Consider the following 72089-nt stretch of genomic DNA (forward strand, 5'->3'; position numbering starts at 1 on the left):
AAGAGGTCACATGTCAAAGTTCGTTTGGGTCAGGGTCATGAAATTTTCAGGGTAGGCGTAAAATGGATTGGGATGAGGGTGCTGACAGTTTCATTGCTATTGGCCGCTCTAACCCGAGTTAGGCGTGAAAACCAAGTGGTCTATCCAACCCTATAGGTACCACTTGGTTACCAATCACTGCGAGAGCTTACATTGTTACGGTTAGATTCTTCTCAGGCACAGCATTCCCAGACATTCAATAGCATTGAATTGATACTGACCGATCAGCTTCATTTGTTTGGTTTGGTTGTAACACTATTTGAAAGGGTTGGGACTAAAAAACGACTACAATTTCCATCAATATCCTCGTTCTGATACCAGAATCAATGGAGAACTACTGATTTAGGAAAGCAGCGTGTGGCTGGTCGATAAGAGCACATACGAAGTTACTGTTGACAGTTTCCTCTCGTTTATGGTTAGCAGCCTATGCCTACCTTTCTAAGAGTCTGCTCGAGACGGCCCTCAGCACCAGTGCTGGCATCTGGTGAGCGCCAGCACAGCTACAGTCCGGCAAGCCCTCGGGCGAGAGGACGCGGCGCACGTTCGCTGCAGGGACGATGCCGAAGAACTACAGCTAGGTACATTCCAAATGTGTCATACACATTACACACAATGTTGAATGTGGACCTGGGACCGGACACGAAAAGGGGGGCTGGGCACTTTCCTTCGTCAAACATAAATAAGACTGCGGAAGGGTAAGTGGCAAACAAACAGACGGATAGATTGGCTGACAGGCCACATTCCAGCTCTATCCCGTGACCGCCTATAGGGGTCTTAGCCGAATTGGCCATGTTTGAGGGGGGGGGGGGGTCGAATTTGGCCGCATCTGATTATCTAGAAAAATAAGAAAGGTAAAAAAGGCACGGGAATTACAATGTGTTTACTTAGTGCTGAAAACGTTTTACAGTCAGGTCAACGCCTAGGTCACTGTAGGTCACCAAAAGCCAGTTTTCCTGTAAAACTTCCTTTTTATAAAACGGTGAATAAGCCGTAAGTAGCCTCACAGGGAAGCGCATCTGACAGCTCTTTCCAAGTTCTTTTGCTAGCATGTCCTCAGATTTGACCTCAGGCTAAACGGTTTGGAATTGGCCTACAGAGAGCAAAAACCGCTAACATGAGCGAATCAATGCATAACATTTTGTTAACCCGGCGGCCGCTGGGCCTCCGCGCCACCCGCCGGCCGCTGGGGGGGGGGGCATATAGTTGCCCCCCCCCTTTACTTCCGCGACGATATCGTCGCAACGCGAAGAGATAGAGAAGCGAAACTTTGCACACATCTTCGGAATACCTAGCCGAGGTTGTATCCAAATTTGGTGTCGATCCCATTTGAAATGACGTCACAGTGACGTCATAAGTCAAATTATAGATTTGCGACTCTCAGTTTCCTCACGATACATCAGATATATGGGACCGAATATAAAGGGCCGATTATTGGTCAGGAACTAGATGGAAGTTTGCTTAGATATTTTAGGATGACAGCAGGTGCTGTCTAGTTCATTTACAGTTGAGTTTCATGCTCAGCGTCATCAGAAACAGTCCATATCGAGAAACGACAAAACTTTATGACGTCACTGTGACGTCATCTTTGGTGCTACAACCACCAAACTTTCTCCAAACATTGCCTAGGTATTCATTTGAAGCTATGCCAAGTTTCACGTTCGTAGCTCATCAGGTTTCGGAGATATTCCACAAAACGTAAAGGGGGGGGGGGGCAACTTTATGCCCCCCAGCGGCTCGTGGGTTAAATGATCGTCGTGTTTCTCTCGTGGAGGTGCGTCGAATTGCCTAACATTTGATGCATATTTGAAAAGTTGACTTCGAGTTGGTCGTGATCTAACCGAAAAGGCCATGATGCCTAATGCCCAGGTCTACATATATATGTGACAATCTCGCTCTAAATGTGTGGATAACAGTCAAATGTTTTAAGAGCCGGAGGTTTATTTGCAGATACGTTTTGTCTCCACTATGACAGTTGATATGAGATGGGGGGGGGGAGGGGAGGACGAGGTTATTCTCAAGGTATCAGTATAGGTACGCGAGCCCTTAAGAAAGGTGAGATTTGGGGGAGCGGATGGAGGTTCTGTAGGGAACTCAATACCTACCCCACAGAGTGAACGGGTTGACAAAGGCTTGGTTTGGGTTAGGAGACAATACAACATAAATTAACTTTACCGTTCTCCGGGGTGCATGTGTTACAGACCGTATGAAAACCCAGTCCGTTTGCAAACGGCCTGGCCCAGTCAGGCCGTTTGAAAACGGCCTGAAAAAGCCGGCCGTTTGCAAACCGCCTGAAATATCAGACCGTATGAAAACGGCCTAGGCAGTTTGAAACGGCCTAGACAGTTTGAAAACGGTCTAGTCAGTTTTCAAACGGTCTGGCGAAGCACAACAACCTCTGAAGATTGAACTTAATGGATCCAGGTTGGTCGATGATCTGGTTGCATCCGTGTGAATGATTGCGCATTCCATGCCGAATGACTCGTCTACATACGTCGAACATTTTCTTACTGTGCTGATGCTCGGCCCGGCCGTTTTTCGACAGTATTACTAACCAGTATAACGCCTTTTGGGGCGACTAACGGAGCGAGCGAGAGGGTGGGCCTTGCACGTGCGAAATTGCGAAGGGGTACCTCCAACTGACTTGTGCACGGCACCCTACTAACCGGTCTCTAGCGATGTGCCAAATTTGGGCACAATCGGCCCAGCCGTTCTCGAGATCTGGAAGCGGCACCCTGCACGTGCGCACGTGCAAAATGGGTCCCAACTGACTTGTGCACGGCACCCTACTAACCGGTCCCTAACTGTGTACCAAATTTGAGCGCAATCGGTCGAGCCGTTCTCGAGATCTGGAAACGACCCCTGCACGTGCGCACGTGCAGCAGCGCTGGTCGATGGGTGCATAGCGATGTACAAATCAGGAGCTACCTGATGACATCCGATATCCCATTATCGCATTATCTGCAACGCCATAGGCTTTAAATACTGGTGAATATTTCCTAACCTTATGTCAGTTATATGCCATCTGCCCGTCATTTGCAGCTTATAAAAAAATAAACAAATACCAGCGAACATATCAGCATTGTACAAGCAATGCGCACTGAGCATTTATTGCTCCTCAGTCATCATGTTGCTCTTTGGGCACTGTCAGAAAGGACGTTACGCACAACTCTGCCGGCTTTCGGCACCGCTCGACCGTCCCCGCTCCCCGCCACAGCGCGAGTGACCGCGCGCCGGCCCGAAACCGCCGCAGGCCAAGACCACAGAGGCGGGGCTTAGCTGTGACGTCATAACGTATCACAGACTGACTGGTGATAGCCTCTACACGCCGGGTGAAAATCTTGCTCGAAATAACATTACGAGTCAATGAGAAGTGCCTGAAATTAGAGCACTTCATGGGCCGGATAAATCCGTTATCCACGGATAAATCCGCGGACCGGATAGGATTGGATTCTAAATTTGTTAAAAAGAACGGATATGGGCGGGCCGGATTTGGGAATTGAAGGTTGAACCCGGATCAAAACGGATCAAAATTTTAACATTCAACATTGAAGTTAAAAATTAACCTAATGTGTTAAGCGGCAGCAGAGGTTGATTAAAGTAATAGGCATCATTTTATGACGCTCACTTATCACAAGACTTGTCTTCAAGTGGATAATGTATGCAATGTATGCATGGTTTTTGGAACCATGATGGTCTATGAGATGTATGGCTGTCTGGTCCCTTAGATTGAATTTGTTAGTCCAGTTTTGGGTGAAACCAGTTATTGGTGAAACGGATTATTACGGATATTTTTTGGAAGTTTGGCTGCAATACGGGCCATGGGTGGGCCGGATTCTGATATTCAAAGAAAGGCGGATAATGGGCGGATCTGGATATGACTTGCCGGATATGGGCCGGGCCGGATCCTAAAAAGCCTATCCGTGAAGTGCTCTACCTGAAATATTGAAATGGCGACAAAATATCTAAATTGTAAAAGTTTCGGCAGGTCTTGAAACGGCCATGTCCTGAGCTTGGTTGAAATTATTCCATGCATTTAAAAATAATCGCGAAAAATTAGGGTCTCAAGGGGTCTGGCGTTAACAGTAATCTCTTCCTGACCAGGCCTTCATTCGTCATCGGGAAAATCAGGGCGAATTTTCCGGAACTAGCGAGAATCATCGGGGATCACGAACGGTATCGCGATAACGAGACATGCTGAAGATAGGCGCTCAACAATGATTTTCTGACGGAGGATATCCGAGTGACAATATTTTTCCGGATGCCGAATGCACCTCAGGATTTCATGGTGCCATGTACCTAATGTCATGAAACGGTCGTGCTTCAACAAACTCAACACTGTCCAGCTGTAACTTTATGCAGACCAGATTGTTTTCAAAATGCCTAGACCGTTTGCAAACGGCCTGGTGTCTGGAAAGTTGTCATACGGCCTAGACGGTTTGCAAACGGCCTGAAATTTCAGGCGGTTTGCAAACAGCCTGGAATTTCAGCCCGTATTCAAACGGCCTGACTTTTCAGTCCGTTTGCATACTGACTGGGCTGTCCAGGCCGTTTGCAAACGGCCTGAATCGGGCCAGGCCGTTTGCAAACGGACTGAGTTTTCATACGGCCTGTAACACATGCATTATCCAGCCAGTGCGCGACACCAGCTACCCGGGCCGCGATGGGCCGCGCCGGCCCGACCTTCGCTCGGTCAGGTCACGTGACCCCACCCCGCGGGCTCACGCCGCGCTGGTCCCGGTCGGCGCGGCGGCCCGGGGCGAGCACTCGCCGCCGGCCGCGCCGCGTTTACATGTGGTGCCACAGGGGGAGGGGCGAACGATCGCCACAAGATACTCAAGCGTCCAGCCTGTGTGTGATCTGATTTGGAAAACAGGTAGGTAGCGACTTAACCGAGCGCTGATCAAAAACAGGACGTAGACCTCCACTCATCTACATACAGCTGGCAAAGAGAAAAGCATGGAGCCTTTACAAAGATTGAAAGGAAATCTACATTACCGAGGGAAACTATGACAAAAGGCAACACAACATTGATGACTGATAAGTGTGTTTGCAAGGCCAATATCTGTACCAATGATAACCTTGGAATCATTGTTTCGTCTCATTGATAACTCATGTCTATATAACTTTTCACATTTGTCTACGCACTACTAGCTCCGAAAAAGCACAGTAGGAGAAACGGTGTCGTCACATGGCCGCTCAAGGAAATTTCATTGTATTTTATTAGCCATATCTACAAATTTTAAAAACTTTGTGTCATGGATATAGCTGGTCCACTCACAGACCTGTCCCGTCAGTGTCAGCAGTTGCAGCTATCCATGCTACCTGCCGCTGTCGCCACAACTTACCATCACAACACCTTCGTCACACGCACTGGCCTCCATCGACCACGCGGCGGTTCCATCACTCCGGTGTCAACGGGGCCATTAGCCTGGGACGGCCACGGCCCGACCGCCACAGGTATAGTGCGCCATCAACAACCTCGTGGGGCGCCGTGGGAGGGAGCGCAGGTGGGGAGGGGTCGTAATACTCTGGAAACATCACTGCTGTGTGCCTATACCCTGCCTTACGCATCGGTGCTGCGTGCCCTCCCTGCCTACCTACCGAGCAGTAATGGTGCATGAGGTTCACTCTAGGCCCTGGGTATGTAACTGGGAGTTCTACTGTTCAGTCGGCCGATAGTATAAGATGCGCTCCTGCTTCAGTCGACCGATAGTATAAGATGCGTTCCGTCATTCTCCGCGCGCCGGTACACTGTTCACATTTCAGATTCTCTGCTATACATAGGGTCACTGTTGCAATCGAGCGCCAAAACGAGGCGAATTAGCGATTAGGAGGAACACACGAATAGATCGTAGTGCACGATCCAGAGACATAGAACGTTTGCCGAAGATAATCGCATATTCCCTGTATAAGAAACGGGGACGGAATTTTCCCCTGACTTGCCCTCTTGTGTCGAAGAAGACACTATCACACGACTTTGCCTCGCTAAGGGCGTGGCTCTGCAGTGCTAGCCTCGATTGATCTTTATGCAGCGAAGGATAACGGGCGAGGTCAGAGTTTTCCCTAGTTTTACTTTAAGTGCATGGTCTACAGAACATCGTCAGGCAGCAGCCACGGGATGAAAATGAGCTCGCCGACACACAATCTTTTAAATATAGGTAATCATAACAATATTCTATTTCGTCTGTAGCTATTTTCAGTGTGCTTATCGAGCATTACTTCACGATATGGAATAAAATGAAGACCGGATGTTGCCTGAAAGATTTACGGTTAGGTATGTTAAATTTGGCGACACAGTGCTTCCCTATTTTACGAATTAATATATTGGCCTTTTTTACGACAGCCTAGCTGCGCGCAGATTGATTACCTGTAGGTTTTATTCAGTCAGGGCCCGTTCTTTTCGTAGTCATTGCTCACGTGCAGCAGCAGAGGAGACCGTAACTCCGTGTTACGTTCCGCTCAGCCTATCAGAGTCTGTCTATACGGAGGCACCTTAATGTATCGATGACGTCATTTGGCCTCGATCAATCGCGGTCGAGTGTCGGCGCGACTGGGGCGGATCCGGTCAGCTCTCGACACCGTCGGTTTGACCGGGCGGCCGCTGAAAAAACTGTCCGCTGCTGCGCCCCCCGGAACTCCTGCTGGGTGTTCCACCCCAGCGAGGGTCGCAGGGCGGCAATCTGAGATCAGAATCAACATCATTAGCGCTCCGAGACGCCGTGCCGTTCGGCAGGGAAACACAGAAAGTCTGTTGAAACTCGATCTAGGGACGGCCGACCCGGACCGAGTTCCGCCATGCATTGATTCTAACGGTGGAACAGAAAGCTATAAATTCAGCAGCCGTCAGGTCTCATTGTGCTGAGGACAATGCTATTTCAGGCTGAATTTTGACCGCAGTCTCCGGTGCAAGGCATGCATTCTGTGCTCCGAATGTGTCAACGTTTGTGTTGAGGATCGCCACAAATGTGAATCACATTACCTTGACTAAACGGTTTCATTATTGGTTCTGGCTTCTTGAGCATTCTGTAACTCATCGTTCAACATGTCAGCTTCATGGGCAGCGTTATTATGTTGTTCTCTCGATAAAAAAATAATTGCTCATAACTGATTGAGATGAAGATAATTGCGTCTCATCTTCTCAATATATTACTAGGTCTACTGGTCTAGTCTTGCCGTGTCAGCTCCTATGTTTTGTCGTCTCCGTGTGAGTTCCTATGTTGTGGTGTCACCATGTGAGCTCACATGCTGTGACGATGTCTCTGTGTGAGCCTCTATGTTATGTTGTCGCTGTCACTGTGTTACCTCGCACGTGCTGAGTGGTACACGCACGACGGGCGGCTCGCGTGCTGGCGGTAATGGCCCGAGGTGCTGTTTTGTTCTAATTGTCTGCTGCCAACACGCGGCGAAAGAGATGCAGATTGATGAACATCGGTGCCACCACGGCGCACATTACGGTATAGTCATTAAGGACATCCAGGTCAGGTGGAGGAGTTTTGTTACTGTGTGGGTTTAATGTTCGTGACGCACAGCCCACTGCCGAGACAGCCGACACGAGAACGTGAACAAAAATCTTGAAATATAATTTTTAACTAAGACAAATAATCACGAATGAATGAAACTGCTAAAAGTGCAAGCAATGTAACAAGAGACACATTTGACAGAATAAACCGGTGTGCCAGAACTTATTTTACCAGAATAGCATAAAAAGTACGTACTAACACTACTACCCACTTGAATCTAGTATTAAAGGCTGTAAGATTTAATGCAGGGATTCTATAGTGACAGTATATTTACATCATACCTACAACATTTGTTTTTACTCACAACATTACGAACACCATACATATCGTGATACATCTGAAATCACTGACGTCACAAATAATTCTCAGTCACATTACCTGTTCTAAGTAGTTTATTACAAAAGACCAATAACCCGCGCCCGGCTGGGGGTCCTGGATTTCCACGCCCTGCTGGGGGGGGGGGGGTGTTTGAACACCCCCCTTCTAACTCGGCTCCTGGGCCACGTAGCGATACGCGGAAGGCGGCGTTCGAAAGAGCGTCAAAAATAATGACGAAATCACTTCGGTCAATTTTTTGGTCAGGTCAAAGGTCAGGTCACCAGAGGTCATTGAAGGCAAAATTTCGCCGATTACCAGGTCGAATGTCGAAAATTTCCAAGAAGCCAACGCATAACTCGGGAACCAATAGAGCTACAGCGCCGCGGAAAAGCGCATTCGATAGCCCTATTAACGCCCTTTCTGAGTAATTTTCTCAGATTTGACCTAACGTCAACGGTTTTGCCTGCAGGGGGCAAAAACTGCAAAAATAGCCGATTTTTTTCGGAAACAGTTTTTCTGCAATAACTTTTGACCCAAGCATTGTACGAGCTTACTTTTACCGGCATCGTGTTCCTCTCGTCAAGACGCATCGAATGAACTATAACTTGACCTTGAAAGGTCAACTTGAAAATTTGACCTCAGGTCAAGGTCATGACCTGACCGGAAAGGGTCATGTTGCATATCAGTCGATCCGTATCGTCGAGCTGAACACATCTAAGGTGTTTTCATCGCTCTAGCATGCCTCTATCAAAAGTTATTTGCGAAAAACTGTTAGATACCATTCGTGACCTAAGATGACCTCAGGGCATAAACAGGGGTCACGGACACCATTATCATGTTCAGTGTGTCTAAACCACTTGTAATTCAGTGTTTGGGAGTGTTTATAATGTCTTTTGTCCAAAAGAGACGCATTTCAATTTTCTCCCATTGACTTATAATGGGGAGGTCGCAAAATTGACCTGACCTTAGGTCATCGATATCAAAATTCTGAGATATATATTTTGTACATGCTATTGCTCTTAGCAATCGCTGAAAGTTTCAAAGCGATCGGTCACTCGGTGTAGCTATGACAGACATTGAAACTTTTTATGAGGTGAGGTCACTTCAAGTGACCTGGTGACCTGACCTTGAATGACCTTGGTCTGAAATTTTCACAACATGTGTAGAATTGATGTATGATAAGGTGTACCAAAAACGGCGGCGCGGAGCGCCGCCGTTTTTGAGATATTTGCGAAAAACCACAAGGGGGGGTGTTGAAACACCCCCCCCAGCAGGGCGCGGGATAATCGGCAAACAATAAATACATTGAAAAATAAAAAGGTAAGGTACCATTCGTAATGAAGGGGCTAGACAAAAATAAAATGATTAACATGTGATTCTTTTTGCAGGTAGGGGCGATATCGCACCTATACATAAACGTCGATAAGCAAACAATTGGCACACACAATAAAATATAATAAACTGAAAAATGTATCACAACATTCATCTGTTCCTTGAGTATATTCAGTGTCGTTTGTTATTCAATGTTCATGAGCAACGAGGACACATGAAGGCATGATTTCTGACAACAATCACTGATCACACAGCGATCGATATTTCCCGATCAATGGCAGCACTCCACAGCCGCTCGGCCAATGGCCTTGACCGGTCAGAGGGCGCTCTCGTTGGGGCCGTAGCCAATCAGCGCACTCTGCTCGGGGCCGTAGCCAATCAGCACGCTCTGCTGGTAGTGCGGAGCACCAATCAGGTGTGAGTGGGTGGAGTCGGGCGGTCGGCCGGTCTCTAGGCGCTGTGACGGCGGCCCATATGCACGGCGACGGTCCAGTGTTGCGCACGCGCTCTGAGCCCAACCGGGAGGAGGAAGTCTTCGATGAGGAGGCGGCAGCGTCGCAGAGCAGAATGGCCCAGCCTGCAACGTGAGAGAATAATCGAGGTAATGCAACTGTGAATTTATCTGGCGAGTTTCGTGAGCATCTTATTATCGCATTCGGGAACCATTCTGCTTTCATTCTTCCCTGCAACAATTATTTGCAATTATTAGTGTATGACACTTGTTTATTTCAGTTTTGCCTTATTTCAACCTCAGGTTAAAGTATTGTTGCAAATTTATGCTTTGCCCGTTATTGCAATCTTTCACATTGCTTCGCTCAACCGGTGAGTATTTGCGTCGTCTTTCGCCTCTATGGCACGTTTACACTTGCCCCTCTTACCGTATGGCCGGCGGCGGGTCTGATCGGCTGGTGATGGTGATGGTGGTGATGGTGATGGAACAGTTGGTGATGGTGCGGCACAAACACCCTCAGCGGCAGGTGGTCGGTGTCTGGGGGCGTCCTGACGCGCTGGCCGGCCACCGCCGCGCTCCGAGCGCCCGCCGGTAGGGCTGGAATGTCCGGAGGAATGCGGTACACCTCCTGATCCGGACCTGGAACAGACGGCAGAGGTCACACATCACGGTGGCTGTGCAACGGTTAAGGACACTGGGCGAGGAAGTGGAGGAGAGAAATGTGCTTTAACGTTACTTGCGCTCATCGATAAAAACGTTGATATAGTTCGATTTTCTTAAGTTTGCCCCTCACTGTAAACGTCTTTTTGAACACAGCACGAGAATTGCTAGCTGAATTACTCAGAAAACTGGTTGGCGCACATTGATTTCACCAGATTTCACAGACGATCAATTTTATCAAATTTGTTTACTATTTCACAGACTCATAGCTCGTATTTACCCATACCTACAGCTCCACAGTGATAGACGACGTCTCAGGAATTATGTCTGAACTAATTAATAAATTGCACGGCGTTTAACATTAAGTTAAATCGTCGGTGTTCAGAACTTATTTTGAAAATATTATTCATATCTCCAATACAATGTGCGCCAACCAGTTTTCTCAGTAATTCAGCTAGCAATTCTCGTGCTGTGTTCAAAAAGACGTTTACAGTGAGGGGCAAACTTAAGAAAAACGAACTATAACAATTATTTTCGAGGTGTGTACCGACGAACGTGTTGATGTTGACAAATGTCAATGCACGCTGCACACAGGGTCACTATGCCGGAGGATGTGTCGCATTGGATCTACCGTTTATATACCGTATTAGCTTCTATTTTAGTCAGTGACCCTAAACAGCGGCATCTTTATGTAAATGAGACGAGCAGAAAGTTTTAACAAGGTCATCACGGCAAAGCATCCCATGCACCGGGGTCACCAGAACCGACAAGGTCAACTCAAACTTTGATCAGAGACCAGAAGTGGTGCGAGTTCTCTCCTGGGTCACCAGCTATCCTCTTACATGACTAGGAACAGCCACCGGAAGGCGGTGTGCTAACTCTTGTGTCGCAAGAGACGATCAATGACTGAAGGTCTCGGCCAAGCTCATAGGGACCCAGGCAAAGACAGAGTTCAGAGCAGTCACCTGAGGCGCCAGGCAGCGACAGCTTTCAGTAGCAGGCAGCACATATACCATAACCAAGTTGGGTAACACCAGAGATTAAAGTGTCGACACAGGCCTATCGGAACTAACTTCCTGGCAGAAACTTGCTTGGGCTATCAATCGGTAAGGGTGGCACGGCATGAGACGGAAGCATGTGAGTCCTTCAACCTTTACGAGCAAACGCTTCCGTATACAAGAGAGGAAGCTTACTCGCGAACGTTTTGTTTCTGTATGCATTATTCATTCTATGAAAAACTCAGCTTGGGCTAAGTAACTAAATACGTATCTTTTTACCGATGGTGCGTCATCACTCACCTTGACCTTTGGTTTATGTAGCTATACCTATACCTCCCGTTCCGGTAAGAATCGGTACTTACTTGACATCAAGCTGAAAGCCAGCCCTATAGATAGGGATCCCTGAGATGGGGGTGGCATTGGCCGTCAATAGATCTAGCTATTGACTGCAGCGTGGCGGCGCTTACCGGTAGCATCAGGCACGAGGTCGGGGCTGCGGCCGGAGTCCGGTGGGGTGGCGGAAGCAGCGCGCGGCGCCAGCAGAGACCTCTGGCGGCGACCTCTGCGCCGGGTCAAGGTCACGACGGCGGCGGCCGCCAGCAGGAGAGCAACAGAGCCGAGCCCCCCGAGAGCGATGGCCAGGAGAGGGGAGCGTGCTGTCGGGCCCGGCTGCATCTCAGCCAGCGTGAAGTCTGACGAGCAAGGACAGATGCAGATATAAACCTGCAGCTGAGCAGCGTAAGGTAAGGTCCCACAAATAAATGGCATAGGACAGCGCCAATAGCGAATGCTACTCTTAGTGGCAATTTAGCTTTTGACGACGGGATACGATAATCTATATTTTTGCAACGTAAGCTTAGAACACTCCGCGTGTTGTCATTATTATTCATATTGTTCTATCCTAAAACAAGATAGTCGTGCTGACTGCTTCGAGCGGGTAATTCTTGCATCACTCCTTACCTTGAACCTTTTCGACGTGCGTCTCGGGACCGGAAAGGGGGCTCATCGGGATGGTCACGGTGGCGCTCCTGCCCTTGTCGTTCTCAGACAGCGCCAGGATGCGGTACCGCTGTGTGGGGACGAGACCCTCCACGTGCCACTCAGGCTGCGACGAGGTCTTGTTGTACACCAGCTGCAAGAATGAATAATTATAATGTGATCATGACTCACCTCAGATGTAGCCGAGAATCTGCGGATTGCACAGCACGGTGTTTAGTTGGCTTAGCAGCAGTAAAAGCCTTAGTACAAGGCATATTGTTGGATCTTTCATATGCTTCACATGTTGCATTCAACCATATACCTTGCACTAAGTTTTTTACTGCTGCTGACGACAACCAATTCGTTGTGCTCATATAACGGTATCGTTGTATTCGTCATATTCTTCATATGTTGTATTCAACGATACGCCTTGTTCTAGGGTTTTTACTGCTGCTGAAGCCAACCAACGTCAGACTTTTTGACGTAATAAAACGAAACAATGGAAATACAACGTTGTTTAAGATATGACACACCACTGCGGTGTCATTTTCAATCCGCCGGCGCCTTTGAAAATGGCATGGCACGGCATCGGCATCGGCATTCGGCGTGTAGCTCTTATCAAACCAGTATGGATCTCCTCCACCCACAGAAGAATTGACATCAAAGGGCTACCACAGGGAGAGGTCTTTTGATGCTCCTCCCACACAATTTTTGAACTTAATGGTTCGTTGTGTTACTGTAGTGGGCGCTCACACCTCACATCTGTCGCGGCGGTGAGCACAACTATGCAGTCTCTGCACGCTCTACAATATGTGCAGGTTCTACCCACCTGGTCGTCATAGCTGAAGACGGCCAGCAGAAAACGCTGCACGAGACCGCCGTCGAAGGCCTCCAGGCACCGGACGGTCACAGCGGTAGCCGTCCGCTGAGTGAGGCTGCAGTTGAAGAGTGGGTCCGGAGGACCTATCGCGGAAAGACGAGACGTGTCAGAGCAGGGACGGACGATGTGTGAAGATGGCAGCCATTCTGCAACTTAGCCATCAAAATTCCAATCAGATGCTTTTGTTGATCACACGGATAAGAAGAATTACTGGCAATACATTGTCAGCGCAAAATATTACCTATTATTTTATGCTAACAACACGCATCGTACATATACGAACAAAATGTATGAAGGGAACTCAAGAAAACGTGTGTCCTCACACTACAATAGAAGCGCTTTCATGTGCAGGCTTATCAATACTTAAATTTGCTTAATTCCACACCCACGATGTCTAGCATCGGCGTTCTGCTGTTGACTTCGCTACCGACCTGCTGCGATGATGTGGAAGACGCAGGGCCTGGCCATGCGTCCGATGTCGTTGGTGGCCCAGCAGAAGACGGTGCCGTAGTCCATCTCGGTGCGCGGCCGGTAGCGGAGCGTGCTGCGCGTCTGACTGCTGTTCACCAGGCGGCTGTCCAGCTCCCGCCACTCAGACGTGTTGTTGAACGTCCAGTGGAAGCTCACGCCGGCGGAAGGGTTGGCCGTGACGCTGCACTGCACGTAGGCCGTCTCGCGCTTGCTGACGCCGTGAATGTGTTGAAGACCTTGCTGGCAGACGGGAGGGACTGGGAACGGGGGGGGGGGGTCCTGGTCAGCAACGTCACGTTCAGTGAAGTGGGAGTGGTCACTGGACAGAGGCACTGGCGGCTGGACAGTAGCGACTGGACAGTGGGCATTGAATAGCAGTGACTGGGCAGTTGGCATTGGACAGTGACGACTGGACAGTGGGCATTTGGCAGTGGCGGCTGGGCAATGGTGGGGAGTCGGTTGACAGTGGGGCGATGGTGATTGAATGGCAACGGTTGAAAGCAGAACAGATGCACCACATTCGGTCGATAGCTTTACACTTTGTAGGTGACTTGGACTTGACGAAAAAAAAACGAGAAATCGAACGCCTTTCCATTGGCCCGTGCTGCGTAGGTATATGCCCGTAAGAAACGTAACAATATCCTAATGATACTCAATTTGGCAACAGAATCACAATGTATAGCAAAAATGTAATTCAATCTCTCGTTTACTTCATTTCAACCAACTCGCTTCGCTTTAGCTGGAACATTTCAGACTTCTACGTTGAATCTAGGCATGTGAAAAATGACTTCTATTTCCGTCGTTAAAATAGTCGGATCCATCTGTCTTGGAGCCGCATGCGCTAGTGCACTCGTCTCTCTCTCTCTCTCTCTCTCTCTCTCTCTCTCTCTCTCTCTCTCTCTCTCTCTCTCTCTCTCTCTCTCTCGCTCTCTCTCTCTCTTTGCGAACTCTTTATCCCATTAGTCGTGTCACATGTAACTTTGAGCTCGATCTGGACGTTAGTGTCTCTAAAGGAACTATCCAGCCGACTACATATGCTTCCTTCTCTCCCTACACTCCCCGTTTGCCTGTTGCACATACGGGCATCGATGAGGATCAGCTGGACGAGCTTGATGTGACCTCTCGCGGGGCAGCTATTTACAACCTGATCAATGACGGGCGCCGTCCCACGGTCTCTGCCGGAGCCCAGCGGCGGTCAGCTGTCAATCGTGCGACCCCATGACGGCCGCAGCTCCTAGTGAGTTGGACTGCCCGCGGCCGGCTCTGGGAAGTTGATCAATCAGCCGGGCGCGGACGGAGCCCGGCCCGCCCCCTGATCCCCGCTCCTGAGGGAAGTCTGGCAGCGCGGGTCGGCCGTACTCCACACTCCAATGTGTCACGGCTACATCTCAACACGGGCTAATGGGTGACGGCGGCATACATCAGCTACCGTGCAATCGATTTATCTGGCAGCGGCCTGTTCTTACTACTTACTACGGAGGCCAACCGCCGATCAATGAACGACCATGTCGGCAGGGCTAATGGTCAGCAGTTCAACTCAGAGTTGTGAACAGCCCGGGCGGCAGCCATCAATATGGCCACATCCGAACTCCAGCCAATCAAGATATCGATCGAAAAGTTCATCCAGCAGTGGTTTAAATGGTCAGATTAGCAGTTCGGCTAGCACTGTTTAATGGCCGACCGGCTTGCGATGCGGAGTGGCGCTTTATGACAACGAACAATGCATATAATATATTTGGGTGTATGTAAAATGCACCCGAATTACACGTAAAAGCTCATTAGAAGTTTAACTGTTCTACGTAGCCGCACGTCAGACCAGCACAACTTACATTTGACGTCAAGGAACACGGGATTGCTGTCCACGCTGCCTTCAGCGTTGCTGCCGACGCACAGGTAGACGCCGGAGCTGAAGCGCTTGACGTCCTGCAGCACCAAGCTGTAGTTGCTGATGATGATGTTGTCCCTCACGCTGTGCAGCAGGACTCGGTTCTAGAAACAGGTTTTGCGAATTAGTTTACAGTGCGGAAAGCTTGAAGCTGGTCAGTTGCATGTGACAAGTTTGTTTGCCCGTATGACTAGGCAGGCACTTGTCCACAAGGCAAGGAGTACCAACTACCTACAAAATGGTCTGCACTCTGCAGCACCATGCGGACCAGCACATCATTCAACACAGGGTGGTCGATGGGAGCATATTATCCCTGTCCCAGTCTTTTATCATTCTTTCTGGGAAGAACAGCGACTCAGACAAGATCCACCGTGTCTACGTAAGTTTTGGTTCCTTACAACTTCTCGTAGAATTCTTCAACTTCTCGTGGCGCTATAGAGTGCCACGCCACACATTAGGCAACTCGTAGTTGGCTATCCACTTATGTATTAATTTACCTTAATTACAAAACTTGTTAGCGGGAAAAGGGTTTATGGCAAGTTTTGAAAGAATTTACTGTCATTTTCCCTAATAAAAAAGTTCAGAAAGACTTTACCTAGCAACCGTTGGTGGAACGTTTAGGATGAGTGGTGTATAAATAATCAAAAATCACATAGCCATGGGCGTCGCCACCACTACGGACACTACGGACAGTGTCCGTACAAGTTTTGGAAGGCCCGAAAACTTGTACGGAATGTCCGTACAAGTTTCGACGACTGCAAGACAGTCTTTGCACATGTTTTGAAGTAGCTTAACGCTTATCAGTCCCCTATTTGTGGGTAAAGTTACGATCCAAGGCAGCCCCAAAGTCAATGTCACGCAAGAGTATTTACTACTAGCATTTAGGGTGTAACCAGTATAACGCCTTTAGGGGCGACTAACGGAGCGAGCGAGAGGGTGGGCCTTGCACGTGCGAAATTGCGAGGGGGTACCTCCAACTGACTTGTGCACGGCACCCTACTAACTGGTCTCTAGCGATGTGCCAAATTTGGGCACAATCGGCCCAGCCGTTCTCGAGATCTGGAAGCGGCACCCTGCACGTGCGCACGTGCAAAATGGGTCCCAACTGACTTGTGCACGGCACCCTACTAACTGGTCCCTAACCGTGTACCAAATTTGAGCGCAATCGGTCCAGCCGTTCTCGAGATCTGGAAACGACCCCTGCACGTGCGCACGTGCAGCAGCACCCCAACTCTGGCACATGTATATGCAGTGCCTAGTGGGTGCCTACCTACATGCCAACTTTCAGCGCAATCGGCCAAGTAGTTACCGAGATATTGCAACAATTACAAAACTGACACCTCTTCGTTTTGCACGTGGCACGTGCATAGGGGGTCACCCACATGCATCGGGAATAGTCCAATACTTGGTAGAAGGAATGAAGCTACCATACAAAAATTACCGCGTGTAAATCGGTCAAGTGGTTGCTGAGATATAAGCCTCGCAAAAGCGTGACCACGGCCGGCCGGCCGGCCGGCCGGCCGGCCGGCCGCTCATACTCAGAAATTTCCGTTAATCTAAGGAAAGACTACGCTCGCTTCGCTCGCTCCGTAACGAAATTATCCGGACATATATTTGTAAGTCATATCTGTTCGCACAGTTTCTTTTCTGATGTTAGAAGCGGGAATACTGTCTATAGGGGAAGTTGGGGGAACGCCGAATACTTTTTTTCTGACGCCCGTAGCACGCAAGGTAGACAGCATAAGCTATTCTTGTTGGCGTCATTCGAGAGGCCAGTCTTTTGTCTTTCAAACATACCAGGCGCATTTGATGAATTCGCATACCGTTAAGCGCAAAAACTAAAAATATCAAAGAACTGACTTTTTCGGCGTTGCCCCGGACTGCAGGGAAAGCCGAAAATGGGATAAATGACCTACGAGGAATGCCGACATTGATGTTTTGCCAATTTATCTCAAACTTTATCCAAAATTCATCAAAGCTGACACGCGTTTTAAGAGCTCGAGGACGCTTGGTGCACACTGGAAGTTATAATTGTGTGATATAATAAGAAAATGCCAGGTAAATCATCCCTTATAGGTAACAGGCCGTTTTGCCGGCTGAAAGTGTAATTTGTTTGACTAAAAATACGCGTTGCTATTCTACAGCAGTAAAGTCCACGTAGCGTGCTTTAACGTGCGTAATTGCACTTTTTCGGCATTACCCCAGCCAGCCATACTTTCATTTGCAGGCCCATAACTTTTAAACGTGCTGTATAAATTTCAAATAGGCAACACACTTATGCAAAGACATGCTGAAGATTACTTGACCGAATTGGCCAGACAAACGGTAGCATAATGGGTAAGAAATGCAGCTTCAAAGGCGCATGTAGTACAAGGGAAACGTACCTTGAAAACGCTTTTGGCGCCCTCACAGCCGAAGTATTCCAAACGACGACTCGTAACAAACATGCGATAATTGTAGTCACTTAAGCTTCAGAGCATCACTGAGACGTGGCATCCATGTCGTACGGTTTTAGAAATATCTCGAATTTCGGCTTTGCCCCAACTCCGGCATTGCCCCAACTTCCCCTATAAGTGCCTCCTGTATCGGCTCTCAACTCAGCAAAGACCTACCTTTGCCAGATGACTTTTACTCTGAGTAATTAGTCGAGTCACCGACAGGTTCACTTGATAGCTAGTTTTCGTCAAAGGCAATGGACAGAAAGGAGCACACTCTCTCCTTTTGTGTCAGGAAGCATGTTTGTGGCATTGCGGCAATGAGCCTGAAGCTGGTCTGCCAGCAGCTCCATGGACATCAGCAGCAGCCAACTGCACATCTACCTGAGGCGTAATAAGCTGGGACTTGATTGGTGAACTCAGCCCGGCTGCGACCGCAAAAGCCACCCTTTGCCAACGCATATTGACTTGAATTCAAGACCGATGATAAGAGGGCCCACATCATGACCCACCGCTATCCGCCCCTTACCTTGGTTCTTCTGCTCATCAAACTGAAAAAGACAACGAAATTGACGGGAAAATAGCCGGTGCATCACCTTTAGCCTCACGCCAAGACGCATCCACTGGTCGAAGGAACACATAAGAAACGCATGGTGCGGTGAAATGGGCAGCTATTCGCGCTGTATTGTCCTTTGAACCGTCAAAGCGGCCTTGTGTTGGCTGCCAGTAACTCAAACGTCCCGGCCGTCACCGGCGTTAAACATACGGCCGAGATCCATATCTGGAGCATATTCAGCTTTCAGCTGCCGTGCGATGTTCCAGCTGTGCATTGACGAACCCATTGACAGAAGAGTCCACCATCAGTGACGACTGACGAGTATTAACGGAGCAATATCCTGTCAGACAAATCAGTCCGTAGGAGAATGAGAAGTGACGCCGGGAGAAGCTCTTATCCTTCTGGACTAACGGACTACGGCTTGGAAATAGTTTTCATCCTAATTCCATCGAGATCTTATGGACTTTTGTCCAGCAAGAGGTGAATAAGGGGACACCCGGCCCGGCACCAGGACAGAGCAACTGTATGTAGGCAGTAGGCACATGCTAATACGGCGTTGGTCCACATCAAACCCACTGTGCTTACCCAGTAGCTGGAATGCTCTAGGCATTTCTAAATATGATCTTATGAAAGGTTGCTATATCATCATCAAAGGGAAACAACCTCAGGTTGTTTGTTTCTTAATTACAGCGGAAAGAAAGGTGTGCGGATAATTTCGTTACACTCTGTATCATTCTATAGACTAATTCACTGATACGTCAGCCATAATAATTCTGTGACTTTTGTCATGCTGAGGCTCTAACTAAACTAAATGAATGCTTAGAGCAAAAGAAAATGACAAAATCGTGACCAGCGACTTCAAATACAGCAAATGAGACTGATCATGTGCAAAAGTCAACCAAAGGCCATTCGAGGTCACATGAGGTCAACATAAGACTTGACCGTTTCAAACAACCTAACTATATGTCATTCGACGCATCTTGATATGACTAATGCGTTGGTACCACCTTCTTTGCTGAAGAACTCTGCAGAAAAAGCCGCAGCTCGGGGTCGCTGACCTGCCATCTACCCTAATGTAGGTATCAAAAATGTGTTTGTATTTTTTCCGAAGCCCCTAGGCATTCGGGGGCTATCGCAACTTTTCGTCCGGGGTGGGGGAAGGAGAACGAAAAATGCCCTCCACGGGCCCGCGTGGGTTTACACCTCTGACGAGTGTTACGGCTGACAGAATGTGTCCGTACAAGTTGGGGAGCCGTGGCGACGCCCCTGCACATAGCAAGAGATTGTTTCAAACCTAAGCAAGCGAGATCAAATTATCAGTCCTAATACAAGAAAATCGCGATACCTCATTAATACTAATTCTCTCATTATTTTTCCTGAGGCGCCGCCATCCATTTCACGTTTAGAAATGGTCGGGATGTCGTGCCAGCCACCTCATCCCCTGAATTAATTATGACGGATGGTGTTGGGCTGGCAGAGAGCTAATGGGCTTCATTTCCTCGCGCTTTTTCAGGGTGGAACACTGTGTGACATTATTGTTTCACTGCACAATAGGAATCAGAATAGCAAGCATCATTTGAGTGCAGACGTGATCATGTAGCTCCACACTTTTTATAGCATCGATGGACACCGTATATACCATAATTCTCATTCGGCCAATTACTTGCCGAGTGACAGGTACTTACATTGTGCCTCCACTCGGTTTTGTACACGGGCGGGTTGGCCCTGATGCTGCATTCGAAGTACACATCGTCGCCTTCCTTGATCCTGTCCTGGTCCAGAGAGCTGCCCAGTGTCAGACTGACCACCGGAGCATCTGTGAGCGGGAGGTTGGATAATGTTGGTGCCAAGATCATAGAGCACTTATATGTACCTCGGGTGTAAAGCATAACGGAGATATCCCTACCACTGGCAATTGATTCAATGGAGACAACCAATAATGCAAAGTGCTTAACTAAAATAGTTACTGGGATCGGGAATATGATGCCTGATGCAGCAGCCATAAGGTTTATAGATTTCTAGGCTACACATTTGGAAATCCATTCGATAATACCAGCTGAGCTTGCTAAATTGTGCGAGCCTGAAATGTGTCAGACCGACAAGCATTTAGTCGACTAAACATCGCGGGACCTCACATTACTGCCAATGAATATAAGATCAAAGCGCAGCGCCACAGCGGGGCTATTTGGTTTTCAAAGACCAGCTGAAAAAAAGTCACTGAGGCTTGAAACGAAGGGCTCAGGAAGGCGGTCACAGCTCAACGTGACGCGACATTCGGAGAAACTAGGGCATGCGACGTTCTCATCGACCTCAGGCTTTGTGCGTACGTAAATGCCGGCAAAAAATTATTCACAATTGATCGCTTTCACTTTGAAAACGCTGAAATAACACTTGATGCAAAAAGAAAAGAAAAAAAGAATCTATTAAGTCATTAACCCGCGCCCTGCTGGGGGGGGGGGGTGTTTGAACACCCCCCCCCCAACAAAAACCCCTTGTGGTTTTTCGCGAATATCTCAAAAACGGCGGCGCTCCGCGCCGCCGTTTTTGGTACACCTTATCATACATCAACTCTAACGTGACACATGTTATTCTAACGTAACACATGTTGTGAAAATTTCAGACCAAGGTCATTCAAGGTCAGGTCACCAGGTCACATGAAGTGACCTCACCTCATAAAAAGTTTCAATGTCTGTCATAGCTACACCGAGTGACCAATCGCTTTAAAAATTTCAGCGACTGCTGAGAGCAATAGCATGTACAAAATGTATATCTCAGAATCTTGATATCGATGACCTAAGGTCAGGTCAATTTTGCGACCTCCCCAAATTATAAGTCAATGGGAGAAAATTGAAATGCGCCTTTTTTGGATGAAAGACATTATAAACACTCCCAAACACCGAATTACAAGTGGTTTAGACACACTGAACTTGAAAATGGTGTCCGTGACCCTTGTTTATGCCCTGAGGTCATCTTAGGTCACGAATGGTATCTAACAGTTTTTCGCAAATAACTTTTGGTAGAGGCACGCTAGAGCGATGAAAACGCCTTAGATGTGTTCAGCTCGAAGATACGGATCGACTGATATGCAACATGACTCTTTCCGGTCAGGTCATGACCTTGACCTGAGGTCAAATTTTCAAGTTGACCTTTCAAGGTCAAGTCATAGTTCATTCGATGCGTCTTAATGAGAGGAACACGATGCCGGTAAAAGTAAGCTCGTACAAGGCTTGGGTCAAAAGTTATTGCAGAAAAACTGTTTTCGAAAAAATCGGCTATTTTTGCAGTTTTTGCCCCCTGCAGGCAAAACCGTTGACGTTAGGTCAAATCTGAGAGAATTTCTCAGAAAGGGCGTTAATAGGGCTATCGAATGCGCTTTTCCGCGGCGCTGTAGCTCTATTGGTTCCCGAGTTATGCGTTGGCTTCTTGGAAATTTTCGACATTCGACCTGGAAATCGTCGAAATTTTGCCTTCAATGACCTCTGGTGACCTGACCTTTGACCTGACCAAAAAATTGACCGAAGTGATTTCGTCATTATTTTTGACGCTCTTTCGAACGCCGCCTTCTGCGTATCGCTACGTGGCCCAGGAGCCGAGTTACAAGGGGGGGGGGGGTGTGTTCAAACACCCCCCCCCCAGCAGGGCGTGGAAATCCAGGACCCCCAGCAGGGCGCGGGTTAAGTGATTTGTATTAATTGAACTTCGATGATTCGGCAGCGCACTAGAAGCCTCCCTCACCACAAAAAGAAGAAAAAAAAAACGCAGGGAAAATAAGACATTGCGTGCAGGGTAAGCACCTCTTCAGTATCAAACCTCCCAAATGATAGCTTTGGCTCTTGATATTTCAAAAATTTGCGAGCCTTATTATTATGTATGTTGATTATCCCTCCTTTCGATAATTCACCCACCCCACCCAAAGGTATATGTATAAGATTATAGATTCCATAAAATAACCATCACACCAGTTTCGCCTCCAGCCTGTGTTAGTGTGTAATGTGTATCATCGCGTCCTCTATTCCACGTGCTCCTGCCGTCAGGTCACCATTAGCTCCTCGTGCATGTGTGCCCCACACGGCGCGTGGAGCGCCGCTAATCGAGGGACTGACAGGGAGTCGACTGGTCTCGACCGAGCCGATGGTGGAGGTCACGCACCGGTCTCCGCCGCCGCCTACGAGAGTCCAGGAATAACGTGAGCGTAGGGAGAGTGGAGGGGGAGAGCGGAGATGGGAGACCGAGGATGGGAGATGAGAGATGGGAGATGGGAGACGGGAGACGAGGGACGGGGAACGTGACTATAGATAGGAGACAGGGGACGAGAGACGCGAGACGGGAGAGTGGAGACGGGAGACGGGAGAGCGGAGAGCGGAGACTGAAGACGGGGAGCTTGACTAGGCACGGGAGACAGGAGACGAGAGACGAGAGACGGCAGAGCGGAGACGGGAGACGGGGAAGGGAGTTGGGAGACGGGAGAAGGGAGTTGGGAGACGGGAGTCAGGAGAGGTAAGACAGAGACGGGAGAGTGGAGACAGGAAAGCGGAGACATGAGGCGAGAGACAGGAGATGTCAGGCGGGATACAAGAGACGAGGAGACGAAGACGGAACGGAAGACGGGAGAACGGGCGGAGGGAATTTCGAGAGACGGCACATTGTGCAGAAAAAAGACAGCGAGATGGGACAACGACAGATATCAAGCCACACCTTGGGAAAGAGGAACAAGACGAGAAAGAGAGAGAGAGAGAGAGAGAGAGAGAGAGAGAGAGAGAGAGAGAGAGAGAGAGAGAGAGAGAGAGAGGGAGAAGGAGGGAGAGGGAGGGAGGGAGAGAAGAGGAAAGAGGGAGAGGGGGAAGAAGAGAGGCATGCAGCGATAAACGACGGGACATCTTTCACTGTATTTACATACAGTGAAAGACTGCCATTGAGGAACGATACGGCAAAAGATGGATCAGTTGTTTTGTTCATATAAATTCACCATGCACCATTTTACAGCTTGCTAGTTCTTAGCCTTATTGGTGATTGGTTATTGGACTGTTTTCCAAAGCTTTTAATAAGTTTTTTATTCATTTTTATGAAAGCGATGTGACAACTCTGGCGCCAGTCCCTCTTATCCCTCTTCAACACCGTCGACAGAAAAGCGAACACCTGTTCTTCGTCTTTCTTGCAGGTCGTTCACACCTAATCTGACCGCGGTAAGCTGTGTATTTAGGGTAAGCTCCTGGTGTATAGGCTCTTGTGACGGTTCGTAGGTTTACGATTGGGTGGGGCCATTATCAAGGACTATATGTGGACGTTTATCACACTGACTACAATTTCATGAGACACTGAGCCAGTCTCATATTCTGGCGAGATTGAGCGTTCCCGTAACGCTAAGGTTGTCATGCCTTGCCAGACATAGTGGCTAAGTGGCTCTAGCAGCACATGAGTTGGAGAAACTGTCGATACGAAATGTCAACAAGCATACACGTGTGGACATTTATACCGACAACTGCTTATGTCTACATATAGTTTTAATAGTGTATCACAGTTATCAGGACAGCGTTCCACTGCACCCATGCGTATCAAACGCCGCGTATTTCTGCCTACATAGTGAGGTATATACCTTGATGTAAGTACCTATCCATAATCTCCGCTTGGCCAATAATAGCCGTTTTCACGACGGCCATCTGGTACACGTTTGGTGCACATCTGGTGCAGATTAGGTGCAGATTGGGTCAAATTAGGTTCAGTGTATCAGCTAGGGCTGCTCTAATTGCTTATATGCTTGCTTTATCATATTATCAGAGAGCAGTTAAAACACTGAAATAAATTCATAAAATGAAGATATTTGCTGTAAAAGAGATTAGGTGCAGATTTGGTCAAATTAGGTGCTTTCACCGGATAGCCCGTCGTGAAAACGGCTAATGTTTAGAAATTTCCCCTGTTGTTTGTGGTTGGTAATGCAGCGGGTGATATTCCCCCTACAAACCTATGCCACTTAAACATTTCGCTACGTCTCTCTTCTTCCTCAGACGACCACTGCCTCCAAATAATCGGCAGATCAAACAACGTTTATCTTAGGCTAACAGAGAAAAACGGCGCTGGGACAGGCTCTGACCTCTGGGGACAGTCACACAGACATTCAATGACGGCAATTGATGCACGCGCCATGGGACCGATGCGCTATTCCCGGCGTGTTCATGCTCCCAGCAACAGAAACGGACGGCAGACCAAATATGCCTTATCGAAATAGCAAGATTACATAAAGATGATCCTATAAAGGGGCTACAAACCAATGGTAAACTTCAGTTGCTGTCTGCTGGTAATTTGAGTGCAACACGAACGACAAGGTATCATTGTCGTGCCGTTACGAGCGAGCACGGGCCTTTGGTGTTAACGATGAAAGCCTCGTCTTCACAATCGTCCATCTGTTGATGCATTACAGATGGTTTGCTACTTCACGTGAGCAGACCAGCACACCCAAATCTCGTACTTCTCTTTTGAGCATTCGAGCAGATCCACACAAACATTTCAGTTTACCTGTTTCAATAGAGCAGTTTGGTTAATCTCCCTAGCAGGGTAATCTTTCACTTTCGCATGCTGACCTTTCCAGTTCAGAGTATTTTCAGACAGCCAAGGACAAGAGAACCACAAATCACTCTAGCTCAGACGAGAAAAATGGTCTCACTAATTTCAGTCCCAGACCGGAATAGTTAAATGAGCTGCGTCTTTGACCAGCTGACTGTACACCATGCTGACTGACCTGGCGCTCAAGCCGACCAGCTGACGCAAGCTTCACTATATTGGCTAGCTAGCGTCTCTGACAGAGTGAGCAGGGCCTTGATACAGAGCTCACCTTCGTGCTCAGCCAACTGGTGTGTGCCTCGACCGTCTATCTCGCGTCTCGCACCAGCCCACGCGTATCTGCGTCCATTTGACCTCTGTCTCGGGTCATACCTCGACCGTTTGTCGCCACTCGCCACCCTTTTCCAATTCCTACAGTCGCGAGGCAGCGCGCCGGCCTCACCGGATGTCATAAACAGGCAGCCGTCGACCGTTCCGTCGCAGCCGGGCGGCCGTACCGTCTGATCGAAACTGGACGCCGCCGATGGCATTCGACTATCAAAACCCACTCACGGCTGTGCCACCGGGTACGCTGTTCTCGGCCGGCGCCGTGCCTTCGAGATTGGGTTTGCTGGCCTACTTGCCTCTTTGTCATCGTCATTGTCAACATATTGAGGAGTCGTGCAGTACTGTGCCATATAAAGGCCTTACTTACAATGATCGGTCAATATTTAGGGGTCGTGCATAACCACGCCCCTCAAGGACTAACTCGTAATGACGAACAACATGGAGGAGTCTTACAAGTTGCAGTACCGTGCCCCAAAGGTGGGCAAAAAATTATTGCAGTGGACGTCAGTATTGAGGAGTCCGGCAGCATCATGCCCCAAAGGTCGCAGTCATAATGCACTCCCAATGCCAATTGTCCAGGAGTCGTGCAATACCATTCCTCAGGGCGGTACTCATAATGCACTGCCAATGTCCAGGAGTCACGCAGTGCAAGGGTGGCCAGGACGGTACTCATAATGCACTGCCAATGTCCAGGAGTCACGCAGTGCAAGGGTGGCCAGGACGGTACTCACAATGCACTGCCAGCGTCCAGGAGTCGCGCAGTGCCGGGGTGGCCAGGACGGTACTCACAATGCACTGCCAGTGTCCAGGAGTCGCGCAGTGCCCAGGGGTCGCGCAGTGCCGGGGTGGCCAGGACGGTACTCACAATGCACTGCCAGTGTCCAGGAGTCGCGCAGTGCCGGGGTGGCTAGGACCGGGTTGTCACATCGGCAGGAGAGCTGCTGGCCGTTGTGGGACGGAGACGGCGTCAGCTCCAGCGTCGACATGGTGATGTTGCCCTGGTGAATTGTCTGGGAACAGTAAATACTGACGCGTTAGGCTGAATGCTCCAGCTGAGCGCGAGTATTTCATATGATAGGCCTTAGCACGCTAGCCGCTGAGTATGTCAATATGTAATTTAATTTCCTATCCGCACAAATGCTGTCTATATTTTTAATCTCAGATATGCTGTTTGGTTGGCAAATATACCTAAGCACCAGCATTTGTTCTCTAGGAACCAAGTTCAATCAGATGAGATGTTAACAAAAGACCCAAACTATCGAGAGAGAGTGACATTCCACAGTGCACTTTCAGCGCGAGTTGGGCGCCGCTGGATGGCTCTTTCTGCAGTAAGATGTTCATCTAAGGCGGAACACCAGCACTCTGCCGTTAGGAGACACGTTGTCCCGAAACTTTTACAGGAATCTACGGCGCCGTCACCGTGTCAGAAGTTTGTGCACTTTGCCGTAACGGCGACAGAGCGACGTGGTATATTGCCCATAGTATGCAGTACAACGACCGATACGTTCTGATTTCCTGAGGTTTACAAGCTGCAATTATAACACAAAACGGTCTGGGACTGTTCGAAGAGGTTCGACAGCACTGAAGCAGCGGACTGCGGAGCCAGTATAAGAGCTATCTAATCTAGTCACTTTCAAGAACACCAATGGTAGGTGCTCTGTACAGAACAGCGCTATTTTGAACCTGACAGGCCTGCTGAACGACGGTTTCTTCGTATGGAAGCTGAGGCTAAGTATGACGTCAACAGGTCAATGCCTAAACCCAAATACCGATGAAAGGAAGAATATGAAATAAGGATCTTGTAATGAAGAAATTGCGCAAAAATGGCTTCATTTTCAGCATAAAAGGTAAGAATATGTAACATATCACTAAAATCTTTGGTTGCACAAATTCAGCTCGGTCATTTTTAATCCTTTCAGCCAGGCCATCACATACTTTATCGCCTCTCCTGCGGAAAATGGGGCACGGCAATGACAATAACCTTACGTAACCGGATGTGTTGGTCACCTTCATAGGGCGAATTACCATGGTAATAGAGCGGTAACTTACCGTGCCGGGGGCGGTGGCCATCCGTGAGCTGCCCAGGAACCAGGTGATGGCGGCCGGAGGCCGGGAGCCGACACACTGACACACGAGCGGGTAGCGACGACCGGCCGACAGCGGCTCGCCCTTGCCCAGGATGGACACGCTCAGCGGCGCGACTGGAAACACACAGATACGGGATAGTGCGGGAACAGTTTGGGCATATAGGTATGCAATGCAATCATACACACTCAGTGAAGATCAATTTCAAAGATCACCACCCATCACCAAAGATGCACTGCAGCATTGATCTCTAGATGCCCTGGGTAGAGCATTGTCAGAATTGCCCCGGTCACGGATGGTAGGGTAGACCGGGGCAAGTCGCCCCGCCGAGGTAAAACGCCTCACCGATGTTTCTCGGAACTGGCAAGGTTCTGGGGAAACATCCTCTCTTCTATAAAACGTGCACTATATGATCATTATATGAGCAGACTGGAAAGAAATTGTGATAACTCTTTAGGGAGATATAACCAAAAATTTGTTTTTGGAGTGATTTTTATGTTTTGTAGTCAGATTATGCATCATGACGTTCTTTTATGGTCCACATCAGGTTAACGACTTTTATGTATTTTGAACAACTATTGTCTAACGCTTATAATGCTGGGTTGGTCCGTTTTAAATTATGTCTTGCTGGAGTGCAAGCGTTGTTTTCTGACCGAACTACGTGATGGGGTAAAACGCCCCAGTAGGTCGCGGGGCAAAAAGCCCCATGAGGCGTTTTACCTCATGTGTTGTTCCGACTAACCACTTCCTCATGTTCGGTAGCTGGCGAACAGTAAGTTTCTATGCAATTTTATGTACTTTTCTCAGCAAATTAATGGCAAAGGAAGAATTTTGTTAACATTTGCATTGCAATAATTTATTATTTGGCCTTATGAGGCGGGTGAAAAACGTGTACATACAATAGTGTCATAGCTGAACACCTGACAGGATGGAAGGTGCTAACTTCACTTCCGTGCCTCCCAAGGTCTAACGGGCCTCTCATATAAGATTTAGTCAACTAGCATGTTTAATCTTTAATCTAGAGTATGGGGCTTCTTGCCCCAGGCCGTGGGGCGTTTTGCCCTGGGGTTGGGGCAAAATGCCCCATTTGCAGTTGCTTCACAAATCACTTCCTAGCTGGGAGTCCGATCATAAGTGAATGAATTTGAGGGGTGGAATTTAAAGTAAAATGTCCAAAGAACGCATTGAGCACAAATTTGGCCTTCCAGGTGATGTAAGACAAAAGTTATGTCGCAAAATAAATTATCTGGGGCGTCTTGCCCCAGGCTACCCTAATGTAATTACAGTTGCTGTTGTTACAGTCAACACTCGTCCCATCGAGCTGGCCGGGAAGGATGCTGCCGTCGTCTGTTGTCTGAAGGCTGACGGCTGGCGAGACAGTGGGCACTATTCGAACAGCCGTACTTCAGTAACTGAAGCACCGCCCTTCAGGCCCTTGTTCAGGCTGGCTGGTCTCTGGGGTCATTGTTCAATCCGCTTGCGTACTTTCCTAATCTGAAGGTAGCATTTGAAGTCGCTGTCCTCTTACATAAAGTCCTAGCTACAGGTAGTCCTGTAGCTGTCGTAGACTATATATTCCGTGGTAATAGTGACGCTTCTAACGACCTCAGTCCGCTCACGTATTGTCCTAGCCCCCTTTCAAGAATGACATCAAAGGGTAGACATGACTGTGGTGATATAATGGTGATATTTACGTGCGAATGAGGTTGCAATTGGCAGAAATGTGTTTGGATAAAAAGTTTAAAATGTTTAGCAATGAGAAAAGACAATAAAGACAGCATAAATTGCGGACAATAAACCGATAGCGCAATTGCGCAACTTCTCCAAGCGACATCTACGCGGCAAGGAAGCTTATAGTCCTACTTCACCAGTGAACCAATGCCCTCGTGTATGGGCACTGGGCAGTGGGGTAAAGGAAATGACCCGGAAGATGTTTTTAGTCAAGAAGTACCGCCATGGTGTTTGTAGTTTTCAATTTGCAGAATATCTGAATCTTTGTGAGAGGGGAACAGCGCCTAGGCGCTGACGTTCTTTCGCGCGAAACATCCGGTTGGGTATTTGATCACTTACTCTGAGAGCTAGTAGCTGGCAGGGAGCCAGGACGGCAGTGCCCCTGGGGACGGCTCTCAGTTGAACCTAAGAAACAACCCCATCGTATGCGACTTTTTTCACTAACTTCTGATGAAACCGGGCTGGTGACACCCATGTGGACCGAAATACCAGCCATTTCATCGAATTACTTCAGCGTCTCTGGCAACAGACTGTTGCCAGACGGCGGAGTTATTGACGTGCTTTTGGACATTAAGGTAATGACGAGGATGATGCTGGTCTGGTGGTGACCGTCCTATTTTTATAGCACAGCTTTCTTGCTATTGGGAATGGCCTATGTGCCTACATATGTATGCCTGACGAGAGTGCAATCACGAGTGTCGGCTAGTCTTCGCTTGTCCGCGGCAAGTGCATAAGACCAAAGAGCACTAGCAGTTCGTTAAGTTATGCATTTGAAATCCTTATGAAGGGTCCACTGTGTATGGGCGTATGTGATTTATCTTATCGCACTTCATGTGTATGATATTTACCGCATACTTGTGCATATTTGTATATTTTTGGGATAGTATATGTATCAAGCTTGTCCCGGAGGCCTGTCCCTAGTTAATATGTGAAGTCTACACGTAAATTAGGGGCTGGACTATCCTGACCCCGCAACATTCACCGATGGAAGTTAGGTCGAACGTAGCCCCGGCTTACAAATAAAGCACCGGCTACAAAACACAGAGAATTGAAACAGATAAAGCAGTTTGCAAGTTACCGTTTACACCAGATATTTTTCAATGTATCCGTATCAGCTAATATCCCTAAACCCTGGCCACTGTTTTCCAACATCGACGTGCAGCGTAAATCAAGATGTATGGTTCAACAAGTCCGGCAATATCCTGACGCCATTGTGACCCTACGAACGTGCTGCCAAACATGTTTGTCCGGTCAGCTGGATGCCTCCAAAGGCTGTGACGTCATCACGGAGGGATGGGAGGGGGGCTGGAGCAGTGCCTGACCAATAGAGCCACCGTTAGTTGACGTCAAAGTAGCGAAACGGCAAACAAGGAGTCACGACGAGGGCTGGTGAGATACTGGGAGCAGGAGATGGGTTACTGAGGGACAGAGGGAGAGAGATAAGAGAGAGAGAGAGAGAGAGAGAGAGAGAGAGAGAGAGAGAGAGAGAGAGAGAGAGAGAGAGAGAGAGAGAGAGAGAGAGGAGAGAGAGCGTGCTAAAGAGCTGCAGACGAGGGTAGAATGATAGCGACAGGAGAATGAAGCAATCGAAGACAGGGCGGTCAGAGCAGGGAGAGTTGATAGAGGAGAGAGGGCTGGAGCGAGGCGAGAGTCGACTGAGCGCAAAACGATGGACCTGGCGATGACTCAGACGGCGCGGCGAAGAAGGACGGTGGGACAGAGGACATGGGACGACAATGATGCAGAGTGTGAACCAGGATAGAGCGCGCGTGGATGATGAGAGAGTAAGGAATAACCCGCGCCCTGCTGGGGGTCCTGGATTTCCACGCCCTGCTGGGGGGGGGGTGTTTGAACACCCCCCCCCCTTGTACCTCGGCTCCTGGGCCACGTAGCGATACGCGGAAGGCGGCGTTCGAAAGAGCGTAAAAAATAATGACGAAATCACTTTGGTCAATTTTTTGGTCAGGTCAAAGGTCAGGTCACCAGGGGTCATTGAAGGCAAAATTTCGCCGATTTCCAGGTCAAATGTCGAAAATTTCCAAGAAGCCAACGCATAACTCGGGAACCAACAGAGCTACAGCGCCGCGGAAAAGCGCATTCGATAGCCCTATTAACGCCCTTTCTGAGTAATTCTCTCAGATTTGACCTAACGTCAACGGTTTTGCCTGCAGGGGGCAAAAACTGCAAAAATAGCCGATTTTTTCGAAAACAGTTTTTTCTGCAATAACTTTTGACCCAAGCATTGTACGAGCTTACGTTTACCGGCATCGTGTTCCTCTCGTCAAGACGCATCGAATGAACTATAACTTGACCTTGAAAGGTCAACTTGAAAATTTGACCTCAGGTCAAGGTCATGACCTGACCGGAAAGGGTCATGTTGCATATCAGTCGATCCGTATCGTCGAGCTGAACACATCTAAGGCGTTTTCATCGCTCTAGCATGCCTCTATCAAAAGTTATTTGCGAAAAACTGTTAGATACCATTCGTGACCTAAGATGACCTCAGGGCATAAACAAGGGTCACGGACACCATTTTCAAGTTCAGTGTGTCTAAACCACTTGTAATTCGGTGTTTGGGAGTGTTTATAACGTCTTTCATCCAAAAGAGGCGCATTTCAATTTTCTCCCATTGACTTATAATGGGGAGGTCGCAAAATTGACCTGACCTTAGGTCATCGATATCAAAATTCTGAGATATACATTTTGTACATGCTATTGCTCTTAGCAATCGCTGAAAGTTTCAAAGCGATCGGTCACTCGGTGTAGCTATGACAGACATTGAAAGTTTTTATGAGGTGAGGTCACTTCAAGTGACCTGGTGACCTGACCTTGAATGACCTTGGTCTGAAATTTTCACAACATGTGTAGAATTGATGTATGATAAGGTGTACCAAAAACGGCGGCGCTCCGCGCCGCCGTTTTTGAGATATTCGCGAAAAACCACAGGGGGGGGGGTGTTCAAACACCTCCCCCCAGCAGGGCGCGGGATAAAGATAGAACACGAATAGAGGAGGAGAGAGTGCTTGAGAACGATAGCAGAGCGCAGGCGGGCCAGAGCAGAGGACAGAGGAGGACTCTGAGACGGAGTGCAGGCGGGAGATGGCCCGCGGGGCAGAGTGTAGAGGATTCGATGCATAGTGCAGGCGGGGGGGGGGGGGGCTAGCAGAGAGCGGACGGTCGTGACTCGTTGCATAGCGCAGGGAACTCGAGGCAGAGCGCAGGCGGGCAGGACTCGGGGCAGAGCGCAGGCGTGGGGGGGGGGGGCTAGCAGAGCGCAGGGGACTCAGGGCAGAGCGCGGCGCGGTCCGCCGTGCGTGTGACGGGTCCCACGACTGGTCATTGTTCGGCGGCCCGTCTGTCGCGCCGACTGTCTGCGTGTGTCCGCACCCGTCCCGGCCAGAGATGGGCCAGCGAGAGCCGAGAGATGGGCCGACGAGAGCCGAGAGATGGGCTGGCGTGAGCCGAAACGCCCCCATCATAATGGGAGGTCCGTGTCACAGCCACCAAAGGAAATGTGGAAACGCCCGCTCGTCTTGAAAACGTAAATGAAACCAATGTACCGACGAAATATCTCACGGGATGCCATAACGTTGCAAATGAGACATCTTTCCACCTGATGGTTGAAATGAATAAAATACCGGTAGTGCCGTGATTTATTTTGTTAGCCCTCGCCGGCCGAGGGGGGGGGGGGCGGACGGGTGCCGCCTCCGCCCAAAGTTTTTTTCCGCGAAAGCTCCAAACACGCTGACGAGAAAGAGCTGAAACTTGGCATAAGTGACCTTTGATTCAAGTCAGATCTTTTGACACCAACGGCATTTTCAAGTCGGGTTAGGCCACTGACCTATGACGTCATAAGTGAACCTCTGCACGGTCTTCAGACGTCGCAACTTCGCAACGCCCTCACTGCCAGAGAAGCCTTTACAGGGAGATGAACCTTGCAGGACCTAGTATCCATTAGAAGTCTCATAACTTGTATATCTCAGATTTTTCCATAATGTCATATTAAGTCAGGTTATTTTTGTGACCTCACCATTACCTGTAAGTCAATGGGGAAAAATGAAAATTGCTCTTTTTGGCGCCGAGAACGATCTCAAAATATCTCATCCACACGGAACCGTGATTTTATACAACCTTGCAAGTTTTGATGCTTCAATTTTGCATTGTTGACCTTGTGTGACGTCATTTATGACGTGGTTTCAAGTGTAAAAGTGTAAAAGTGTATGTGTGGACTGTAAAAGACACTCCCATCCTTGCAACTAGCCCACCATGCTGTATGTATACTAATACGTAAAACATTTTTCCGCTTCCCCTTCGAGCTGCCAGCAAACATAGAGACAATTAGCTATGCTATGCGTAACCAATCTCAGCGCAAACCTCACAACCAAGTCCCTCCAGGAAAACACTGTAGCTGTACAAAAAGGGGCTATTGGTATATTCAGCCCAAATGAACACGACACAAACATACTAGCAAGTATACAAGTCTCAACCGAGACTGCCCTGCCAACGGGCCGCCACCCCTCCCCCCGCACGGCGCAATGGTGTCCCCACCCAAACTAGAAACCCTGTCGTGTGTGTCCTCCCCCGGAAAAAGTCCTGACTAGAAAAAAACCGGGGGACCTAGCTGGGGAAAAACCACATTTTGTGGAAAAAACCCATCTTTATTTAAGAGTGTGGTGCGTGTAAAAAAAGCCCCAAAAATGGTGGTGGGTGGGTGGGAAACGCAAAAACATTTCAGAGCGAGAACACTGCTGACTTGCGTCAGACCGGGCGGCTTAGAACAGAGTGACCGCGCAAATGCACTCAACCCCCGCGCCGTCACCGTCACGTGACACAAGTCGCTCCACCAATCAGATGAGGCCGCCGCCTTAGCGGCCTTGCCGCCCGAGGGCGCAGGCGGCCGCCCGCCTGCCGCCGAACGCTGCTCGCAGAGGCCGGCCCGGCTCCGGGGCCGCCCCAAAGAAGACGCTCGTTGTGTCGCGGAAAAACCGGTTATATCTTGTCATATATAACCGGGCGTATTTTCCGCTTCCCCTTCGAGCTGCCAGCAAACATAGAGACAATTAGCTATGCTATGCGTAACCAATCTCAGCGCAAACCTCACAACCAAGTCCCTCCAGGAAAACACTGTAGCTGTACAAAAAGGGGCTATTGGTATATTCAGCCCAAATGAACACGACACAAACATACTAGCAAGTATACAAGTCTCAACCGAGACTGCCCTGCCAACGGGCCGCCACCCCTCCCCCCGCACGGCGCAATGGTGTCCCCACCCATTCAATACATCCACCCAGACACCAATGCGCCATAATAAAACACCCACTTCCCGAGACCAGCAGACCTGGCGGCAGGCCGACACCCATAAAGAAGAAGAAGACCAGCACACCGAATGGGGGATACAAATTAACACAAAAGACCTACAGTCGCCGCCAGTGTCGAGACCAGTGGCGGAACCCACCCAAATACGTGCTTGGTTGAAGGAAGGTAATTATTTCCTCAACCTGGCCCGAAGCTTACCAGAAACGCCACGATCCCTTAAACCTGCCAACATGAATGTGAGCGATACAGCGGTCACCAATGAAGAGCAATATCATGGCATTTATACCGAAGCTCTCACAGGACTAACAACCAGTAGCATTAGCCACTACTGCGATGATAGCCTCCACCAAGTAAAGGCCCTCGATATACCCGCCGAAAAAAAAAACAACCATCCATGAGTTCTGAGACATCTGACAACAGAAGCTGTATTTTCCTTTACCTTGAACCCTATGCACATGCCTAACAGCGCGACCATTAATTTTCCCATAACTTTGGAAGGGGTTAGAACAGCATCAACGAAGGTCGTTGACAGCCGCCCAGCAAAAAAGGGGTGGGCTCTCAGCCCGCTCCAGGAATCAGGCTGTTGTAGGCGGGGACGCCCGCGGGCAGACTAGCGAGCTGCCCAGAGGCCGTGTAGAAGGGACCCCCCCGGGCAGACTAGCGGGCTGCCCCGAGGCCGTTGTAGAAGGGGACACCCCTCCCGGACAGACTAGCGAGCTGCCCCGGGGTCGTTGTAGAAGGGGACACCCTGGGGCAGACTAGCGAGCTGCCCCGAGGCCGTTGCAGGAGAGGACACCCCCGGGCAGACTAGCGAGCTGCCTCGGGGTCGTTGTAGAAGGGGATACCCCCGGGCAGACTAGCGAGCTGCCCCGGGGTCGTTGTAGAAGGGGACACCCCCCCCCCCCCGGGGCAGACTAGCGAGCTGCCTCGGGGTCGTTCTAGAAGGGGATACCCCCGGGCAGACTAGCGAGCTGCCCCGGGGTCGTTGTAGAAGGGGACACCCCCCCCCCCCCCGGGCAGACTAGCGAGCTGCCCCGGGGTCGTTGTAGAAGGGGACACCCCCCGGGCAGACTAGCGAGCTGCCCCGGGGTCGTTGTAGAAGGGGACACCCCCGGGCAGACTAGCGAGCTGCCCCGGGGTCGTTGTAGAAGGAGACACCCCCCGGGTAGACTAGCGAGCTTCACCCAGGACTTGCAGAATTGGGCATCCCAAGATTCTCCGAACGTCTAGGGCAATTACCCGACCTGAATACCAAAATACCCGCTTTTGAAATCTGATAGTATCCGCATCACCCGCCACGGGCAACAAGCTTGCCTTTCCGCGAAGCTCCGGATTGATCAGGGACCAAATGACCGGCATACAGACAGCCCCTACGCTGTAAACAGGCCAATATGGGTATAAAGGTTGCCGTTGCTTCCTAGCTCGACACGTTTAGGAGGTGCTTACTGCCTCAAAACGCCGAGCTGGCTCAATGTCACCCATAGAAGGTACAGTAACTCACTCACCAACCACCATAGGCAGGTCCTGAGTGACGTCAACTCTGATGCTGGCAAGGGGTACCAGTGCCCCAAACTTTGTTGATTTAGGTGGGAAACGACATCCAAATGAAAATCATTTTTCACTCGCCTCCATTTTTTAATAGCCCATTTTCCACTCCCAACTTTACCAACAAAAAGCATTTGCATGGATCGATAGCCATTTTACTTCCCACATACCAGCCTTGTATTAAATTTTGCTGTACATTCTTTTTCCACTCTTTAGGCCTTATCTGACCATCAATTTTCCACCCTTATCCCTTATTTGGTGAGTAATTTTCATAGACCCGGGAAACAGGTGGGCAGCGGGGGCGCTTGCCCCCCCCCCACCTGAGAGCCGAGGGGACGGCGCCCCCTCAACATTGAGGCAGCGAGAAAGGATTTTTCCTCCCTTTTCCGGACTTCCTCTTGTTTCCTTTATACACCTAAACATCAACACACGGCATTTTCCTTGCCATCTGAATGGTTTCTGCTGTTACAGTATCGATTTGACATCTGCCGTTGTCATCCCACTTTTGTTTGGGCCTGGCCTTGGCCATAAGTTTGGCAGGCCAGCTTTTATACTGGACCCTTTTGAGTCAACCTTGAGAAATACCTAACGTACAATGGTGGTAAAATCGTTGCTACAGGTATAACACAGGTTACCCACTCCGGGTGTAAGGGAGGGGTGTGGGGCAATGAGTGCACTTACGTGGCGTCCTTGGAAGGCCGGCATGGGATTAAAAGCTCAGCGACACTAAGGGCTTGTATGGTGTCTTCGGTTATCGTTAGCATCCTCAGAATCACCGGCGCAGGGCCCTCAGAGCCGCCGGTAAGGGGCCTTTAGAGGCACTGGTGTGGGAATGTCATGCAGGTGCCGGTGTGGGCGCTCAGAGGTGCCAGTATGATTCTCTCAGAGGCGCCGGTGAGGGTCCTACAGGCGTTGCTGTGGGCCCTCATAGACGCTGGTGTGGAGCTGTTACAGACGTGTGTGGGGCCTGAGCTGCTGACGCGAACCCTCTACAAGCCGGCGGGGGGCTCTCAGTGACCGGCAAGAGGCCCTTAGGCCAGCAGAAGAAGTTCTGTGGGGTCCTTAGAGACCGGCATGGTACTATCATACGCCGGTGGGGCCCTGAGAGTCACCGGACCGGTGTGGGGCCCTCAGAAGTCATCAGTGGGTGGCCTTTAGATGCGCCGGTGTAGGGTAGGGATTCGGGTCCTCGCTCTCAGAGTCGCCGATATAGGGCATTAATAGGCACTAGTGTAGGCACTCAGAGTTGGGGATGTGAAACCCACAGAGACACCGGTGTGGGCCCTCATAGGCGCCGACTAGGGCCCCCACCGTTGCCGTTATAGGGCCATCAGAAAAATAATTGTGGGACCATCACAGGCGGGAAATGCCCCTAGAACTGGGCCCTCATAGGCCGGTAAGAACTTTCAGAGGCTAGTAACGGGCCTTTGGAGACCACTGAGGGGCCCTTATAAAGGCCTAGGAGGCCCTCAGAATCCGGCGTGGGGCCCTTAAAGAGATCTTAGTGTGGCAAGTAGGGTCCATGAGGAGCTCTAACGAGCCCCATGGGGCCCTTCTATATGGCCATTGTTAACCCCCAGTGGTCAAATGGCGCCGCAGGGCCCCTCGGACCCGAGCGAGGCTCCCTTGAACCCAATGGGGAGGTGGGTTACGTGTCCCCTTAGACCCCTAGCTACGCCACCGTTTCATATGCATCATGTCAGGTATTTTATATGCTCACCCCCCCTCCCCCACCCCCCCCCCCCCACCTTGAAAATTGTTCCCGGCCCCCTAGGAATTTTCCTTTGACCACCCAAGCCAAAATACAATTTTGGGACACTGAGGGGAACTCCCAGTCCTATAACAACGATACTGACTTCCTTCATTTTAACTATTAATGATAGTACCTGACCTGTATTGTTCAATGTTCATTCGCTGTTTTGCAGGAGAAGGTCATCTCATATTTTATAGCGACAAGTATAGAAATAATTTGCTATGAAATAGACCGCTTTGAAAGATAGTTACAGACGATTTAACAACCCTCAGCAGCAGCAGCAAACCAAGGCTGAAACCACGTCTAACGTTAGAGTTGCTATAGATTCATTTTTTATCTTCGGGCTTCGCCTAACGATTTTATCACAATTTTATTACTATCATAGTATCTTACTTTCCACCAGCATTGCCCTCATGTCCCTATTGATGGAACCAAACCTCCCCTCAAAAATGCCGATATCGCCCATGCCCAAGCGTTCACAATCCACCCTATCGGGTCCCCTAGAACCTCCATTAACATATGTACCGGGCCCCGTACATGGAATAACGTACCTTTCAAAACCCCGGCCACCTTGGCCTATACCTGACGATGTCCCGTAAGACCTGCTAGGCAGCACCACTGGAGCAAGATGAGCTGGGCGGGGTCGGAACTCCCTCAGCTGACACAGGAGCTGTGAAGGAATCCTTCAGCGGCCAGAGAAGACTCTGGCAAAGCGGGCCGGCCCCGCCGAGTGTGCCGATCCGTCGCCGTTCAGAGTCGGATGCCAACCACCAAACCATGGAAGAAGAAGAAAAAAACAGATTGTGTCACAACCATTTTTAGCCGAAATCTCGTATCAAAAGGGGGTTATATATACCGGGGCCATTTATCTCACAATGCGTGTGATGACATATCGGAAGGATATGCATATTGCATACCAATATTACTATGATGATTGTCGCTTATGCATGCCTAGGCAATGCTCTATTGACCAACGACAAGAAAGGCGCCTCACTCTGGCAAAAAAAAAAACGATTTACAAACGCCACTACCATAAAAAAACGAAACACAGTTAACTCGTACCTCAATGCAGAGTGAGAGCCACACAATCATGGGCTACCCTAAAATTGCATCCTAGAAAATGGCATGTCTACCTACTGCAGCCTTTAAACATGGGTGTGAAAACTTCCTCTGGGTAATAGCCTGTAACTTACTATGCTATCGCTAATGCATCCCCAAACCATCTTACATAATTCCCCATCTAATCCATAATATCCTAGTCCACCGAGACTTATCACACCCAAACTGGGTTCCACTGTATCACCTCTGTACCTCTGTATCACCCACTAAACCTTTCATTCCAACCTATCAACACCAGATAACGATACCAACTTAGACCAATACCATCGCATTGGTTATCCTTAGCATGAACTCCATTTACCCTCTCAAGTGTCACCCGGTAGTTGGTACCCTTGTTATCAACAATCCCTAACCCACTAATGAAAACCCCGCTCGGACACGCTCAGACAGAGCCAACATCACCAGCAGCTCATTCTCCACGGGGTACGCCCACCTGGCACACCTTACGCCAGTAACCGTTCACCTGTATGGGAACCACAGTTCAACCAACACCAGGCACCACAAACGGCAATTCTACCAACTCTCTGCACAACCACCGGCCAACACCACGTGGCCACCAAACCCTACGCCGGCCAGGCCGTGCACTCTGAGCTGCTACACCGAGAAAGCATGAGCTGATTCCACTCACACGGAGTGTAGAATGGCAAAGTCCGGCGCTCCGTTCCAGGGAAGAAACAAAAAACAGTTACAGCTATGTTACACCTAGCAAATACCTACAGTCTACACCAAATCTCCCAAAATCTGAAAAACTCACCAAGCCTTTTTCTACCCGCAGTCCAAGTTTCGTTGTTTCATCTAACCTTCAAAGAACCTATAATACCGGGCGTTTGCCGACCCATTGCTCATCGACCCTCTTCTTACCGTGATAGCATAACATAAACACAAAAAACCAGACCTCATGCCGAAAATGAAAAAAAAAAATCAGACAGAAACAACAAACCAGTAAAAAATAAACATAAAAACCCCGAAAGGAAATAACATCCTCGTCAATCAATATAACATTGATATAAAACCGAACTCATACTCCCCTTGATGTCTTCCAGCTTCCACTGAACACGACCGCAGTAAAACGCAAAAACATTTCAGAGCGAGAACACTGCTGACTTGCGTCAGACCGGGCGGCTTAGAACAGAGTGACCGCGCAAATGCACTCAACCCCCGCGCCGTCACCGTCACGTGACACAAGTCGCTCCACCAATCAGATGAGGCCGCCGCCTTAGCGGCCTTGCCGCCCGAGGGCGCAGGCGGCCGCCCGCCTGCCGCCGAACGCTGCTCGCAGAGGCCGGCCCGGCTCCGGGGCCGCCCCAAAGAAGACGCTCGTTGTGTCGCGGAAAAACCGGTTATATCTTGTCATATATAACCGGGCGTATTTTGCGCGACACCAAAATTGTTGCTTCCTCCTCAATCTTTGCTTACGTGGTGCACAAAGAAATCAACCAAATCCGTCAAGCATGGTCATCCAGAAAATTGCAGAACAAGAAACTACTATTGAATTCACTTCAGCTGCTTGGGCTCAGATTGCATCTCTGTGTTGGTAAAACTACGAGCAAATACTTTCTCGCTTCATTTAATTTTCCATTTTGTTACACCGCTGACATGCTTCACTGCATCTGTTCTGACGGCTCGAAAAATGCTCATTTTGCACCGTACCGACTCAGTATAGCTACCTATGCATAATCATGCAGGAACGATTGAGTGTTCACTGTTCTTATACCTCGGCTAAGCTCAAAATCTTGCGCTCTATACCCACACTCTAGTCACAGTTCATGTAGCTATGTGCTCACCTCTATATTCACACCTCACAGCCCAAATATGTGATCTAATGTACTCATAACTCATGTCGATCATAACGTTTTCCTCAAATTTCATGTCGATCATGTTTCCTACTCACAGTTCATGTCGATCATGACGGAGCTGGTGGCCGGCGCCGTCAGGTTGGTGTTGGACGCCAGACAGGTGACCATCCGGTGGAGGTCCGATCTGTCCAGCGCCTCCACGCTGTACTGGCTGACCGTGTACTCGCCCTGAGGCTGGTACGGTACCGGTAGCACCGCGCCACCGGACCTCCAGGTCACCGCCGGACGCGGCGAGCCTGCGGGAGGGACCAGAACCATCACTGGAGATCCGGGGACAAGAGTTATCAATGAGCCTGTGGGTCTTTACTAGATGCACACGAAAATGGAAGAATGGCATGATAATTGAGAGGTCACTGTAGGTAATTCCAGGTCAACCGGGGACCAGATTTCCTGGACTTTCAGGTCCAGGAATAACCGAACATCGAACCGAAAACTATCACAGACGCTGTTGCACTGCTGTGGAAAGAATCCATACTGCTGGAGTATCTGACATGGTGGGAGGGGGGAGGGGGACAATAAGGTCGCCATTCACCTTCCACCTTCCAGGTGACCCAAGTGGGCTACTTTTCTTTTGCACTGCCTCCATTGACGCCATGGATCTGAGTCCGCCTTTTTCCCTTAATTACCGCAGCAGACTGGATGTCACTCGCCTCCCTTGACGAGACAGATCGCAGGTCGATTACCTCCCTTGGCGAGGTAGGTCGGAGGCCACTTATGTCACTTGGCGCTGCAAGTGGGATTCACTTATCTCCCTTCGTGACGCGGCAAGTGGAGGCTGTACTTACCTCCCTTGACGCGGCAGATCAGCTCCAGACGATCTCCCTCGCTGAACGGACCGGCCACCGTGTGAAGAATGCGTCCCCGAGGGTTCACGATCCGCACATACTCGGGAGCCGCTGCAAAAGAGAGTGAGTGACGTGAGGTAGAGCTTCTCCGTTCGCATTTCCGTTCAGTAGCATCCAAAGTCCAATGGACATAATAAGTACGCGTACTTATAAATGGAAAACATAGCTATATAGAAAAGGAAACTAATGGAATTATGACATGACGCGAAAGAGGAGAGCTGTTAAAAACCGGTTGTAAGCATGAAACTGACTCATGAGATAAGACGCCTTCACGCTCACATGCTTTACGAGCGAGAACTACCACTTCGAAGAGTTTGACGTCCTCCCATCACTTGATTTATTGCTTTTATCCCATCTAAACTGGTGATGAAGTGTATGTAAGCAAGGCCAATGTTGTCCACGGTGCATCATGCGCAGATCAACCACGTCCCTGCGGGAAAAGCGGACACCATGTCCATACCTGAGCCCAGGTACAGGTACGGCTGAGAAAAATCCAATGTGCAGAGCGAATTGAAGTCCTGACACATCTCACTGCAGGTCGCCAGTGATTTGACACCGAAGAATATCTGGCTAATTACGCATAAATAAACGCTCAGGCTGGGACAGCGTCTGTGGCCAAGCGCTAAAACGCACAGCTTTCATCATAAACTGCGCTCGAAGACCACTGCATATATCCCTTGCAAAGTGGTGATGAATTTTGCTACAGTTCAAATATCCTTAATGAGTTGTGATAACTAATCACGAGCTTGATGCTTCAGGCTTTCGGAAAAAAAGAGAAACGGTCTCGGCCTCATCAAACATAACAGTTTTAACAAAACGTTTTAATGAAAGTAGGTGTTAGGAAACTAGCCGGGAACTACCGAGTGCTTCTGAAGGACATTGCACGTAAGTACATACTTGAACTTGTCGCTAATGACAGCTAAGCACACCTGGGACTGTGTCTGGGATTACACCGGATTACGTTTGCGTCAAACCAGGGGACAGCCACTTGTGACGCTTTGAGCGAAGGGTCGTCAAAGGATTGCTGATGAAAGGCTACTGTCCATTGACATTTATAGTTGGTGAGCGGAGAGCACCTGCTGAAGAGAAGAAAGAAAAGAAAAAAAGAAAAGAGAAAGGAAGAAAGAAAGAAAGAAGGAAAAAAGAGAGGGAGAAAGAGAGAGAGAGAGAGAGAGAGAGAGAGAGAGAGAGAGAGAGAGAGAGAGAGAGAGAGAGAGAGAGAGAGAGAGAGAGAGAGAGAGAGAGAGAGAGAGAGAGAGAGAGAGAGAGAGATAGAGAGAAAGAGAGAGAGAGAGAGAGGGTAAGAGGAGGAGGAGGAGGAGGTGAAGAAAAGGTGAGATAAGAGTGAGTGAGAATAAGGAGCAGATGAGCAGTAGCACCATGTAATTTCGTCAGCTCACTCACTGATAACGGTCAGGTTGACCAGGGCGTTCCGGGTGCGCGAGTGCTGGAAGTCGACCCTGCACTTGTAGATGGCCTGGTCGGCGGGACCGAGGTCCCTCAGGGTGAGCACGGCGGGCCGCCGGCCGGGCACAAAGTCCACCCGAGAGCCGAACACGGACGTGTTGTGCCACCGTCGGTTTGACTCATCCCGATTCCGAAAATCGTAACTGAAACAGAATGAAGACGTGAACACAGACATGTGAGGAAATTTAATGAGGTTTCATATTCAGGTTGTTTGTGGTAAATTAGGCCTTTAGATCACACTTTTTGTAAGCAACGTATCATTTCGGCTCGCGTTATCGCCAAGCCCAGCGTTGAAATCGCTCTACTAACTGCCTCTCACTTCTCAGTTCTGAAGAGATTAGGCAGAAGCGTTTCACTGCACAGGCTAGAGGAAGATAGTCAATTCAAGGGCTGACAGAAGCCCGTTATTTTTTGGTGCATCCAAATAGAAGAAAAAAAAGGAAAAACATGTTGAGCTTGCTCACATGCGTTCCGTTAGTATTGCACAAAGCACCTATTCTATAGATTGAAGGAAAGCCGATCAAATAGCCACCTAGCGCAATGAAAAATTAAGGAATCTATTGCCTATTGGTCATCTTATTGATCATATTCAAAAATTTCCAGAGACTTATGACTTACAACTTATTGTGATCTCCTTGGCATATTCTTATAATCGGCTGTGCTGTCTGTTCGATATAGTTTGCCAATGACAAACAAATTATACCTTTTTTGTATTCTTTGCAACATTATATATTCACAGTTACATTCTAAATTACATTTAATATATCAAGTTTTTGTAAATTACAAATTGCACTATTTGCATGGTAGATACAAAAGGATTTTCGACAAATACGTATTTGGTAGGATATGTTTATATGCATAAGGTTCTGAGAAAGAAAATCTGCAAAATCCAGATGCTTCTAAATGCACACTTCTTGCATTTCTACTGCACGAAGATACACTGAATCTAATTGACGACACTAACGAATCTTAAGTGCTCCATCCACACCGCATTTTTGCTGAGTGCTTTTTCGCATTAGTGAAGGTTCGGTGATCGATAGTAGGCACTCCAGCCTAGTCTTCGTCAGAGTTCCTCCAGCCAAGATAAATATAGCTGGTGAGCACTGAGCACTCCCCGGTCCTGGGGTCGGATCACCGCTGACCAGAGAAATTAGTAGAAAACCGTGTGAGGAGGTAAAACCGATCCCGGAACCTCTGTGGCATACGTAAATACTTGAACAGCTGCTTGGGCATTGGGTAAATAACTGCATCCGGAATTCAGTAATGACGGTTCCGCAGAAAGGCGCTATCTAGCCAAAAATTACGATTTTCATCCATTTCATGTTGATGCTCTGCGACACGTTTTAATAACCCCAAGTTACGGGTGACAACACCAGCACAATAACACGCTAAAAGGTTATTTGGTTTCTCTCGGTGGCTCCTTGGGAAGCTGCCATTAATTTTGTCTCTCTGCGCAAAATTAGACGCGAGACAAACGGTCCCCGGGGGCTGGTGGCGCGAGCGACTAGAGTGCGGCTCCTCGGCCCGCCCGATATAGCCAATGACATGGCCGTTACGAGCCAAGTTTGCCCATCGATGGTCGCCACGGCCACTCTAACATGGAACGGGCCATCCCACGGGTCGCGGCCGTTAGAGGAGGGACAGGTCCGCAGTTGTTTCAGCACATGTTGCTGTCATCCTCAGCGCCATTAGCAGAACGGAATGGCGAGCTCTCCTGTTAGCTAGTCGGAGTTATCAAATAAAATTGGATTGATAATACATGTATTATTTATGTTAGGAGTTTACGTTACGTCTCACCAAAGGGCGCATGAATATTTCCATTGAAGCGTAGCTAGGCAAAATGAAAATATGACTTAGGAGACATTCCCGTCGAATTCGCCCAGAGATAAAGGTTCAGAAGACAGATTGCTATTAGCTATCGACATCGACCAAGTGTCCTCCCTCTCGATCAAGTTGACCGAGCGAGCACGGCCGGCGGCGAGGGCCTCCGCGACTATCAGGGTCCGCGGAGCCCCGGCCGAGACCGGTCTCCGGCGCCGGCCCCGACTGACCTCCGACGACGGACGATGCTGCGCTCGACAGCCACGGCGGCGCTGCCACAAAAAGGCCAAAGGGAGAAAATCGACGGTGGAAATTGGGCGGTTAGAGCGAGCGTTTATAGCTCGAAATAAACTTTAAAATGTCACTGGAGCGTGTTTCGAATATGACAGTTCGTAGACAGGCTGACCTAAGAAGAAGCCGAAATAAATGAAAAACAGCGTGAAAAGAAAATGTGGGCATAAAATTTGGCATCAATATTTCGTTAAAAGAAAATCAGTTACAACCCAGGTCCGCACTGGTTTTCATAGCCGCTAATATACAGGGGGGGTCGATCGCACCCCGCTCGTCCCCTGATCGAGATGGAGCTTCGCGAAAAAAAACGTATTTCTGTGACCCTCATCCGCGATTTTACCGAGTTGTTCGTGAAATATCTTGAAGAGAGAGAAAAAAACGTGAAAAGTACGACCCATGCAAGTGCGAGTATGAAGCCTCACATAATTAATCCAAGAACGGATTTAATCAATTTTTTTAAACATTTCTTTGTAAGGCGGAAATTCGAAGTACTTACAAGTTATCGTCAAATTAAAATTCTAATTTGTAAATGGGCAATATCATTTAAGAGAGCACCGGCAGAATGTCTGCTATATTCTTCTTCTTTTTCTTTTGTGTGTGTGTGTGTTTTTTTTGGGGGGGCGACAGTAAATGCTACTGCATTTCTAGCAGACGAGAAATGGTTTCGTCTGTCCGCTAATACCCCGCCGCCATTAGCACAGGTACGCGGAGCACAGGAGCACCTTGTGATTAGCCGCGCGAATGCGTCTCTCAGCAGGCATACACTGCAGTTTGCCGTGCAGTGTGACGGTAATGCAGACACTGTTACCGCGGCGGCTGTCGACGTATTCAGGCGGAATGTGTAATGCGTCCGGCCGCGGCTCCGGGACGGTCCGGATAAGCTCCGGGTCGGTCCGGATAAGCTCCGGGACGGTCCGGATAAACTGCCCCACAGAGTGACGCCGCCTAACGACTGCTATTATCGCGTCTTCCCAGGGGAACGGCAGCCAGAACACCCGTCCGCGGTTTAATGACGGCTGAAAGTGCCGGCGCACATCGCGGCAACGCATTACCCACTAATGCGCGTCCCTCTAGTGCTTCTGCAGAGGTGAGCCGCCCAGTAACAGGATGATGTCAATTCACTTGATTTACGGGGAGGCGTGAATTTATCCCACCGTATAGAGGAGACACTATTTCCAAACAATAGCGGGTCCGATAGCTTGGAATCACGCCACTGTGTTCTGGTATTTTTGGCGCATGCAGTTTCCTTGCATGCATGTTGTTGAAAATTAAAGGACGTTCTTTGCAGAGCAACAAAGCTTCAATAAATAGCAAACCATTATCACAATTCCACTAAAACAGTTATCGCTTTTCACGATAACTACGATAAAAAAACCCAGACGCAAGTCTGACAAAACGTGACAATAATTGTGGCTAATGACCAAATGTCATTAGCAAGAGGCCGAAGAGCTGCTTCCTGTACTATTTAAATGACAAAAACATACTGCACTTGCAAATCTAATCGTCTTACCGCTCTAGCCAATGTCCTTAGAAACAATGAAGGTCACAGCAAAAAGATACAACGAACACACTCTTCTGCATTGGTTTTTGGGGAGCTATTTTAGACTTATCGTGCAATAAATATCTTCCCTGATTTCGCCAGCTGACGACTGACATGACATTTAAAATGAATTTGGCAGTCGGCAGACCCCAAATCTCCCGCCGTGTCAGCCAACTTCACGAGGAAAACTTACCGCCGCTCTCTGCGTCCGTCGATAGCCGCGCCTTTCAGTGCCAAGTGTCGGACATTTGTTTACCTTTGTCGCCGATCGTCGGATTTATTTTTCGGCACGGTGCTGATCACTTCCAAGCTTTTCATCGCTCGCGCAGTGAATGGATCAAGTTTGGCTCTTTGGACCGGAGCTGCTCTCGTTAAAGCCAGAATCACTGGGATCGTTTGCGAAATGGAGCCTCTATGCAGCGTACTCCCTGAGTCGGATGAACCTAAGGAGCCGGTTTATAGCTGGACGTAAAGCCTAAGCGGTCCTATCCCACTGTCTAGTGTCTACTAGATAGTGCGCAGAGCAGCAACAAGGGGCTTGCGTTATCAACAACTTTCACGCCAGCCTCATTTCACTCAGCATATGCTTCAGTGTTGGTGTCAGTCGGTCAGAAATCAAAACTACTGAAGAACGACCATAAGCGACGAGTCACTAGCGACGAGCAACACACGGCGGTCGAAAGCTGCACACAGAAAAATATTGACACCGTTAGCGGTGTAATTGCACAGTACATATCTGAGCACTTGAGGAAAGTTAATTTAGTCCCTTTCCCGCTTAAATTACTCGCGCTTCTAAATGAACACCAGGAAGAAGGTAATAGAACACTGTTAGGAGGGTTGGGTGTTTTACTAAATGTAGCAAAACACCCAACCCTCCTAACAGTGTTCTATTACCTTCTTCCTGGTGTTCATTTAGAAGCGCGAGTAATTTAAGCGGGGAAGGGACTAAATTAACTTTCCTCAAGTGCTCAGATATGTACTGTGCAATTACACCGCTAACGGTGTTAATATTTTTATGTGTGTGGCTATTCACAATCGATAATGAAGTCGTGTCCTGAGTTAGGTCTAATCATATACTTTTTATACCGGTATGCGTTCCGGTCTTTGGTCTAACGCAGGGCTGCAGCATCCTAAGCACCATCTTATTTCCATACCATAACTGTCCCAGTCCGTTTCCACTGCATCTGCTGCCCGAACCATGCGGCACAGTGCAGCTCTTCAGGCGGCGACCATACTGGTCATCTAGCGGCAGCGAATGAAACTAAAATTGACACCACCGCTGAATCGAGATCTGTGCCTACAACATTCATTCAAATGTGCACCGGAGGGATTTTGCACCTAAACCATAGATTATCTTAACGATTCTTTAGGAGTCCTAGACTCCTAAAAGACTGGACGACACTGGACAGCAATGGACGCTACTTGAGGTCTGAACACGGGATACAAGTTAGCGTAAGAGTGGGACTTCGGGATATGTTACCTATAAACAGAGACGTCCGGACACGTTTCCTTTAGACTGGGACAACCAGCCGCGTTACCGTACCTGTAGACGGGCGCGTCGGATCCGTCTCTGTACCAGAGTACGATCCGAGTGTTGCGTTACCGTACCTGTAGACGGGCGCGTCGGATCCGTCTCTGTACCAGAGTACGATCAGAGGGGCGTGTTAACGTACCTGTAGACGGGCGCGTCGGATCCGTCTCTGTACCAGAGTACGATCAGAGTGGTATCATCCGGCGGGGGGACCGTGTCGCAGGGCAGACTGGCCTCGTGACCCTCCAGGCCGAGGATGTCGGTAGCAGAGGCTGCAATCAGACACAACAATAACTGTCAGCTGACAGCAGTCTAAGCCGCGGTAACTGTCAGATGACAGAAGTTACATACACACCGTGGCCACTGCCAGCTGGCAGTGGCAAGGATAGACCACGGCAGCTCTCAGTTGACACTCGACAGCTGTCACATATCAAGGCAGCTAGCTGTCAGTTGACAACAGTGGCACACAACTGTCAGATGACAGCAGCAGTGACAAATCGCAGAAACTGTCAGCTAGCAGCATTCACACACCGCGGTACTTCTTGTCAATCAGGAAAACTGTCAGCTGGCAGCAGAAGTCACATATTACGGCAGCTGTCAGCTGGTGCAGCAGCTGTCACACAGACTGTCAATAGCACAGCAGTCCGTCACACACTATTCGGACACAATTGTCCGCTGTCCAAATGTTGGACGCGGAGCAAGGTAGTTCGCCCGGGGCTCAGGCAATAAGGCCCAGCGGGTGTCGTCGCTGCACATATTTGGAGCCGACGCAACGGCCGACGGTTGTGAGCACAGATGTAATATTGGCCCAATGTTGGCATATGGCTTCTGTTTTCATAGGCTGAGCCAGCGGTTTCTTATGGGAACGACAAAATGCAGCAGAATCGGTAAAATCGTGGTACAGTCTGCATGTGATATTTGCAAGCATATGAGCCCCCTGTTTTCCTGACTCATGTAGGGAATGAGAGTGAAAAGCGGCTTAAAGCCCTTGCGAAATTTAGAGTAAAAAATTGATATAATATTCATGTGTATCCATTTTTTAGAGCTGCTAGGATATTTAACAAATCATGTTGTAATAAGTACGGTTGTAATAAGAAGCGTGCTCCTTTATATGTCGATACGAATGATAAAAAAGAAAATACCTATCCTGGGAAAATATACAGAAAATATCCTGGGTGACTGGAAGTGAAGTGCAGCCATTCCCAATTTCCGTTCCTCGATGGCGCGCTGGGTTTGACCAGGGCACGTCCGCAGCACCTCTGATAGTTCAACTTTAACCTGGGCCAGACACGGAGGGCTCCAACTTCCCAGCCCACTCGGCACACAGACCCGCTCTGCGGCGGATAGATCCCTGCTGGCTGCGGAAGTGTTTAACCTGGGCCAGACACGGAGGGCTCCAACTTCCCAGCCCACTCGGCACACAGACCCGCTCTGCGGCGGATAGATCCCTGCTGGCTGCGGAAGCGCCCCTCCCTCCCCAACCCTCCCGCACCGCTATCCAGCACGTACTCCCTGGACAAGTTTCCCGGACCGGTAGCAGCTCCGACGGGGATTAACTGGCCATTGGCGCCCGGCCGAGCGGGCCATGACCCAGCCAGATCGGCCGCAGCGCCGGCCGCCAGTCGGCTCAGCTGCAAAGCCAGAAAAGGTGCCAGCGCCGTCTCCGTCTGCCCATTTGCGGGCCATTGAGGTTCAGTTTGTGGCCGTGACAGTCTAGTCTGAAAATCGGAGTTTGGTGTCGGGTCAAGCCTCAAGGCCATCTCTGGGGACCCGGAAATTTAGTGAGTAAATGTCTGTTTAATTTTTTGTGGGTATCTGATTGGTTCTGAAACTCTTCCCAAAATGAAAACAGAAGTCATCAATTATTCCCATCTCAGACAACTCTAAAAAATACCTTCGTTAAGCAAACATTTATTTTCCGCTAATCAAAATTGGATCCAGATTCCAGTGAGAGCTCCTTGGTGTTCAAATGAAGCTTTTGAAACTAAATAGTGTCAGATGTTCATAATATTTTTCAGGGACCGCGGATTCCGGGGGGCAGGGTGTGCAATTGCACACCCTGAAAATCCTGAGGGTGTGCAAACACCTTTATTTGCACACCCACAGTTCGTTGTGGGGGCCCATGCGGCCCTGGCGCTTGAGTGTCCCAAGCTGATTCTCGAGGGCCCCAGCGCGAGCCTGATGGTCCCGCACCGGTGCCTGAAGGCGTGAACAGGTTCTAGTGGTATCTCAGGGGTTATCTCAGAACCCCACCCACGCCATTTTTTAGCGCTCCCACCGGCTCTTGAGGCCCAGGCCGATGCCCGAGGGCCCCAAGTCGATGTCTAAAGGTCCCACGCCGGTGTCTGAGTACCTACATGGCTAGCTCAGGGATCCACGCGCCAGTTTCTGAGGGCCCTAACCGGCTCTTGAGGACCTCTTGCCCCCTGCCCTCCTTAACCCCTCTTTGGGCCGATGCCTAAGGGTCCTGCATCAGCACCTGAAAGCCCACAGAGTTATCTCAGGGCCCCATACCAGTTTTTGAAGGCCCTCACCGGCTCTTGAGGGGCCCCAGGCCGATATCCAAGGACCTCTGGCCAATGCCCGGGGGCGCAGGCCGATGCCCGAGGGCCCCAAGCCGTTACCCGAGGGCCTTACACAGCTATCTCAGGGTATAATGCCACTTTCCGAGGACCCTAACCGGCTCTTGAGGGCCCCAGGCCGATTCCTGAGATCCTCAGGCTGATGTGAGAGGGCCGACCGACTGAGGCGGCCCCTACGTCAGTTTCTAAGGGCGTCCACGACCGCCGTCTGGTCAAAGCTGATCTCTGAGGGCCCTACGCAGGTTTTTAAGTGCACTCAGCTCTTGTTTAGGGCCTCACACCGGCCTCTGAGATCGGATGGCTTATGCATGCCGTAGAGGAGCCCTTACCGGCTCCTAAGGGCTCCGTGCTGATAGTTGAGGGCCCCATGCCAATACTCGAGAGTCACATTCAGTAATCCCAGCGCACTACACCAGTTTGAGGAACGCTGTTCGGCCAAGGCTGACCTCCGAGGAAAAGCCCTTTGCAAGCCTCGGAGTGCCCTCACTTTCTTTTTTAGGATCTCACACCAACCTCTGAAGTCGCAGGGCTAAAGGATGCTTCTGATAACCCTCACTAGCTCGGACCCAAATCGATGCATGATGACCCGACAGAAGTGCCTGAGTAGCCCAAACAGTAATCTCAGGGCTCACACCAGTTTCTGAGGGCCTACACGAACGCTTTTTGGCCAAGGTCGATGTCTCGGGGCCCTATTCAGGCATCGAGGCTACTCGGGCGCCAAGAGACGGTGGGGGACCTCCAGGCGAGCTTGCTTGGTAGTAGTTGGTACCCCATGGAGCCGGCGAACGGTGTCAAAGAGCCCGGTGTGGGGGCCCAAGAAGCGGCGTGGGCATCCATATTTCTATGTACATGAGGTATTCCAGAGGCCGTTATGGGACCTTCAAAGACCGTGTGCGGTGCGCCGGTGACCCTTAGAATTGCCGGCGTTGGGTCTCAGGAGCTGGCGTGCGGCCTTTATGGGGCCCAAAAGCCAGCGTGTGGGCCGTAGAGCAATGGGGAAACTAAGGGGGCCGGAGGCCAGACCCCCATAGGTCATAGGGGCCAAATCGATGGGCCCAAACACCCCGCCGGCCGTGTTTTATTTTTAAACTAATTCATGTAATCCATGATAAAAAGAAGTGTACCAACATCAACTGTGCAAAAGGGCTCTCTGAGGCCCGTAGGGGCCCTTGAAGGTCACTGTAAGCCTTTAGGGGCCTGTTTGGGAAAATCGGAGATCGATTTGGATCACGTTGCATGCATGCATGTGCATTTATTCTGCTAATGCATCTCCTGACCGTAAGATGCTCGCTCAGTCATCTTACGACCGTCAATTTTGAAGGTTTTCCCGCCCCGCTTCCTTAGAACCGGCTTATTCCGGAGCAGTGGCGGCGCTGACTTTTTGGAAGGGGCCCGGCGTGAGATGGGAGCCCAATCGCCACATCTTGCACACCCTACGAGAATTTGAATCCGCGGTCCCTGATATTTTTCATATTGTTTTGAAACAGACGTTTTCAAATGAAGCACTTGACGTTCATGGCTGAAAAGGGAAACTCGACTCTGATCAACATTCAGTTGTCAGCCCAGGTCCATTCAAGCAATACGTTTTGCTCTGCTGCATATAACTGATTTCTGTGAATATAACTATAAATGCTGAGTTACAGCAAGCCGGTTACACTTACGTTTGACTTCCAAAACTTTTTTTATAACGCTCACTTTAAGTCTTCACAGGTAGACTCGGCTCGGCTCTTGTCCAACATATTTCCGAGCACTTTAGGGATTGGCTCAGATTGTAGCGGAGATGTGAGGTGTCACGTTAACCTCAGTTAACAATTTCCCAGCCGTGGGCAGAACAGCAGTGACTTGTTTATTTGGAGCTGGGTTCTGGAACTTCTGGAATAAGCCGACGAGTGGTCCAGCTCGAGAACAAAACGCCTAAGTTGTGGCATCTCTCCTGTGAATTTCGTAAGCAGCCAGCCTTTCCAAACAAAATCTATGTTAATGATTGATTGCACAGGTCAGACATCTGCTTAGGCGCGAAGTGCTCGATATGTGTCCAACAAAGAAGCACGTCTTAAAAAATGGTTATATTGATGTTTCTAAAAGCAACCATTGCTCCACTGGAGCCGGGAAGCCCTTGAAATTTTTCAGTTATAAAAATTAGTTTGTTACTATCTGTTTTTATCTGTATTCGTTGTTCAATTACTAAAACGAGCGAGCGAGATAGTGAGCCCATGAGCCCATGAGTGAGCCCTGCACGTGCGGAAGGGCGAGAGGGTACTTCCAACGGGCTTGCGCAAAGCACCCTTCTAACCGGTCGCTAGCGGTGTACCAAATTTGAACGCAATCGGCCCAGCCGTTCCTGAGATCTGGAAGCGGCATTCTGCACGTGCGCACGTGCAAACGGGGTCCAAACTGACTTTTGCACGGCACCCTACTAACTGGTCCCCAACCGTGTACCAAATTTGAGCGCAATCGGCCCAGCCGTTCTCGAGATCTGGAAGCGCCCCCTGCACGTGCGCACGTGCAGTAGCACCTTAACCGCAACACATGGGAATGCATTGCCTGGTGGGTGCCTACCTGTATGCCAAGTTTCAGCAAAATCGCTCCAGTAATTACCGAGTTATTAAAATGGGAACAAATTTGACACCTCTTATTGTTGTATTTTGCACGTGCACTGGGGTTGACCCACATGCATCGAGAGTATCCTATTTTTGGTAGAAGGGATGCTGCTACCCTATAAAAATTACCGCAAGTCAATCGCCCAAGCGGCTGCTGAGATATGAGCCTCTCAAAATCACTACTTTTGCAAAACAGCTTGAACACCCTTGACTTTTCACGTGGCACGTGCCACGACAGTCACTGAGGTATATCAAAAGTAGTCAATTACAGGGTGGAAGGGATGGGGCTACCCAGCAAAAAAGACCGCAGGCCAATCGGTCCAGCGGTTGCTGAGATATAAGCCTCTCAAAAGCGTTACAGGCCGGGCCGGGCCGGGCCGGGCCGGGCCGCTCATACTGAGATTTTTCCGTTATATTGAAAAGACTCACTCCGCTCGCTGCGCTCGCTCGCTCGTAATTAGTTTGTTGCTATCTGTTATGGTTTTGTCTGTATCCGCTGTTATTTGCTGATGAAGATTAAACTGTGGAAACGATTCCTCGTAAACTTGTGAAGTGCGAATACTAGCCTGGAAATTCCATGAAACAAACAGCGTTTACAATTTCAGTTGACAAGACGATCAGCTCCTTGGACCTAGGCAGACCTCTCATTTAGGCCATTCATTATATCACAGAGCTTGCGCAGGATCGGGCGGGCGCCTTTGATGGCCGGGCGCTGCTGCAGGTCCGTCTCAGACACCGTCATGTAAACGGAGCTTCATGACCCGCACCTGCTGTGGATAACCGCCACAGCCGAGTCGTTAGCCCCGGCACTACTGGCCCAGCTGGGAGCGTGAGATGTTCTTACAGATGGGTCTGGCAACTGTTGGAGCTGGTTGATGGCTGCAGTAGGTGGTGGAAGTCGGTAGAAATTGGTACATACAAGCCGGTGGGTCTGGCAGCTGAATGAGCTTGCGGGCGACTTGAGTGGCTGGTGGGCGTCGGCGAGTGTGGTATCCAGTGAATGTGCCACAGCTGTTCGTTGTGGGGTACTGTGTTAGCTGTATACCGGGTGGCCCAGAAAAAACGTTCCCAATTTTAAATCAATATTTCTCAGAAAGTGATAAAGATACAACATTGAAACTTCCAATAGTCAATGCGACATATATTTCCAGTGAATGGTATGATTTTTATGTTATTCGGTCAATCACTTTTTAAACGGTTCGTGTTTCAAGCATGCCATGTAAAAATCACTTTTTTGCTCTGATGTTTACCAAAAATGTGAGTGAACGGGCCACTTCCATCTCGGCACCACGACCTACAGCCATGACTGCTACTGGCAACTAGTCTCATTGGTGGTTCAGGCCTCAGGTTGACACATTCCCTCTAGCTTTTTTCCTTATTCGGTCGATTTACTATATGATCTTCTTAAAGGGAGGGCGATCAGCAGTAACCCATGCACCGTGCCACTCCTTCGCCTCGAAACAGGACTTGTGTTGAAACGAATGGCATCCATTAACACAACTTTGGCGTAGTATTTGAATATTTGGCACATAAGTGTGACAAAAATATATAAAATAGCAACACACGTGCTGGTATCATTCAAGCCGTTCTTTTTTTGTATTTTTTCTAACATGGTACGTCTAAGCCAATCATTACTTCCGTTCAACAACGGCAAAAAAAGCAAAAACGTCTTACTTGATTCAACATAAGATTGCTGGCTTGAAAATGATGGTACAGTGTTATAATTTGGCATACCAATGCGCAAAGAAGTGACGCAAACGTGATGAAAATTTTGGCTCGGTATTTGCACTCGAATTTGAGATATAGGCCTCCAAAGTTCGGAACGTTTTTTTTGGGCCACCCGGAAGCTGGTGCAAATGGTAGTATGCTGCTGGAACCGATGGTAGATAATCAAGTAGATAATCACGGCTGTTGGTGGTGGTTTGCGAAGTCGATGAGCTAGACGAGCCGACGTGGCAGGCCAGCTGGGGTGCAGTTCCAGTCGGAGCCCCTTCCCCCTCTTCTCCTCAGCGGTAGCCCCTTCCCCCTCCTCTCCTCAGCTATCCGCCAGAATTGATACCCTTCCCCTCCTCTACTCATCTATCCATTCCGAATTGATACTCCTCCTCACCCCCACTCCTCAATCCATCCCAAACTGATATCCCTCCCCAATCCTTTTTCATCTATCCATCCCGAATTGATACCCTTCCCCAAACCTCCCTCAGCATCCATCCCCCAGAATTGATACCCTCTCCCCTCTCCCCTCAGCTATCCATCCCGAATTGATCGGCGGCTGCCGTACGGCCGCCGGTGATGGATCTCCCACGCTGACGTCGTTGGGTATGCACGGCACCGCCGTCTGGCCTCCGGGACGCTTCTTTTGCACGGGTCCACCATTATTGGCAGTGCCATGTCTGTCAGTGACGGGGGACGGGTGGGGGGAGGGGGGGGGGGTAATGGAGACGGGCCGGATGTCACGCGGAGGTAGCCTGTAAGTACGTGCAGTGCTCAGTGGGGGTCTCTCTCCAGCCTGTCGCGCGAAGATGGCCTATATGCAGTGCTCCGCGGGGTGTTTGATGCGCCCAGCTATGATGACAGACGTAGATAGGTATCTGTATACAGAAATGTGTGTCAGACAATGAATAGCGGTGATGAGAGAATCAGACCGAACTTGGCCGAAAAGCAGGGCGTTAAGTTTGTGCCTCGACGTAAAATGCTTCCATAGACACCCCGTTCGTGCCACTATAACTTATGCGACTGCTACCATAAAAGCTAAGAATATGCTTCAGTAGAAATTAGAAGCTTGGTCTTGTGCTAATCACACCTGCCTTTTTTGTCTTAGCAACTTGAGCTGATACTGGAAATTGCATGCTGTGTGCTGCTTCCTGTAGTTGCGTTGATGGAAAGCATATCGGGACCGGAAAGTTTTTTTTTTTATAATCAGTTGTCAGTTGTCAGTTAATCAGTTTTTTATATGATCGTAGTCCTATTACATACCGATATGTAGTCACCAATCATCATATGATCATGTTCTTAGTCGGATATATCACACTAAGAACATGGCTATTCTAGTCTTTCGTATTATGTAATTACTTGCTTTAGGCTAACGCAGTCAAGAAACAAATTCTCTCAGCGCGCGGCGTGCCGGTACAAATATTCAGCGCTCTGGCGATTTTCCAACTGAGACGTTCTGATACATTGTATGCTAATAAGCAATTTAAGTAATGTATATGCAGCAGGTTTTTTAGGCATTCAACCTCGACTATGACCTTGACCGACTGACTCGGCCTTCTGCACCGTTCCGTAGAAAGGTAGGGATTGTAGTCTCCTTTCAGGGCTGTAGCCCGGGGTTTGACGGAAAACTGTAGCCTAGGGCACCTCTACAGGCCCGAGGTCACGGCCGGTGACCCGGGATTCCCTGGGGCGGTCCGTGCGCCGCACCAGGTCGATGCTCGTCTCCTGCGAGACCCGAATGTCCTGTTATGTCTGGTCTCGTGTCGTCCAGCGTCTCCCGGGCACCCAATTAACCCGGCAGCGTGCTCCCGGATCAGTGGCTATGACCAGAGGGAGGTGCCCGGTCCCAGCAATGGGAACAGGTGGTCTGGTCTGGAGAACGAGGTGACCTGCTCTGGTGGTAGTATGCCGTTGCTTGAGCCTTGTAGTCTTCTCAGACCTGATTTTCAATAACTGAAAATCAGTAGCGGCGGAACACCTTCAATTAACCCGCGCCCCGTAGGGCTATCGGCGGACCCTACCACCCGTAGGGGAGGGGCCGTTTCGCCCCCCCCCCTAAGATCTCGGAAATTTACCGGCCGATTTTCAAAATTCAAACGATGTTCGATAGCCCCACCGGGGAACTACCTTGTGACCAAATTTCATTGACCTAGGTCAAACTGATGACGTCACAGGTCAGGTCAAAGGTCGGATTTTCACCGTTCACAGGCATTTCAAGAAATGTGTTGTGAAATGGAGTAAATTGGTAATTTATTGAAAACCATCGATGGTACATTGTTCGTCAAACACATACTTTACTATCTGAGGTCACTGATACCAGGTCAGGTCACAGCGAGGTCAGGTCACCGGGGGGTCACAATATGAGAGTGTCGTGTGATACATGTTTTATGGTCCATTTTACATGACAAATGCGATTATGTGGGTTAGGCAGCCTTTGTGGCCAGCCCGGGTCACATTTTGGTGAAGGTCAGGTCAAGGTCAGGTCAAATTGGGTCAAATTTCAAAGTTGATATTTTTGCATAAAATGGGTATCGATTCGATGCAGCTCGTCACGGGGAGTCTAATGGCGGTCTTTGTTTTGCTCTACGAGGTCTAGAATTGCCAAAAATTGAGTTTGAAAATTTGATGTCATCATTTTTGAACAGTTTTTTCGCTATAAATTGGCCAAAAAGGAAGGTATCGATCTGAAATTTGGTATGTAGATAGAAGATGGTAGTTACTATCACATGTATTCTGGTTTTCACGAAACTCAAAAAACTTTTTGGATTTTTTGGCTAATATATAAAAAAAATGCTTTTGTGATTTTTTGGGGTCAAAACCAAAAAATCTCAAAAATCCGAGATAGCAGTTTTGTAGGTCTGTCAATTTTACACCTTTTATGTTTTGATCATTTTTCTGTATCTTCAAAGCTGTAGGCCTGACAGGTCTTCTCGCGAAGGTCTTTTTCGGTCGAAAATGACAGAACATGACGTCATTCTGACGTCATTTGTGGCCAACCTATCATAGCCTCTGGAAAAATGTTTGGTCACAAGGTGTAAAATTGATGCCCGGAGGGGTCCTGAAAGTTTGGTGGCGATATCTCCAGCCGTTTAGGAGATATCGACGGAAAAGCACAGGGAGGGGCCGTTTCGCCCCCCCCTACGGGGCGCGGGTTTTAAGGGGGAGGGGGCACTGCCGACTTTTGCTCCCATTCTTTCCATGTAACGCCCATAGGACTGATGTTAAAATGCTCAAATCAAAGGGGGCACGGTGCCCCAATGCCCTCCCCGTTCCACCGCCTATGCAGAAAATGCAAGCTGGATAGAAATGAAGGAACTCCTCCAGTTCACCTTCCATCCACAAGTTTTGAGTGCAATTGTTTCGGTGATCGCCTACGCGGATATTGCGAAAATATTGGAAGAAAAATGTGCAGACACTCTGTCTACTGACGCATTATTGCTGAGAAAAACAAGTTTTCAGTTTCCGTTCAGTTTTCTGTGTCGGCACAAACAGTAAACACCTATACCGGTTTCCATAGTTTCACGTTTAGAAGCTTTCCTGCTCAATTCCTCTTTTTCAAACGGAGAAGTAACGCTCTGAGCAGAAGATTTCAGTGTTGAGAGACGTGTTTGACATTTTAGAAGTTTAGCGGTCAATGGTAGGTAAATTACCCTTCCTAATAGTGGTATGTACACCTAAAATTGTCTGTCGCACGCCAGCAAGAGGAGATGACTAACAATACGTGGTTTAATTTGAATATACCATCACAACATAAGCCCACTTTTTGCGACGTCAATTTCCGTCTTTCGGATTCAAACGAGAGGGCTATGCATACCTATCTTTGATGTAGCAAAAAGTATGGAAAACTCAATTTCCCGCTTTGACGTTCTTGTATAGCTCGCTGGTGAATACTGAATACAGGAACATCTGTAACTGCCAGGGGCGAGGCGGAGAACAATAATGGTTGTTTGTGTCGTCACCCGAGGACTTACGGCTTGGCAAAAGAGTTCTCCCATTTCCAGGTAGCCTTACATAACTAGGCTTATTTACTGTACTGCATGACCAACTCCAACTCGTTATTACCCTTTCAATTGGCACCTTTATTTCTTTTCACTTTATTGCATGACCACAGGAAGCCGTTGCCTAATACCATGAAGGCGAGATGAGAATATGTCAACCAGAAGAAAGAATGAAAAAACACCGATCAGCAATAACAGACAAATACCCAGAATCACAAACATCATACCCAGCTAACACAGGGAAAATGTACTGTTATAAACTTAAAAATCACTTTTGAGGCCGATGCATTGTATTTAAAGATATGCCTCTTCAAAATTAACCCTCGCACGACCAGGCCATTTCTCATAACACGAACGACCAGGGGGGGGGGGGTTGTTACGACCCCCCCCCTGGCGTTTCGAAACGGAAGGTCGTAGAGCTTAGCGGAAAAAACCAACGGATTGCTCTCAACGAGATCTCGCGATTGGTGGTATATTTTTTGGTCCTAGGTCAACATGTGACCTACTTATGACCGGTCAAAGGTCAAATTTTCCGAAAAAATCAAACTTTTCAACTTTCCGCGGCGATTGCGGCAAAACGGTGGGAGATATCGACTTGAAACCTTCACTATCGTGTTCCTTGATCAATTCTCTATCGTTTGGTATGTATTTCGTTTCCCTAGCTCTAAAAATGGCGCGTTGGGAGCGCCGGAAGTCGGCAAGGTCACAGTCGGCGGCAGAAATTCGAAAAATCAAAATTTAAATTTTTGAAATCTGATTGTATTTTTGGATTTGGGAGGTCCATTTGCTCCCTATAGAAGCTAATATTGCTGCATATTCCCATTGAGGTGACAAGAATTAGCAAAATAGTGGTTCGGGCGCTTTTCAAAAATAGTACCGGACGCTGTTCCTCTTGTGACGTCATAGCTCCGTGACCTGACCTGACCCGGTCAATTTTCTTGCACCACACGATAGCCAATGCTTGCCCCAACATGCATGGGAAGTTTCATCATGATCCATCAAAGAATGTGGGTACCTATCACCGGCAGAAAACCTAGGGATTCGGCGCACACGTTTGGTAACTGTCGGCCGGAGGCTGTACCTCTTATGACGTCATAACTCCGTGACCTGACATGACCCGATCAATTTTTTTCGGCAAAAGATGCGCAAAGGTTGCCCCAGAGGGTATTGAAAATTTCAGCCCGCTACGACAAGCCGTTTAGCGTGCACTTCGAAAAAACCTCAGGCGGGGGGTTGATACAACCCCCCCCTAGGCGTTCTAGGGTTAAAACATTCAACACAATGCCTACATTTTTGACCACACACAACACATTTTCATGTTTGTCCCAAGATACCTATAAGAAACAGGTAGGTCGGATGTTTTAAGTAAAGCCCTGTTGACGTCACTGACATTTCTTATTAGGAGAATTTCGCCTATAAGGAAAATATTCTACATACGAAAATTTGTATCTATTAAGCGAAAAATAAAATCTTTCAATTTCATTATGAAACTTATATTAATTTAATTACAAAACTTGAAATCCTTCGAGTGTTTGTCCCAACCCCCTGCTATACCTTTGGTCACGTGACTGAAATGATCAACTTTGCGTTTTGCAATGTTGTGACTTAAGCAGAAGTAATAAATGTTAGAGGTGTATTATTTATGATGTTTTAGGCAGAAATCGTGTAAATATATCCTTGAATTATATATAATCTGTTGAAAAGAAGTCACGTGATGCTACCAGATTGTGCTCGGACAGCATCTTCTTTAACTCCGATTTTGAGTACTTTGTACCTCCATAGAGGCCTAATAACGGACGTTTTCAGTTATAAAATGAAGCACTGAATCTAATAAGGGCAAAATCTAATCATTTATTGCCCTTCAGGCTGGGCTATCCAGGTATGAACTTTGGCCAGTTTGTGTGTAAAGACTACGGTGAAGGGAAAACTTCACGCCCAGCTGACGTCACAGACCTCGGCTACCAAATCGTGTCCGGTGGGGGCCGGTTTGTCCTACATTTTGAAATTAAATAAAACACGCGCTGCACGAACTCGTTAGCCTCGGGCGCCACCGTATCAACAACACCCGGCTATTACCTATAATACATGTATGCTTTGTTCGTAACATGTACCTAATATTAAACAGCGACCCTTGGCAAGAATATTCAGGAAAACCTGTAAAGACCCACCTCCAGCGTTATTCACCAACAAAAAATAGTGTTCATTGAGCACGAGCGAGCGCTGCCGATGCTATCAAACCGTAATTTGCAACTCTACACATTTTAGAAATAGCGTAACGAATGCTCGCCAATGTTGCACGTTTTATACCGTAAATTCTTCCAATCCAATCTTGAACAATGAAGGCAACTGATGTTGCTAAACGTACATGTAGTGCATACTCGAATGCTTTATTGTGCATGACAGCCAATTTTAAAGCAGTGCAGAGCTATTTGATTTCGTATGCATAAGGTCTCCCGTTGGAATCAAGCGGCGATTTATCAGGCGGCTGTTTCAGCCGGACACACTCGAATAGCTTTTCACTGGCTGTCCGAGGTCTAAATGTGACCAATCATTAAAAACCAGTATAACGCCTTTTGGGGCGATTAACGGAGCGAGCGAGAGGGTGGGCCTTGCACGTGCGAAATTGCGAGGGGGTACCTCCAACTGACTTGTGCACAGCACTCTACTAACTGGTCTCTAGCGACGTGCCAAATTTGGGCACAATCGGCCCAGCCGTTCTCGAGATCTGGAAGCGGCACCCTGCACGTGCGCACGTGCAAAATGGGTCCCAACTGACTTGTGCACGGCACCCTACTAACCGGTCCCTAACTGTGTACCAAATTTGAGCGCAATCGGTCGAGCCGTTCTCGAGATCTGGAAACGACCCCTGCACGTGCGCACGTGCAGCAGTACCCCAACTCTGGCACATGGATATGCAGTGCCTAGTGGGTGCCTACCTACATGCCAACTTTCAGCGCAATCGGTCAAGTAGTTACCGAGATATTGCAACAATTACAAAACGGACACCTCTTCGTTTTGCACGTGGCACGTGCATAAGGGGTCACCCACATGCATCAGGAATAGTCCAATACTTGGTAGAAGGAATGAAGCTACCCTACAAAAATTACCGCGTGTAAATCGGTCAAGTGGTTGCTGAGATATAAGCCTCGCAAAAGCGTGACCACGGCCGGCCGGCCGGCCGGCCGGCCGCTCATACTCAGAAATTTCCGTTAATCTAAGGAAAGACTACGCTCGCTTCGCTCGCTCCGTAACCAATAGTCGGAATGAATATGCTCAGATGCTGTCACGAAATTTCCACAGGGAATGCATATAAAAAACGTGTTTTGATAGTGATAATGCAACATGAACTGCGACTGATGCCGACGGATTGCCATGACCGGGGTTCTGAGTTCTTACGGATGCTGAAATATCGGAGTGCGCTGTTATTTTCAGTGCCAAGATTATGGTAGCATTTCATTAATCTTTTTTTTTCTCGCTTCAGAGAGGATCGACTCATTATTTGTAGATTGAGTCCATCTAGCAGCTTAGCCTGCACCGGTATGCCTATACCACCCATTATCGCCTGCAGTATTCGGACCAAAGGTCTATTGCCTTGACTCTGATATTTAGACCGAGCTTGACACTGCAGACTATAATGGTTAAGCACTCCGCTCAATCACAGTTTGCCCCCGAACTGATTTTCTGTCGTTCTGTCCCGACAGATTCAGGAAGGTCTTCGTATCTATCGAGCAGGAACTAATGCACAATCCAAGGAGTTCTGCCTGTAGAGCTACGCTCCAGACGTTTTTACGCCTTGTTGTCCTGAATCGAGGCCTTGCAGACAGCCCACAATAGGGTTGGGCTAACTACTTCGTTTCATTTGGTCCTCCGGGAGCAATTTCATGCCTATCGAAAAGGCATGTGCCGAATGAAAACAATTAAACGAAGATACATTTTTCTCGTAGGTTCGCGCTTGCAAAGACAGTAGTGTGGTCCCGGGTCTATGTATTGGCTTTCCCACACTGTCTTTGGGTGAGGGAAAAAGCCCATAGCCGATCACAAACAATCAAATGATAAAGCTTTTCACAGAGCACAAGTATATCTAACACAGTTGCTGGCTACATACATATGCCAAAACTGGTGGCGGTGGGGCGGACGGTGGATGTCGCGCCAAATCGAACCGTGCGCTCAGGTGACACGCGCGCAGTGAAATGGCCGGGCGCAGCCGGCTACCACTATAGGGTCACATTGTAGATGGCGCTGGGCTCGCGCTCGCCCGCGAGAAAGGTCATTTGTGCTCGTGCGCGCAAAAATGCTGCATTTTCCAGTTTACCGGAAGCCTGGAGATGAAGGTATCTGATATGAATATCAAGTCCCTCTGAAAGAATAGAATGTTAAATGGAAGATCAGTTGCATGTGCCTGTTACCGACGCGTAAATTTGAAAGAAAATGTGGCTTCCTAGTAACACATTATGGAAGGACTCCTCGGAAACTTGGGTAATTGTAAGGTTCTGCTCTGAACAATGATGAGACCAGATGCCTTTGATCGGAAACGGGAGCCCATTAACGTCACACATGCCGCCGAATTTTACCAGCTCCTTTGAACTTCGAACTTTGGGCGAGGTCTTTCCGATGACAGTTAGGTTTACTCAGCTGCTCAAGAGATTCGGCCTCTAGCGCCCCAAATCGTGCGTGGATAGCCGGATCCACAAAGGTCACGCACCGCATCAACGCTGCCCTCATGGTCGGGCTGAGATAGATAGAATCGGCGGAAGCTTTTATATCTAGCCTCATATTCATCTGTAAATATATAAAATAATCAATCGATGTGGCTTCCATCGCTGAACTCAGCACACTTCACGGAACGAACGCATTGCCGATCTCCGATGGCTGAACTCGGTGCAGAAGCGGGATGATTCCAGCGTTCCAGACTCGCGGTCTCCGGTCATGGCTATGGGAGCAGACCCGGTCCTGGGCGGCCCTCTAACTCGTGTCACGGACCAGCTGCGGCTGTGTCTGGCACTGTTCGCCGCTCTTCATGAGCCTGCACCGGTCGTCGGCTCCATATAACAGACCGTGTATCGGTCTGGTTTGGTCCCTCCCCACACCAGACGGCTGCACCATTGACTGAGCCCGGCGGCCAGACCACGCCTTGCAGGCCCCGGGTCGTCAACCACACGGCAGAACAACGGCAGAAAATATCTGTCTGTTAGAAAATCGGCTTGGGAGATGACCTTCCAGATATTAGCACCTACCGCAGTCACTCGAATGCGGGAGGACGAATGGAGAAAAAAAAACTGCAACACTTTATGTTGATCATCAAGGTGTATATCTTTTTTAAGCGCAAGAAGCACCAAGCGCCTGAGCACCTGAGCACGGAATCCAGCCTTGATCTCAACAAAACGCACGCCCCCCCCCCCCCCCCGCCTTCCCATATTCCTCGACAGGCACCCGCTGCCATGGGTGACAGAGTGTCCCGCCCGTCGCCCTGCAGTTCCGCTCGATGGAGTACGTCGGTAGGCCACGCCGCGGAGCCGAACTGAAGCCGCTCTCGTGAAAGGTGCCAACGGCGACGGCGGCTCTGAATTATTGGCGCATCGACGGACGGAACAGCATAACTCACGTCGGCGTCTTTGACCTCGTCAGCTGCCCGAGCACTGAGCCCTGATAGTGTTTGTGTTCGGATTGAAGGCGGGTTTTTATTCTGCAGCACAAAGCCAGATATGAAAGCGGATTTCGGAATTATTGTGGCTGGTAGAAAATACACGGAGGATAAAGCTGCAGTTGCCAGTATAAATAATGCTGTCGTAATGCCAGTTGCCAATCATACGATATTGTCCACTCGACGCATATGTGAGAAAATATCTGCCAGACATAACCCTATTTAGAACTATTGCGTCACTAACGTATAGAAGCAAGGGAAATTAGATTATGATGCCTTATGAGTTTGGCTGAGCACGATTCACGGAATCACTGTGTCCACTCCGCGATATTCAACGTTGGTGTTTGCCGTGCACTTTATGTGCAACTGAGGAGAGTCAGCATTCAGTGTCAGCAGCGATGGAATAATCAGGCTAATGGTGCCAACGGTGGGGATGTCATCTGTTATTGTGTTTTACTTGCTGAATTCTAATTTATCAGCCCGGTATATTTTTTGTGGAGGCATATGATTGGGTGTTGTGTGCATTGTGAGGTGACAGTAATAAAAAACAATCAGTCATGAGTCAGGGTTTGATTATTCTGTATAGAACAGTGGTATCAAACGTCTGCATCGAATAGCCACTGACTCGATCCGAATTATTCTGCCTTCCTAATAATAGCATCACAATAACGTGACTTTAGACGGCAATATGAGTCTCAAACGGCCAAACAATATGGTCAGAAGCCCTACATGGTTTTGAGCGGCCCGAGCTCAGCGAGAGGCGCTAGTGTAGGTATCTTTTCTTTTTGTATTTTGCTTAATATCAATGACTTTGAGGTCAGAGACAACGAATTCAATTATATTCATCTAGGATCAGCAGACGGGAGCAGTCGGTAGCTCTGCGGAAATGTTCAGCCGTCGCCAAGAGCTGCCATACAGCGACCGAGACCAGCCACAGCGAGCAGCACAGCCGTCAGGGCGCCCGCCGCTCGGTGCTAGGTTGAATAATTGTATAATTTGCATGCTAATGCGGGGTGGGGCGCCACTCAAGAGGGTCGCTCCCCAGACAGCTTTATAGACGCACTGTCCATAGCGCTGATGCAAAGCGGCAGCCGTAAAAGGGACGGCCCCAGTCATGGCCCCTGGCCACAAAGCGACCTCACGCTACTGCCGGCGTTTTGAGGTCAGAGGAGAACGCTGAATGCCAATCTGCTGATAGCTGTCATAAAACATTTACAAAAATTCCGTCTACCAACTAACCATGATTACATTACTCGACATAGGCAGTAGACTTTCAATATTGCCCCGGGCAGTGGACATAACAGAGCAAAGCTTCCCTGACCGAAAAGCTCAATGCTGTGTTCTGTGTGCCATTCTGCTGTGGTCCAGAGTCAGCCTGAAGTTCCTCTTTGCATGTCCAGTGACACTGAAATAACCATCGGAATCAGCGTAGATGGGATTTGGACGATGGCCAGCAACAGATTAGGCAAATGTCACCGTAAAAATAATTAACCTTACACCACCGGTTAGGTGTTAATAAGACATTATAAACATCAAACTTATTACCTTCGGATGTTTAAGTGTCATTTATAGCTGTGGTTAATCGCCCTTCGCATGACGTCATACGCAGGCGAACTCCACCATGTAGGGGCGTCGACGCGTAAGGAAAACTGGTCCGACTTTTTCTCGGGGGGCCCCCACCGGTGGGGGGGGGGCCCAGGTATCGCGAGGGCCCCGCGAGGCGCAGCAGGCCCCCGCGAGCCGCAGCGGGGGGCCCCCGTTGCCGCAGCAGGGGCACCATGGCCACAGCAGGCCCCCGCGGCCGCAGAAGGGGACCCCGCGGGCCGCAGCAGGGTCCCGCGGTGTCTAGCAGCGCCCCAGAGGCGCAGCAGGGCCCCCGCGGTCTCTAGCAGGGCCCCCCGAGCCGCAGTAGGGCCCCCGCGGTCTGCAGCAGGGGCCCCCGCGAGCCACAGCAGGGCACCGCCTAGTCGAAAAAGTGGTCCGACTAGTCGGAAAAGTCGGACCGGTGTCGACGCCCCTGACCATGTATGTAGTTCAGAAGAGCCCACACCCGAGGCATATCCATTCCTCAGCAGCCTGTCAGCTGATATGTCACATATGTCCTCGAACATGCCTTCGGCTACAGATGTGCAGCAGCAAAATCATGGCATCGGCACCACCCGACGTGGACCCAGAGCGAGATTTCGCGACGGCCGGTAAGAAGCAAATGGAAATGATGAAAAATGATCTCCACGGTGAGCACTTGTGATTATACCACTGTCATCAGAACACGAGTTGCATGATTTTATATAATTTTGTTCTTGCATTATGGTGAGTTCGAATCGGATTAACTGAGCTAACTCCTAGGTATGTATGCCACTGAATGTCGAGTGCACCCTGAAACTACAGCATAGACATAGCCACTGTTATATGGAATACGAAAATGAGCTCAGCGGGACGTTTTATTTCGAACCATGCGTAGCTTTGACTGACCCAGTGACATTCTTGTCAAAATAATCACAGCGTCTATTTTCTTTCATCATGGAACTATTTTGACTACATTCTGCGTACTGTGTAGTGCAAATAACTAATTGCCTCCAAGCTAAGTAGTGAAATGGATGGTGGAATCACCACCAATTAAGAGTGAATTCTAAGAAAATACTTCGCTGGTTCAGAACAAAAAAAAAAATGTATACGTTCATATTGCACATAAACGAAACTCAACTTTTCAATCTGCACGGAGTACACCGAGGAATTGGAGGCAAATATCTATCAACTTAATGAGACATGAATATAAAACAAATTATACGTAACAGTGTAACACATAACAACAAATATCTACTATAGTTTTATTATGTTGCCCATACCTACACTGTTTGTCCAATGAAGGCCAAAGTCCAAATGCACCAGCGTCCTGCAAATTGCAATAAGATAGTAAGCTTCCGGTTCATAACTCCGAGAGCGTCAACTATTTTCCGTTGCTTTGAGCTGAGAGCATAAAACTTGCCGGGTGTGCAAATTGCCGCTGACGCGTACTTATCGAAAAGCACTCAGCCGACGTCATTGGACGGTGGCGTCACTGGCTGGCGGCAGATTATTGTATTCGGAGCGTTAATCACAAGTTTGGACAAAGTCCCGGCTGACGGTTTCTGAGAGCGGCGATAGATCGGCTGAAACAGCTGGGCCACAACTCACGTCAGTGCCAATAGCTGCGCCTCGGGAGCTGAGAGCTGCGGGCACAATTCAAGTCAGCGACTCGGCGCCGCGGGAGCTGAGAGCTGCAAGCACAACTCACGTCAGTGACTAGCTGTGTCTCGGAATCTGAGAGCTGCGGGCAAAACTCACGTCAGTGACTGGCTGCACCTCGGGAGCTGAGAGCTGCGGGCACAACTCACGTCAGAGACTCGGCGTCTCGGAGTTGGGAGCTGTGCGCCTCGGGAGCTGGAAGCTGTGCGACTTGAGAGCTGAGAGCTGTTAGCACAACTCACGTCAGCGAGTAGCTGCGCTTCGAGGCTGGGAGCTATGCGGCTCAGGAGCTGTGAGCTGTGGGCATCAGAAGCTGGAAGCTGTGCGCCTCAGGAGCTAAATACTGTGCACCTCGGGAAATAGGCACAAGGCAGTGCCCACTGTGCACTGTGCAGTGTGCAATGTCCATCCGTAAGCTGGTAGGCCTGCACTTGAAAGCTATATAGGAACTGCACACTGCACAAATTTATACGGACGGTGTGCACGTGGCGGGCGCATCTTTGCGGAATTTTGGCCGCGGCCGGCGCCCAACGAAGAGCACGCGCCAGGCACGTAGCTAGGATTTGGCCAAGGGAGGGGCGGAGGAATCCCGGGGGCCTCCTTTCTACAGAGGGCCTCCTCCCTAAAGGGGCCTCCTTTCTACAGAGGGTCTCATGCCTACATAATTACATACAACATAATGCATTCACTTTTGTTCAGCTTTCATATGGCCGGCGCACTGGTATGTTTCTTACCGCTGCAGCGGTAAGAAACATACGCATATCACAAGTCACCGAGTGGCATTGTAACTTGCAAAAAAAAAACTCAGGCGCCGGCGGCGCCGGCGGTGGAGGCCGGACCGCACCAGGAGGGGGAGGATCTGCGAGGAATGGGTGGATACTGGATGACGGTCAGAGACGTCAGAGTAACACTTGGTGTATTATCATATATCGTTCAAGCGCTTAACCGTATTCCGGGCGGGCTCTGAAAGACTCTGAATCAGGCGGGGGCCTTTTTGGCCCGCGTCAGAACTCGAAAAGCACGAATCGTAGCGACAAACGGCAACGGCGTTTGATAGTTCGTTGAACGACTTACAACTTTTGTAAACAACTTTTTTGGGTCAGGTCAATATTGAGGTCGCCAGAGGTCATAACAAATAACATGGTTTATAATGACCTACATAGATAGGTCAACTTCAAAATCTGACCTAGGAAGGTCACGCCGGGTACCATTCGACGCGTCATGACCAGGCGAACAGTTTGGTACACTAACAACTATTTAGCCCCATCATGTCGTGATTTATTGGCTAAAAACTGTTGATGACCTCGCCTCACCTCAGATGATCCTTCCCGGTGCCCCTGTCAGTAAATGCCACCTGGGTGCTTACAGATCAGATAATCTGACTTAATTCAGAAAGAATTGGGTGGTTTTGACTCGTTTTCTCGAAGCAGGGCACAGTTCATTATATTTTCCAATAGGCTTGTCACGATTATGACATGACTGACGTCTGCAAGATTGAAACTATACGGTTATCAATTCTTTCTGTGTGCATGATGTCACGTTTACTTGCTGTAAGTAAAACATGGTTTCGTTAGTAAATTTTCCTAGGTCCAGGTGGTTTGCTTCATTTACGCCGTAGATGAAACAAACAATCAATGGATATATATTTATTTCCCGGTCAAATAAATTATTATGAGTTGTGCGAAGCATGGCTATGGGAATATCACCACGATCTGATAAATGGTTTGGGTAATTGCATCCATCGTAAAAATACCAACACAGCCACAGGCATATAAAAACTCAACAGTAGCCCACCAGTTGCGCAGACTGTGGCAGTTGTAAATGGTGATGTAGACATTGCCGCGATGTGGAAGAATCACTTTTCTGATATTCTGAACAGTGTTCGTGCTGATGATGCCAAGGAGGATGTTTTGGAACGGCTGCGTGCTGACAATCCAGCAATAGATTCTTTTACGGTGCAAGAAGTGCTGGGAGCTATTAATGAGTTAAGCGTTGGTCGCTCACCTGGCTGTGATGAACTGTATGCTGAGCACTTTAGAACTGCTGGAATCTCATGTGCCACTCACCTCTCACTCTGTTTTTCCATGATGATGAGGCACAATTGCTTGCCTCACTCTTTGACCAATGTCGTTCTGTGCCCTATTGTTAACCCGCGCACCGACGGGGGGGGGGGGCGGATATCCGCCCCCCCTGAGGTTTTTCGCGAATAGCGGGAAAACCGCGGCGCGTAGCGCCGCGAAATTTGGTATGACTATTCCCTTATCAATTTTACACATGGTGTGCAAGTTTGAACTTCCTACCTTTTAAGGTCAGGTCACCAGGTCACTTTGAATGACCCAACCTCAAGTCACTTTTTTGCAAATTTGTCACCGTGCCACAGCTACAGTAGATGTCGGAGGCCTTTGAAAGTCGCAGGATATTATTAGGTCATTAGTAGCTACAATTTGTATATCTCGGAATTTTGATATCGGTGACCTAAGGTCAGGTCAATTTCGCGACCTCCCCATTATAAGTCAATGGGGGAAAAATCAACTCCCTGTTTTTACCACTAAAACGGGTCGGAATGGCCCCATATACTTTACATGACTTCATATACGATCAACCTTCACTACCTTGAGGTCTGTTTTGCTGTTGGGCAGCTGTGAGGTCATGTGACGTCATCAAAGGTCACCAAAGGGTTTTGGCCAATAACTCCGTACAGGAACAAGATACAGACGCGTGGATGGTCTCATTGTGTTCAGCTCGTCAATACGCATCGAATGATATACATGATGACCTCGAGGTCACGTGACCTGAGGTCAACCTTTGACCTTGACCTTTCGAGGTCAACATATATATCGTTCGATGCGGATTGACGAGCTGAACACAATGATGCCCTTAGTTTGTTCCTATCTTGACTAATTCGAAAGTTATTCGAGAAAAACTCTCTCCATATCTAGCGCCGCCATTTTGACTTTTTCGACCCCTGTGACGTCATCTTTGACCTGACCTGAAAATGACCTTAGTAAAAATTGTAGATCTTGGCCGTGCGTATCCGATGCCTTTTACCGCTTGTCGCTATCTTGCTTCGTTCTCGAGATCTCAGGGGGGGCGGTCATCCGCCCCCCCCCCCCCGTCGGTGCGAAGTTGGCGCAGACCCCGTCGGTGCGCGGGTTAAAGATAAAACAGGTGACGTAACTGACAAAGACAACTATAGACCGATTGCCTTAGCTACAGTGTGTTCTAAAATCCTAGAAAAAAATGATTCTGAAGCGGTGCAGGCTTGGTTTGGTTACGAGTGACCATCAGTTCGGTTTTAAGGATGGACACTCCACTGATATGGCTGTTTTTGCTTTCAAAGAAATTGTTGATCATTATCTTCGAAACAGTAGTCCTGTTTTTGTTTGTTTTCTTGATGCTCGAAAGGCTTTTGACCGGGTTAACCATTGGACCTTGTTTGATAAACTCTTGTGTCGAGGTGTTGATGCCACTATTGTACAACTATTAGCTTCGTGGTATAGTTCGCAAACTTTTCGTGTGATGTGGGGCACCTGTTTGTCGGAAGGCTTCCATGTGTCCAATGGCGTCAGGCAGGGTGGTATCTTATCCCCATATCTTTTCAACGTGTACATTGATGATCTGTCTAAAAATTAGACAGTAGTGGTGCTGGTTGTCATTATTTGGGCAGTGTTAATCACCTTTGTTATGCAGATGACATGGTACTGCTATCGCCAACGCCTCAAGGACTGCAAAAATTGCTTGACATTTGTGCTAGATATGCCGATGCACATGATATTGTTTTCAATGTTAAAAAGACGGTATGCATGGCTATTCTGCCCAATTTGTTAAAAAATATGTCTTTACCAGATATAGTCTTGAATGGTACTGTGCTTACATATGTGAATAGGTATAAATATCTTGGCTTTGAAGTGAGCAATGTTCCAACAAAATCTGATGATCTGGAGGTGCAGCACCAGTATCGCCTTCTGTGTTGTCGAGCCAATTCGCTGATCAGAAAGTTCTCTCTCTGTACATATCAGGTGAAG

At 48.9% G+C, this 72089-nt stretch overlaps 2 protein-coding genes across 2 annotated transcripts; both read right to left on the reverse strand.

Moving 5' to 3' along the window:
• Positions 1–9361: 9361 nt before the first annotated feature.
• LOC122383592 (SKI/DACH domain-containing protein 1-like) lies at positions 9362–12468 on the reverse strand. Its single transcript, XM_043370181.1, has 4 exons — positions 12279–12468; positions 11786–12010; positions 10088–10299; positions 9362–9786 (listed from the first exon to the last, which is right to left on the reverse strand). The coding sequence occupies exons 1-4, from the start codon at positions 12322–12324 to the stop codon at positions 9526–9528; spliced, it is 744 nt and encodes a 247-aa protein (XP_043226116.1). The 5' UTR covers positions 12325–12468; the 3' UTR covers positions 9362–9525.
• A 21-nt stretch (positions 12469–12489) lies between these two features.
• On the reverse strand, positions 12490–44355 carry LOC122383578 (hemicentin-1-like). Its single transcript, XM_043370128.1, has 11 exons — positions 44336–44355; positions 43060–43265; positions 41596–41706; positions 40846–41046; positions 27455–27606; positions 26271–26415; positions 20209–20339; positions 15477–15636; positions 13608–13904; positions 13126–13259; positions 12490–12507 (listed from the first exon to the last, which is right to left on the reverse strand). The coding sequence occupies exons 1-11, from the start codon at positions 44353–44355 to the stop codon at positions 12490–12492; spliced, it is 1575 nt and encodes a 524-aa protein (XP_043226063.1).
• Between the last annotated feature and the right edge of the window lie 27734 nt (positions 44356–72089).

This window comes from Amphibalanus amphitrite, unplaced genomic scaffold, assembly GCF_019059575.1.
Source record: "Amphibalanus amphitrite isolate SeventyFive unplaced genomic scaffold, NRLGWU_Aamphi_draft 000168F_arrow, whole genome shotgun sequence".
NCBI lineage: Eukaryota > Metazoa > Arthropoda > Thecostraca > Balanomorpha > Balanidae > Amphibalanus > Amphibalanus amphitrite.

Bases quoted from the DNA above. Each gene is read 5' to 3' on its own strand.
- LOC122383592 (XM_043370181.1), bottom strand. From the start codon at position 12,324: ATGAGCCCCCTTTCCGGTCCCGAGACGCACGTCGAAAAGGTTCAAG. The intron at 10,300-11,785 runs GTAAGCGCCGCC...CGTCTGTTCCAG, and splicing joins CCTCGTGCCTGATGCTACCG to GTCCGGATCAGGAGGTGTAC. The intron at 9,787-10,087 runs GTAAGAGGGGCA...CTCACGTTGCAG, and splicing joins GACCCGCCGCCGGCCATACG to GCTGGGCCATTCTGCTCTGC.
- LOC122383578 (XM_043370128.1), bottom strand. From the start codon at position 44,355: ATGCCCAAGCAGCTGTTCAA. The intron at 27,607-40,845 runs GTGAGTAGGAAA...GTGTGTTTCCAG, and splicing joins CGTCATGATCGACATGAACT to TCGCGCCGCTGAGCGTGTCC. The intron at 20,340-26,270 runs GTGAGTACCGTC...TCCCGCTCACAG, and splicing joins CTGGACACTGGCAGTGCATT to ATGCTCCGGTGGTCAGTCTG.